This window comes from Lactuca virosa, chromosome 3, assembly GCF_052849685.1.
Source record: "Lactuca virosa cultivar CGN04683 chromosome 3, Lactuca_virosa_CGN04683_v6, whole genome shotgun sequence".
NCBI classification, from domain to species: domain Eukaryota; kingdom Viridiplantae; phylum Streptophyta; class Magnoliopsida; order Asterales; family Asteraceae; genus Lactuca; species Lactuca virosa.
Genome location: NC_136428.1, coordinates 335,819,712 through 335,891,800, shown reverse-complemented (window position 1 = coordinate 335,891,800; position 72,089 = coordinate 335,819,712). Strand labels below are relative to the sequence as shown.

The 72,089-nt window shown below is 35.8% G+C and overlaps 1 protein-coding gene and 2 long non-coding RNA genes across 3 annotated transcripts; 2 read left to right on the top strand and 1 right to left on the bottom strand.

The window, feature by feature from the left end:
- Nucleotides 1-22,361: 22,361 nt before the first annotated feature.
- Nucleotides 22,362-23,070, bottom strand: LOC145164793 (cytochrome P450 76C2-like). Its single transcript, XM_079083473.1, has 2 exons — nucleotides 23,023-23,070; nucleotides 22,362-22,964 (listed from the first exon to the last, which is right to left on the bottom strand). The coding sequence occupies exons 1-2, from the start codon at nucleotides 23,068-23,070 to the stop codon at nucleotides 22,362-22,364; spliced, it is 651 nt and encodes a 216-aa protein (XP_078939599.1).
- Nucleotides 23,071-33,816: 10,746 nt separating this feature from the next.
- On the top strand, nucleotides 33,817-34,574 carry LOC145167452 (uncharacterized). The gene is made up of 3 exons (XR_013741139.1): nucleotides 33,817-34,128; nucleotides 34,312-34,405; nucleotides 34,498-34,574. It is a non-coding gene; the product is annotated as an uncharacterized LOC145167452 (long non-coding RNA).
- Nucleotides 34,575-36,494: 1,920 nt separating this feature from the next.
- Nucleotides 36,495-37,038, top strand: LOC145167451 (uncharacterized). The gene is made up of 3 exons (XR_013741138.1): nucleotides 36,495-36,553; nucleotides 36,642-36,739; nucleotides 36,997-37,038. It is a non-coding gene; the product is annotated as an uncharacterized LOC145167451 (long non-coding RNA).
- The last annotated feature ends 35,051 nt before the right edge of the window (nucleotides 37,039-72,089 follow it).

Genomic DNA, 72,089 nt, shown 5'->3' with positions numbered 1-72,089 from the left:
TAAAATTCAACCCTTATACTTCTATAATATTAAAATTTTAATCATTATATATAGAGTAAATTACTGAAATCGTCCCTATGGTTTGGTCAAAATTGAACGTTTGGTCCCTAACTTTTTTTTTGCACTCGGATCGTCCCTGTGCTTTAATTTTGTTGCGTTTTTCGTCCCTTACATACATAAACTTAGGGACCAAATGTGTAATTTTGACCAAACCATAGGGACGAAAAACGCAACAAAATCAAACCATAGGGACGATCCGAGTGCAAAAAAAAAGTTAGGGACCAAACGTGCAAATTTGACCAAACCCTGGGGACGATTTCAGTAATTTACTCTTATATATATGTATAAGAATAAGTCAGTCTTACCGCAAGTAGGCCTCACTCACGACGCCGGTCTATAAGGGGGGTATAAGGTTGTTGCCTATAAAATGGCAGCTTAATGGGTGTCCACTCTCACCCACCGCTTCCTTGACTGGTGGAGGATCGTTAGCCGAACGGGTAGGATAGGACCTTAATCCTCATTAAAAGTATAATGAAATTATAAAGTAACTAAACCTTTATTAATTCCCAATATTAGTTACTTTAGGAAAATGTGAAATAGGTGTTAACCCATGAAATTACACTTTGTACCTTACCAAGTCGTTAGTGGAGCGTGTGTGGTTAACCGGCACACTAACAAGGACTAGTAAGAGTGGCAAAGGGTGACTTAAGTTTTATCATAGATCGGTGGAGCGCGTTGGTTAACCGGCACATCGATTAGGTGTTAAAATTAAGGGTGCCAAGTCAATTTGCATGGTTATTCACACCTTGTGTGTGATCCTCGGCATCCCAGTCAGAAACTTGAGAGGGCACAATCGAGATTCAAACATGCCATTGAAAGTTCAATGTATCTAAAAAGATCTAGGAGTTTCAAATCCAATTAAAACTTAATAATTTATTTCGTTTATAATGGTGGAAATTGGTAAATCGTCATTTACCTACCTTCAAATATTTCATAGCTTGGATTACGGCATCCCTCTTCCAAGTTATGAAATGGTTTGTGGGGTCCTAGCCTTAATATTTCATTTGGGTGACTTATTAAGGATTCTTCATCTAATTAAACTTGTCCTTCTTTCTTTCAGATGTCTTCCAACACTACCACTGGCTCAAACCCTACAGGCTCTTTTTCCCTCATGAACTTGTGTGGGAAAGTCACTTTTGATGGGTCTAACTTCAACTAATGGATTAGAAACATCAGGATGATTACACGCTATAAGAACAAGGTGTTGGATTAATGTCTAAGTCCATAACTATAATTGGTAAGACTTGACCCGACCCGGCATGGTCCATTTGGGTTGCATGGCATCATGCATTTGGATAGACTATAATGAGAGAAATAACACTTAAGGTTGGTTACTATATTATGAGTTCTAATATATTAATAAGGTTATTTAATTAGTGTTGATCAAGAATTAATTTGGAATTAATTAAGTGATCAAAAGGAGACTAATTAAATATATGGGTTGATTGTGTAAATCATTCATTCTTATATATGTGGGCTTGTGATCCAAGATTCCTTATGTTGGACTAAATCCATGGGGTGACCCATGGATACTCCATGGAGGTTAAAATCCATGGAGCATAAGGAATGGGTAAAGTTATGAGTTACATGGTGTAACCCTAATAGCCACCATATAAAAGAATCTCATGACTCAAGAAATGGTGCACTAATGTGTGAGTGTGAGGGCTAGACGATTTCAAGGAGTGTTCAAGTTTCTCTCAAGTTATTCCAAGTGTATTTGGTGTTGTGTGAACCATTTGAGGTGTCACACTTGGGGCACTAGGCACTCAAGCTTCATGAAGACATTCTACATCAAAGAGGTATGTATTCTATCTTGTTATATTTATTATTTTGTATGCTAGATTAGGATAATACCTTGGATGTTCATAATTGTATGTATAATAGAGAAAACATAGATCCAAGGTATTTAGGGTTGCATGTACACTTAGGAGTGTTAGAATGCTCATAACCCAACAGTGGTATCAGAGCCTAGGCTTGTTTTCTTGTTATACTTGCAAAAGTAGCTGAAAAATCGAGTTGGATGCATATATTCGATTGTTTTGGCTGGAATTGGACTAGCAACATTACCCTAAGATGTTTTGGACTTATAAACTTGTTTTTGATGTGGTAATGTTCATGCTAATCCAATTTCTAAGATAAATGTCATAATTTCAAGATTTGTATTAGTTTGTATGTTCATGCTAATTTCTTGAAGATTGATGATTTGAATTATCTTGTTCTTATGAGGTTCTTAGATTAATAGAAAAGTTGTGTGAAATAGTTGTTTTCAATCCATTTTAATCTAAGAGTTGATTCCAAAGTGTGTTTTTGTAACTTGTCCTCAAGTTATATGAAAAGTCACATTTAAGAATCATAAAACTCATAAAAGTTGGCAAAGGTTACAAAATGAAGAGTCTAGTTCTAATTAAATGGTTTTATGACTCCATAACTTGTCCTCAAGTTATGGAGGTTCAAGAGTCTCTTCATTAAATTAAAAAAAAAAGTGTAACCTTAATTAGTTCCATAAGTTACAATAAAAAAAAGTTATTTTTTTTATTAATTAGTTTAAAGTCTTCCATAACTTGTCCTCAAGTTATGGAACTTGAAGAGTTTTTTTTTTATTATTTTTTTAATTAAAACTACTTTAAACTCATAAGTTATGGAATTAATTAGTTTTGAATAGTTTCAAAACTTGCCCTCAAGTTTTGGAATTTGAAAAGTTTTCACTTATGAATAGTTTAATTCCAAGTTAGCCCTTAGAATTTTAAAAGTTAAAATTCAACCCTTATACTTTATAATATTATAAGTTAATAATATATATATATATATATATATATGTATAAGAGTAAAGTCAGTCTTACCGTTAGTAGGCCTCATTCACGAAGCCGGTCTATAAGGGGGGTATAAGGTTACTACCTATAAAATGGCAGTTTAATAGGTGTCCACTCTCACCCACCGCTTCCTTGACTGGTGGATGGTCGTTAGTCGAACGGGTAGGACAAGGACTATAATTCTCCTTTCATTAAAAGTATTAATGATAAATACTAAGTAACTAAACTCTTATTAATACCAAATCTTAGTTACTTAGGAAAATGTGAATTTGGTGCTAACCCATGAAATTACACTTTGCACTTTGCTTAAGTCGTTAGTGGAGCGTGTGTGGTTAACCGACACACTAACATGGACTTAACAAGGTAGGCAAAGGGTAACTTAATATTTATCATAGTATCGGTGGAGCGTGTGTGGTTAACCGGCACACTGATTAAGGGGTAAATATTAAGGGTACCAAGTATATTTGCATGATTATTCACACATTGTTTTGTGATCCTCGGCATCCCAGTCACAAAACATGAAGGGCACACTCGAGATTGAAACATGCCTTTGAACAGTTCAATGAATCTCAAAGATCTAGGACTTTCAAATCCAATTAAAACCTAATAAATTATTTCGTTTTTCATGGTGGAAATTGGTGAATCGTCATTCACCTACCTTCAAATATTTTATAGCTTGGATTACGGCATCCCTATTCTAAGTTATAAAATAGTTTGTTGGGTCCTAGCCTTAATATTTCATATTGGGTGTCATATTAAGGACTTTAAATCAACTATCTTGAATATCTCCCAAAAAGATGTCTGGTCTAGACATTTATGATCTTCCCAAATCTCTTGAAACAAGCTTTCCTAAATGAAAATGATGTCCCATGGATATCATACTTCTTTCACCTCCTCCAATTATTCTCCCTAACCCACAAGTTCCTAAAAAGTTTAAGGTCACTCAAGCCCTATTGGCAAGGCAAGGTCTAGGTGTGATCACATCTTGGAGATGTAGTCACATATTGACAAGTCGGGAGAGTTGGGTGTCAAAGTCTTGAGAAAGTTGGTGGCTCAACTACTTTCTAAGTCACATAGTGAGTTCTTTTGGGAATCCTATGAAACAGACTAAGACAAGACCCTTAATGATCTTATCTATTTGCTAAGATCAACTTCCTAAAACGCTATGCACATTGACAATGATGACATTGGATATCCAGTAAAGCTCTCTCTTCCCAATGGAAAGGGATCGGCCCTAGTCAACTCGGTTGACCCAGTGGTAAAGAGAGAGGCGAAGTCTGAGATAGTCCCATTATCAAGGGTCCATAGGTAACTATTGCCAAAGGAAGGGGCATTGGTTACGAAGCTGCCAAATTTACCTAAGGATGTTAAAGTCAATAAGTTTGGCTCTACTTCAAGTAAAGTCCATTGTCTAACTCTATTAAGTACATGCTGATTCTGATCGCGAAGATGGATTTCAATCGCATGGTTTGGTGATCAGAATTTTGGGCTATTACTTAAGAGTTATGATATTTATATTGCTTAGGAATAGATAACAACAAGGTTTTCATATGGATTGTAAGGATAAGTTTTTCCGCAAAGTTTTAAAATAAAAGAAAAAGGTTTTGATTTTATTTATTTTAAGTATCCTTACAATGGCATTTGTGAAAAGTTGTTGCTTATAAGATTCCATTGATAGCAATATTGGAAAAATGGATTTGATTCTTTCGGTTGTGGTAGTGTCTAATATTACCAAATAAGGAAAGATTCTCATCACCCAAGGTTCAATTGGACCGAAACTTGGAATCATGCAAGTTGTATAGTATGATGAATGAGAACTTTCAGCTTGGAAAATTAAGACTAATTCCTTATGTGAATAAGGAAATGACTAAGGGATCGAGTACACATTCTTGTGCACTGGTCAAGTCCACCACAAAAGATCAAGAAGACTATTCGTCATGATTTACTTAAGTTCAGTAAATATGGTTATACTTATAAGTTTAAGTATAAGTCTGTAGCATTGGAGAAGTTTCAATGTAAGACAGAACGAATAAGAAGAATCAAAGTATGGCAGAAAGATAAAAGTTTCTCAAATCTGAAAAGATGGGAGAGTACTTTAGTATCATGTTTATGATCATCTTAATGATTAAGATACCATATCGCAATTGGTCCTTTAAAGTCATCTTAGTGCATTCTTATGACTAAGAAGAGGAGTCATGAATTGTTGAAATGGTTAAATCAAAAAGATGAGTCATACTTCGTTCCAAAACAATTCTTAGAGTCATACTCCAAGATTGTAACTTGAGTGACATATCTTAAAGAGGATTTGTTAACACTAGTCAAATGTAAGAGTAAAAGGTTATCTACTCTTGTACATTTGAAATTGGTAAGTTGTGATGTTTTGGATAAAACAGAGACCAACTTAGGCCAATTGTGTAAAGTGTTAGTCTTGATAAAGAATTTGCACTATCTCCTGAATATTTGACAAGGGAGTCTTATATGTCAAGAGGACAGTGGGAGTCTTAAAGCTCTTGAAAGTTTCAAGACTTAATCAAGAATAAAACCGAAAGTCCTTCACTAGCACACGACTTGAGGTTTATAACCTATCGTGTTGAAATTTTTGTGCCTATTCAAGTTGGCTTTGCATAGGAGTTCTGAGAGTTCTCAATTGGTTGCACAACTACTTGGAAGCAATGGCAGGCACCTGAGCTGCCAAATGGCAAGAATTTAAGATTGCACAAGTTTAATCAATATGAGTTTGGATTTGTCACTAACCTTGTCTTGTGATTATGGTTTTGACAAATTCACATGGATAAGAACACATACACTATTAAATCTAAGTGTCATAAGGTTTCTCTCCGATTCATGAAAATGATGGTGAGGAAACACTTTCACTAAGTAGATTTTAGCTAGATAGCAATTGTGATATTTGCATTCTCAAAGTCGTTAGTGGAGCGTGTGTGGTTTACCGGCACACTAACATGGACTTGTGAGAAGTGGCAAAGGTCTAAACAATTGAGACTATGATTACGGAATCCCTTTTCATAGTTTTAAAATTGTTTAGACACATATGTGAGCTATCTAAGAGAGGTGTATGATTTTGATAAAGTTTTATCAAAACAATCTAGTATCAGAAATCTGAACTTTGGTAAGAAAGTCAGCTGATTTCTGAGTACATGTCAAAGCTAGTGGGAGCATGATAATTATGACAAAGGTTTCAAGTTAGCAATGTTAATTATAGAAAACAAAAGTTTCAATTCGTGAGGTTGCAGGGGTTGAAAAAGTTGTTTTGCTATAATTAAGGGAGTGGAAATTATACTTCATTTCAATTCTAAAAGCTTAGATTGAGATTTTAATCGTATTTAATCAAGGATATATATATGAATTTCATGTTGGAATGGCTCAACATAAGGAAATTTCTATATATGGGTCCATTATTTGCGTTCTAAAATTCGATTATGATTACGGCATCCCTTTTCATAATCTGAATTTTGAGAACTTGGCAAATTGAAATGGAAATATTATAGCAAAAGACTGGTTTAGTCTTTATGTGAGACATCATGAACCGTGTCCCATATGCTTCGGATATAGGATCAATTACATGTGCTATATTCATCCTTTCTAAAATTTTCCAAATGCCTGGGGCATTATGAAGGGAAAAGGTCTAGAATTGGATATGACTAAAATGATTAAGCAATTGTCGAGGACAATCTAAGGTTTACCAAAGATTGGTTGCTCAAGGACAGTTGGAAGTATAATGTTAATTCTGGAAGGACCATATTGACATAATCTGTAAGGAGGCAACTCTTGTTCAGAAGTGATAGTCAAAATGGAATATGGAAATGTTTCAAAGTTAGAAATTATTCAATCTGTGTAACATTAGGAAACTTAATGAAAGAAGGATGTTTCCAAGGAGCTTATCTCCTTTGGAATGCTCTGTAATGATTGTTGTCAAGTCTTTCTGACTTCGTGCATAATCATTAAGAGGATCAATGCATATAAGTTTAGAATCTAACAGATTTCAGTAAATGGCATGAATTTGGAATTCTTGCATTTGCAGTAACGATTTGGGACTGTGAAAAGAGGATCATTGGAGTGATGTTCAATTGATCTATTTTACAAAGTAAAGATCATAGACAAACATAGTAGGCATACTTGGTGTATGGCATGACTAGTGTTTAGAAAACATAGTGTACATGCTTGGAGCATGGGACAACTATTGTTTTAAATTCAAGTATAAAGTTGATAAAACCAAAACAATGAATAATGAGTAATCAGTATGGTGATAAATAAAAGTGTTTATTTATATTCATAGGGTTTGATACCATATTTGATTCATTTATTCTTGTGTTTCACTTTGCATGTTTTGACTTCCAGAATAACTAAGTCGCTCTTCCTGAGTGATTAAGTTATTCAAACCATCCAGAGTCGGTCATATGTTGGAAGTAGATATGAATCAAGACTGTCATGGGTTGGTTTGTAGAGGTCCAAGTTGGTGGACAAAAGTGGTGCTACAACACTCATGAGTGCTCATAAGTTCTGAGTATTGGATTCAACCCGCGCTCATTTGAATCACTTCATGGATTTTATCACGAGTGATCATGAGACGATAATATCTTATATTCTTCAAACCTAGAGATATGAGTTGTTACTATGAGTTGGTTATACATTGATTGCACGAAAACGCATTGGTAACTCGATGTTATAAAACGTGCCTTTGTGTATGATTCAACAAGTAGTAGAACAAGCCATATGAGTCGAAGTTTATCCATTCCTTTTACCTTCGGGATAAAAGCGATATATGTGGGCCCCTCGATGATTTAAAGATGATACATGTGAGTGCTTGGCCAAGCCAGGACTGATTTGATTTGTTCAATCAGTCAGTCATCATGAATCGGAAATCGGGAAACAACAAATGGACAGAGAGAATGATTGATAATCCATGTCTCAGTCCATATGATATCTAGAATGGAGGAATATATGATCCCTTATCTAATGGACAAGTCATTGACAAAGGTCAGAGTTCATCGACAAGGTCAGAGTTCGACAGAAGCTTTTGAGAGCTATGATTGCTGATCGGTTCCTGAAGTCATACGCAATAATAGTTTTAGACTTATCCAAGTGGGAGACTGTTGGATTAATGTCTAAGTCCATAACTATAATTGGTAAGACTTGACCCGACCCGGCATGGTCCATTTGGGTTGCATGGCATCATGCATTTGGATAGACTATAATGAGAGAAATAACACTTAAGGTTGGTTAATATATTATAAGTTCTAATATATTAATAAGGTTATTTAATTAGTATTGATCAAGAATTAATTTGGAATTAATTAAGTGATCAAAAGGAGACTAATTAAATATATGGGTTGATTGTGTAAATCATTCATTCTTATATATGTGGGCTTGTGATCCAAGATTCCTTATATTGGACTAAGTCCATGGGGTGACCCATGGATACTCCATGGAGGTTAAAATCCATGGAGCATAAGGAATGGGTAAAGTTATGAGTTACATGGTGTAACCCTAATAGCCACCATATAAAAGAATCCCATGACTCAAGAAATGGTGCACTAATGTGTGAGTGTGAGGGCTAGATGATTTCAAGGAGTGTTCAAGTTTCTCTCAAGTTATTCCAAGTGTATTTGGTGTTGTGTGAACCATTTGAGGTGTCACACTTGGGGCACTAGGCACTCAAGCTTCATGAAGACATTCTACATCAAAGAGGTATGTATTCTATCTTGTTATATTTATTATTTTGTATGCTAGATTAGGATAATACCTTGGATGTTCATAATTGTATGTATAATAGAGAAAACATAGATCCAAGGTATTTAGGGTTGCATGTACACTTAGGAGTGTTAGAATGCTCATAACCCAACACAAGGAATATGTCCTTGATAAGGAGCTTAAGGTTATCAATGAGTCCACTGCTACTCCTGAGGAGGTTGCGGAGTACACTGCACATGAGAGGGATGCTACCAAAGTGTCCTGCATCATGTTGGCAACCATGACTCCCGAACTCCAGAAATCCTATGAAGATTTCTACCCCTATGAGATACACCTGGATCTGATGGATAGGTACCATCAGAGCGCGCGTCAAGAGAGGTATGAAATCATCTCCTCCATGATAACGACCAGGATGAAGGTGTTGGGTTATGGGCATTCTAACACTCCTATGATGTACATGCAACCCCATAAACCTTGGATCTATGTTTTCTCTATCATACATGCAAATAAGAACTTTCCAAGGCTTTAATCCTAACTAGCATATTATGAAGCACCTATACTACAAAGTTCTAGATAGATGACATACCTTTTGATGTAGCTTGATGTCTTCAAACTTTAAGAGCTTAGCCCCAATAGTGTGGAAGCCTCAAGTGGAATCATAGATCACCAAAACACCTTGGAAGACTTTAGAGGATATGGATACTTGGCTCACACTTATGAAATTGGTTATTGCCCTCTTTAGTGTATCCAGACTAGCCACTCGCCTAATTTCATGAACCATAAGACCCTTTATATAGTGTGGAGGATTAGGGTTAAACCCTAATACCCATAACCTTTCATTTCCTAGGATCCATGGGTTAAAGCTCCATGGACTATCCATGAAGACTTAGCCCAACCTAAATGAACTTGGCCCACTACACACATATATCTAAGAGTCCATATTTAATTAGTTCCTTTTGATCACTTAATTAATTATAAATTAATTCTTGATCAATACTAATTAAATAATATGATTATATATTAATATATTAGAACTTATAATATATTAATATAAATCATAAATATACTATTCTCAAAAGACTATCCATATAAATTGTGTCGGTGAAGTGCAACCCAATTGGACCATGCCGGGTCGGGTCAAGTACATACCAAATATAGTTATGGACTTAGACATTAATCCAACAGGTGGATGGTGAACCCATCACCGGTTACTTGCAGAAAATGCAAAGGTTCGTGGACCGGTTGCTGAAGCTGGATGTGGACTTCCCTGAGGACTTGGCGATTGATATCATTCTCCATTACTTACCTCCAAGTTATGATCATTTTCGTATGACTTATCATATGAACAAGGAGGAAGTTACACTTAGCAAACTTCAAGGACTTTTAAGGACCATTGAAAGTGGCCTTAAAGGTAAATCGGTTGTTACTTCTACTCCTACTCCTACAGCAGCCCCTGTTCTGGCAATTAGGCAGGGAAAGGGGGAGAAGAGGAAGACCCCTTCGAAGGGTACCAAGGGAAAGTCCCTTGATGGCTCCTCTTCAAGTGGGACCAAGAAAGGTCTCATTCCTCCTTCTTCAAACCCAAAGGAAGCACAATGCTTCTACTGCCACGAGAAGGGGCACTGGAAGCGAAGCTGCCTCAAGTACTTGCAGGATGTGAAGGATGGGAAAGTTAAACCCACCCATGCAGGTATTTATACTATATTGTCTAGTAACTCATTGCACACTAACACTTGGGTGCTTGATACAGGTTGTGGTATTCACATTTGTACTGATTTGCAGGGCCTAAGAAGTAGTGAAGAAGTGGAGCACGGGAAGATAAACCTAATCATGGGCAATAGGAAAGCATCACATGTGACCAAGATTGGAGTTTATTCTTTATTGCTTAATAATGGGTTAACTTTAGATTTGAATAAATGTTGTTACTCGTCATAAATGGCAAGAAATATTATTTCCCTTCATAGTTTGTACAAACAAGGTTCACCTTTTCATTTGATAATAAAATTGGTGCTATTGATGCTTTTTATAATGATGTGTTTTATTTTAAAGCATTACCTTGTGATGGTGTATATGAAACTGTGTCGATTGTAGACAACTTCGGAAATAATGTATATCATATTGATTCTTCGATGAGTTTAGATAAAGCATCCTTGTGGCATTGTCGTCTTGGACATGTTAACAAGAAGCGCATAGGCCAACTCCAGAAGGCTGGAGTTTTGGAATCATTTGAACTAAAGGCGGATGATAGTTGCGAGTCTTGTTTACTTGGAAAAATGACAAATTCACCCTTCACTGGTACTTGTGAGAGGGGTGAGGGTTTGTTGGACCTCATACACACAGATGTGTGTGGACCCTTCAAATCAACCACAAGGTATGCTAATCGGTACTATGTGACTTTTACTGATGATTATAGAAGATATGGATATATCTACTTAATCAAGCATAAGTCAGAAACCTTTGAAAGTTCAAAGAGTTTAAGCAGGAAGTCGAGAATCAGTTGGGCAGGAAAATTAAGATGCTCCGATCCGATCGGGGAGGAGAGTATCTTAGTATTGAGTTCCTTGACTATCTTAAGGAATGTAGGATAGTCTCACAATTGAAACCTCCTAGTACACCACAGCTAAATGGTGTTGTCGAGAGGCGCAATCAGACCTTATTGGACATGGTTCGTTCCATGATGAGTCGATCTTCGTTACCAATCTCATTCTGGGGGTATGCCTTAGAGACTGCCGCCCATATCCTCAATCTAGTCCCTACTAAGAAGGTTTCCAAAACACCTCACGAGATGTGGACTGGGAAAGTTCCCAATCTAGACCACATCAAAATTTGGGGTTGCGAAGCTTTTGTGAGGCGCGATTCTCATGACAAGCTTGAACCTCGAAGTGAGAGGTGTATTTTCATCGGCTATCCACAAAGATCCTTTGGTTACCTCTTCTACAAGCCTAGTGAAAATGTGGTCTTTGTAGCAAGAAGGGGAGTCTTTCGTGAGAGATAATTCATAAGCCAAGGAAAGAGTGGGAGGCAAATTGACATTGAAGAGCTTCAAGAGTCAAATGGTGAAGGAACCTCAAACACTATCGACCAACCTGAGGAGGAAACTCCTGTTGAGACGATAGATGAGTCCGTACCTCCGAGGCGTTCCACTAGAGTTAGGAACACACCTGAATTTTACTATAGTTATCACATCACCACTGAAGGTGATACATTTATTAGTGATAGTACACTAATAGATTTGGATGAACCTAATAATTACAGGGAAGCCATGGCAGGCCCTGAGTCTGCTAAATGGAAGGAGGCTATGGACAGCGAGATTCAGTCCATGTATGACAATCAAGTGTGGAACTTGGTTGACAATGTACCAGGTCGTAAGACAGTTGGGTGCAAATGGATCTTCAAAAAGAAGACCGACATGGATGGGAAAGTACACACCTAAAAAGCAAGACTGGTGGCAAAGGGCTTTACTCAAACTCCGGGAGTTGACTATGATGAGACCTTTTCACCAGTATCAAAGATTAAGTCTATTAGAGTTTTGCTAGCCATAGCTGCATTTCATGATTATGAAATATGGCAAATAGATGTCAAAACCGCTTTCCTTAATGGAAAGTTCGCTGAGGATGTTTACATGGATCAGCCAGAGGGTTTTGTCGATGCAAAGTACCCTAATAGGGTGTGTAAGCTTGAGAAATCCATTTATGGATTGAAACAAGCATCTCGTAGATGGAATCTTTGCTTCGATGAGAAAGTCAAGGAGTTTGGCTTTTCGAGGAGCGAAGATGAGTCTTGTGTGTATGTTAGGGATAGTGGGAGTATAGTTAGCTTTCTGGTGTTATATGTGGATGACATACTACTCATAGGAAATGACATCCCAACTTTGCAGGAGTTTAAGTCCTGGCTTGGGAAGTGTTTCGCTATGAAGGATCTTGGAGAAGCTGCTTATATCCTAGGAATAAGGATAATGAGAGACAGGAGTAAGAGACTAATTGGACTTAGTCAGAGTACCTACTTGGATAAGGTGTTGAAAAGATTCAACATGCAGAATTCCAAGAAAGGGGACTTGCCGATCCAGCACAATGCCAGGCTGAGTAAGACTCAAAGTCCAAGTACAGAGGCTGAGATAGCTGAGATGAGTCGATTTCCATATGCTTCCGCTGTTGGCTCGATCATGTATGCTATGACTTGTACTCGCCCTGATATAGCCTTTGCTTTGAGCATGGTTAGCAGATTTCAGGGAAATCCTGGCATGGCGCACTGGACTGCGGTAAAGAATATTCTCAAGTACCTACGGAGGACTAAGGATTGGGTCCTTACCCTTGGTGGGAGTGATGACTTGAGAGTGATTGGGTATAGTGATGCTAGTTTTCAGACTGACAGGGATAATTTCCGCTCTCAGTCAGGCTGGGTCTTTACCCTAAGTGGAGGAGCAATTACTTGGAAAAGTTCCAAACAGGAGACAGTAGCTGATTCTACTTGTGAATCAGAGTACATAGCAGCGAGTGAAGCGGCGAAGGAGGCGATATGGCTGAAGAACTTCATTGGAGACCTTGGAGTTATGCCAGCTATACAAGAGCCTATGGAAATTTTCTGTGACAGCAATAGTGCGGTTGCCTTAGCCAAGGAGCCAAGAGATCACGGTAGATCCAGACACATTGACAGAAAATACCACTTCATAAAACACAAGATAGAAGAAGGATTCCTCGTGGCAAAGAGGGTATCGTCAGAAGAGAACCCTGCAGATCCCCTCACGAAGGGACTGACTAGGGTTAGGCATTTGCAGCATGCAAGAAGCATCGGGCTGAGGGACGATATTAGTTTTAATAATTAGAATTCTGAAACTTGTAAAATGTAATTGACATTTAATGATTAAATAAAAGTTGTTATTTATTTATGAGTAAAGTGTTACTATCCTATGTTGATCGTTTACTATTGTTTCAATTTTGCATGTTTTGACTTCCAAAATAATTATTTTATTCAAATTCTTCACGGTCGGTCATATGTCGGAAGTAGATATGAATCAAGACTGTCATGAATTTGGCTTGTAAGATTTGTCTAAGGTGCATTAGACATAGAAATGGTTGCTACAACATTCATGAGTGCTCATAAGTCCTAAGTATTGGATTAAACCCACGCTCGCTTGTATCACTTCATGGAATTTATCTCGAGTGATCGCGAGACGGTAATATCATGTATATATATCTTCAAACCTAGAGATATGAGTTGTTGACTATGAGTTGGTTATCCATTGATTGTACGAAAACGCATCAGTAACTTGATGTCATAAAACGTGCTTTTGTGCATAATTCAACAAGTAGTTAGTACAAGCATATGAGTCGAAGTTTATATGTTCCTTCTAGCAATAGAAGCGATATCTGGGCCCCTCGATGATTTGGTTTTGACTTATGTGTCGGGCCCGGTCAGAACCTAATTGATGTGTTCAATTTGGTTCTATGTCAGACAAATCAGAGATCGAGAAACAAATGTTGGACAATAAGTTAGACCATGTTCCATGTGTTTGTCCGGCTGATATCTTGAGAACAGAGGAATATATGATCACTTATCTAAAATGGCCCTTCATAGTTCAACAGAGTTTTAAAGAGCTACGATTGTTGGTTGGTTCCTGAAGTTATACTTGCAACTATAGTTATCAGACTTATCTAAGTGGGAGACTGTTAGATAAGGTGTCTAAGTCCGTAACTATATTTGGTATCAACTTGACCCGACCCGGCATGGTCCATTTGGGTTGCACTTCACCTAACAACTTGTTTGGATATACTTTTGAGAATAAGATGTTTATGATATATTAATATATTATTGGCTATAATATATTAATATGATATCATAATTATTTAATTAGTATTGATCAAGAATTAATTTAGAATTAATTTAGTGATCAAAAAGGAGCTAATTAAATATGGACTCTTATTTATATATATGGATTGGGCTAAGATTTATTTAGGATGGGCTAAGAGTGTATGGATTCCATGGATAGTCCATGGAACTTTTAACCCATGGATCCTAGGTAAATGAAGAGTCATGGGTATTAGGGTTTAACCCTAATCCTCCATACTATATAAAGGAGTCCTTGGTTCTAGAATTGGACTAGTGTGTGTGAGCATAAGAGTGAGCCAATTTCTACAAGTGTTCTTATTCTCTCAAGAGCTTCTAATTTGTTTTGGTGATTTGTGACACCACTTGAGGCATCCACACTATTGGTGCTTGGCTCATAAAACTCCAAGAAATCAACCACAAAAGAAAGGTATGTTATTCTACTTAAAGTTTTGTATTACAAGTACCCCATAACATGCTAGTTAGGTTGTGAACCTTGGAAATCAAATTTGCATGTATTTTAGAGAAAACATAGATCCAAGGTTTCTACAGTTGCATGTACACCATAGGAGTGTTAGTATGCTCAAAACCCAACAATTATACCCCAGACCCTTACTTTGATTATCTTTGAACTTTAGTTGTTTTTCAATCGTGGATGCAACTACCTCACTTGATACATTAAACTTTTTAATGTCAAATTCAGCATCATCATATTTAGCTTTCAATGCATCAAGTTTGCCAGTTAATTCAGCAAGCTGTCTCTTAACATAGCTATAATTTTCACATTTATTACTATATTCTTCTTGAAGCTTTCTAAAGTCCTTAGTTTTGTCCTCTAGTTGTGTTTCTAGAGGTTTTTGGGCCTTCCTTAGTGTATATCCTTCATATTTCAGGTCCTCATTTTCCCTTTTTAGCAAATCATTTTGTTGACGAAGAAATTTAATCGTAGCTTCACAAGATGGAGTACATGAAACTTCATTGATCGGGATGCTTGAAGAACTCATTGTTTATCAAAATTGCCCTTTGACTAAAAACTCAAAAGTCAACCTTAAAAGACAAATTTAAAAAGTCAAACTTAAAAGTCAAACCGAAAAGCTAAATTTGAAATTTTGAAAGTTAAACGAGAAAGTCAAAGTTTAAAGTCAAAGGTCAAACTTGAAAGTCAAAGTCAAATTTTAAGGTCAAAAGTCAAAAATGATAGTTAAAAATTAAAAACCAAAATTTTTGGTTGAAAATGAAGTTTGAAAATTTGAAAATTTGATTTTTGGGCAAAAAGTGTTAAAATTGTGAAATTAGGTTGAAGCAGCGAAGCCTTTTGAATTAAATCTGGAAGGAATGTAGCGTGTGGCTTGCTAGTCCAACTACTAAGGCGGAGGGTTAAAGAGGCAGGGGACCCGGATTCGAAACTTGGCAACCCCAAAAAAAAAAAATTAGTAAACAAGCAGCGAATGCGACGACTACGCGTGCGAGGATGCTGGCCGAGATGCATGGACCGAAAATGTTACAGGGCCGAGAACGAAGTTGACCGCACACGAGGCTGCTGAGCCGTGAACCCTTATCGATCGTAAACGAACTTCGGACTATGAACCCACCGAGGACCGTGAAAGCTTCTTCGGCCGTGAACCCTTCTTCGGCCGTGAAAGCTTCTTCGGTTGGCCGTGAAACCTTCTTCGGATCGCGAAAACACCTCGCAAATGACGTGAAAAACGGCGTTTTCCACCCCTTTTTTGCTCCAAAACTCGATCCAAATCTCGTTTTTATGGAAAATACAAAGAATAAACCCCCAATATTTTTCAAAAAGCTATCCAAAAACGAAAAATCCCTCAAGAAAAAGATCAAAAACGTCCAGATCTGGCCAAAATTATTGATACAATCCAAGCTCTGATACCAACTGTAAGTCCCAAATTTGCTTGACGTATCAATCAGATCCAATTGATGGTGCGGAATCCCAATCAATTGGATGATGCAAGATCAAAATAAGAAGACGGAGAAGAAGAATAATGTGAATCTATGATGTATTCAAGATTGGAATGAGGAGCAATACACAAGATTCACACACACCTAGCACCTTCTCTACTTTCTCTCTCTAGAACAACTTAGAGTACACACTTAAGCTCCTTACTAGCCGTACACTCCTCACCCACCTGACATCTATTTATATGGAACATGGGTCGTGAACGTGAACCAGTGCACGGCCATAAACACCCACCTGGGTCGTGAGCAGATTTCAGTCCTAGACGAAAAATTATAATTGCCTAGAAAAGTAAAGTATAAACCATATTTTTGACCTAACAGTATCAAATCAGAATATCTAATCAAAACTCATATCACATATCAGAGTAAAAACATCTGAGGCTACACAAATGGTGGGTGCACTGCAGTCATCCCGAGCTCTTCCCTTTGCTACCGGAAGTACCTGAAACCAAAACTGAAAATTGTAATCACGAAGCTTAGTGAGTCTCCCCAAACTAACACATATCATACATATAGTCATGCTACTAGGAGATACGGGCCCCGCCCATACTCAAGGAGATACGGGCCCCGCCCGCACTCTGCTGACTACGAGATATGGTCCCTGCCCACACTCGGCTAACTATGAGACAGGCCCCACCCGCACTTGGCTAACTATGAGATACGGGCCCCACCCACACTCGGCTACTAAACATACATACAAGTATCACACAGACAACAAGTATAATCAAATCCATCAATCAGTCCTATATCCATACTCAAATAATGATATGAGATACAGGCCTTGCCCACACTCAGCTATTTATGAGATACAGGCCCCACCCACACTCAACTACTAATCGATACACATAACATATACGGGACGGCCTTGGTGCCTTCGACCCGTTCAAACCAGGAGGAAACTCACCTCACTATCGGATGATAGCTGAAACGTCTCTGTCTGGAATCAACTTTACTCACTCCCTGAACCAAAATAACCCCTTAGGTACCATTCCATACTCATAACCCTTAAGGTCAACTATGGTTAAGTCAAAGTCAAAGTCAAGTCAGAGTCAACGTATCGAGTTGACTCAACTCGTCGAGTTTACTCTTCAATTCGTCGAGTTCTCATGAATCACAGAATTATGAAATCGCGATCTAACTCGTCGATTTTCCTCCAACTCATTGATTTCCTCCTTCTCAATAGAAACGGGACTTCCTAGTACAACTCGTCGAGTTCCCTTGTGGACTCGTCGAGTTCCATGAACAGAATCGGGAATATTCGACCAAACTCATCGAGTTCCTCTATGAACTCGCCGAGTCCCTTGCATTTTTACTTTATTCAGCCCTTTCCTCATATCTAAGGTTCCAGAATACAGATCCATATTGTTTCCATAACCTATTTCTGTAAAGTTGACAACTTGATGGCTTTGCATGCCTCAAATGGACCCAAACTCGAGATATAACAACCTACATCCATGGACATGGTCTTTTCTTGGACAAGAACGGGTTTAAGACCCTTTTTATGATTCTACAGGCCAAATATCACTAGAAGATGGGAATCCTTAGCATATGATCTATGAAGGGTATCATGTTTCCCACAATGAGGTCAAAAATACCCATAAACCAAAACTAAAAGAGATCTAAGTTATGAATCACCAAGTTAAGGACTTTATACCTCAGAAAGCTGCCAAAGATGGAAGAGATCCCAGATCTAATGCTTCTCCTCGAGCTTGATGGCTTCTAGTTGTTCCAACTCCTTTACCAAGCACAAAAACACACACAATCCACTCAAAACTTCAAGTTTCTCACCAAAGAGCTCACAATACGATTTAGGGTTTCAGGGAGGCTGATGGGAGGCTGAGGGAAAGGATTAAGTCCTTTAAATAGGGTACAAAACCATGGAAATTGGGGTTTCGTCCCAGCTGATCTACTCGTCGAGTTGAGGCCTCTCAACACGTCGAGTAGGTCACTTAAATCATTCAGTTCTGGCAATCTCTACTCGACGATTTTGGGGCTTCCAACTCGTCGAGTTACTCTGTAAAAATGAATAATTTATAATTTAAATGCGTACCGGGAATTAGGCGTTACAGAGTTACTTTACTCACCAAGAGCATACTCACTAAGAGTTACTTTACTCTCCAAGAACACATTTGTTCACCAATTGCACATTTACACTCCAAGAGAATCTTCGCTCACCAAGAGTACATTTTCTCACGTAGATCAGATTTACTCTTCAAGAGCACCTTTACTCACTATGAGCACCTTTATTATTTAAGAGCGCCTTCGTTCACCAAAAGCACATTTTCTCAGCAAGAGAACCTTTACTCTCTAAGATTATAATTGCTCACCAAGATTTCCCTTAAGTTCCTCAAGCCTTCATAGCCTAACAGTGAATGTAGTCTAAAGATTGAAGTCTGTTACCCTGGAGTTGAAGGAATGCATGTTTGAAGGAATTAACTTGATTGTTGATGTAAAAAAAATTTAGAGCCATGTCTTGAAGTCTATTGGAAGTTTTTGAGAAAAATCCATTGTATAGGTCCCTTAGGGAGAATGTTGATAATAACTTTTGAAGTAACCCCCATAACTCATCGTGAAGTTAGTAAAGGATTGAGAGAATTACATGTGTGATAACTAGTGATGAACCTCATTGATAATACCTTTGTAAATATGGTGTGAGACTATAGTGTTGATTTTAGAGTATTAGCTACAAAACTCAAGAATGTCTTAGTCTTGTATCACACGTCTTGTAAGCACTAATAGAGGTTGTGGTGTTATAAACTTTAATTGTACTAGACGTAAACATGTGTATCACTTTAAAAAAAAATGCAAGCCTTAATACGAAAAAACATACATTCTTTATTTGCTTTATGTACGTTATATTATCAAGGATATAATTTATTGATTATACCTTCTGTGTTTATATTATTGCTAATTTGATCTATAACGATCTTAACAAATCATAGTGTTTTACTCTCACTCAACATATTATCTAATCCTTTGATATATTATCTATTCATATACATGTTATGGTTGAAGTCATTTCCTATAAATCGTCTATTCATATACACTTTATGGTCGAAGTCGTTTCCTATAAATCGTTGACTAAGTTACCCCATTTCATTATTTTTTTGGAATTGGCGGATATTATTAAAACCACGGCCTAAAGGAAAAAGACTGGGCACAAAAGAATACACAAAACAAACTTACAAAATGTCAAAAGGGAAACAAACCCAACATTCCCATCTATAGTTTCCAAAATTACCCTTATATTTCAACCAACTAAACACCATAGAAATCACATTATCCGCCAACTTTGAAGGGATCACTTAAGCTCCATTAAACCAAATGTCGTTCCTTGCTTTCCACATGCACCATAGAAAACCATAATAGATAGCAATAAACATTTTCCTCTTTTTTGGACAGTTCCTCCATGAGGCAGCAAAATTAACAAAATATGAAGTCGAAAGGAACCTTTGGATAGGAATGCCACACCAATTGAAAATCCAGCACAAGGAATCAAAAGCCACCGGATAATCCAAGAGAATATGATCTGCAATGTACACTCCACTAAAGCACATTTGACAGGAGACAGAAGTAATAGTGATACCTCTCTTGGAAAGAGCCATTGTCTTAGGAATACGCCCCATATAAGCCCTCCAAACAAAACTAATGTAATTGATAAGAACTAAGAGAAGCCAAACCATGGGATTATTTACCGAAACGGTCAATTTACTGTCAGTGAGAGCCCTAATATCGCTCACACGGAAAGAGCCATCGACAGTTAACCTTGATCTCCAAGTGTCATGCCCATTTGAACCCCATTCCATTATTTCACTGCACTTATAATACTTTAACTACCTCTATTAAATTTTGATTCAAGCTTTTCATCTTGAAACTTCAACAAGACTATTTATTGTAAACTTTGGATTGTAAAATCTAATAACATTTGATGAGTTACCTAGAAGGATAAATGTTTTCGTTATTAATTGTAAAGCCTAGATCGTGAAAGGGAAAATGACCTATAAGTCCAACGAAGTTTCCAAACCATTCAAAAAACCTCAATTATGTGTTGTCTGTTCAACAAAACCTAACAAACTTAACATTTTGTATAAAAAAAAAAAGCCAACTAACTTACACTTTTGTTCAATTCTCATTAGGGTCAACAGGCTAATGAAAGTCAATGAATGAAATGGCTTATGATGTGCAATTAGATATCGGGAATTGATTCGTAAGACCAACGAAGTTTCGAAACCGTTCAAAATACCAAAATTCCACGATTTCGAACAGATAAAACATGATTGGGGTTTTTTTGAACGGTTTCGAAACTTCGTTGGTCTTACAAGTCATTTTCCACATATTTAGTTTCACGCCGTAAGTCATGTCATTCGTTGACTTTCATTAGTCGGTTGACTGTAATGAGAATTGAACAAAAGTGTAAGTTAGTTTGGTTTTTTTAGAAAAAATGTTAAGTTCATTGGGTTTTGTTGGATACACAAAACATAATTGAGGGTTTTTGAACAGTTTAGAAATTTCGTTGGACTTATAAGTCATTTTCCCTTCAACTTAACCACCGAAAAGAAAGGAAATGAATAATTTGAAAATAAAGTAAAAGAAAATAAAAAAATTGTGTTTCCAAGAGAGGAAATGAAATGATCATTTTTTTCCTAATATTTTCTTTGTGATTTGAAAGGATTTGAAGAAAAAAATATATATATTTAATTTTCTTTTCTTTTCTTTCTAACTCGGGACCACAAAAGACAAAATTATTTTCTCTCAGTATATTTTTTTTCTTTTCTTTACTAAAACTCGGAAACTAGACGTAAATGTTTTATAGCGAGGTTTTAAAAAAATTATGTTTTGTTGTTTTTGTTAAAAGAATATTATTTGACATCGGTATCTAATTATATACTATAACAATAAACATGCGATTTATGAACAGTAGCAGGTTTTCAAATGGTGGTTTCTAGTATCGGCTTGCATTTTTGTTTTTTGGTAGGGTTGGAGTCGATGACGATTGTTTCTATCGCATGGTTGACACCTGTTTCAATATGTTCCACCGCCACTTCTAAACAAAGAAAACATGTGTATTTGTTTGGTGTAAAGCCTCACCTTCATCGATCACACATTTCATCCACCATCTACGACGTCACCGTTAAATGCCTTGTCCATCGTCGTCTTCACCGAGAAGCGAGCCTACCATCGACCTGATATCGGCGATGCATACAGTAGAAGCCGACGTCCACACATCATACGTTGTTGAAAATCTTTATCGTGTAAAATAAGTAATTCCCTAAATTCTCTCATGCTTCAATCCTTTCATATATGTCCTTCTTGAACGCTAAAACACCGTTTTCATCGGTTTTAGGGTTGCAATGCAATGGTGCTCAACATATTCACAATATGAGTTTCTTGATTGGATAAAAATTGGAAATTTTCTTATACTTAATTGATTTGGATATAAATTGAATTCCATTGGGTTTAATTTTGTTTTACCTGTTCAAAAAGTCAGAGACTACACCGTCGTCATGGGTCTTGACAAATTCGAGAACGAAGAACTCATCAAATATGGGTCCCGGAAGATATATGACATAGCTGGAATAATATGGAAGGATACCTATAAGGATAGATGTTTTCAGTATTACCCATACCGACCGTCCAAACAATTTACAAATCACATATATTTTTATTGAAATGCAGAAACAAAATCTATCGAATTTCATGATGAAAAATCATGTATCATTTAACATGATAGTAATAGGTTTTTATTTGGAATATAACATGTATTATTGGCAGACATGTACGTCATGAAAGATGGGGTGTGGTGATTGTCAAGTAGAAATGTTGCATATAGATGATATTTTACGATAATTTCATTATATTCTGGTTACTCCACGAATGGGGTGCTACATTAATTATTATGTAGTCTTATACAGTATCCAAAGCTTACAACATTTGAAATAAAATTTAGATTTTTTCGACCATAGTTAATATAATAGGTGCCTGAAATTATTTAAAGGGCACAGGAGTGGCAAGGAGAGGTGTTGCCCTAAGCAACGTGAGGCCAAAAATATCGTTCAGGTCAATTTCTTCTCTAGGATGAGGAAGCTTCCATTCAAAATGATACACAAACGATGCCACCATTAAACCCACAACCCTATGAGCTAAGGGAGCTCCAGGACACATCCTTCGGCCCGATCCAAATGGTATAAACTCAAAATGTTTTCCCTTGTAGTCGATCTCATTTCCCAAGAACCTTTCAGGCTTGAATGTCAATTGGTTGTCCCAATATCTTGGGTCTCGTGCCATGGACCATGCATTGATAATAATTTTTGTATCTTTTGGCACAACATATTTACCGAGTTTAACTTCAGTTTCAGTTTTGTGAGGCACTAATAAAGGTACAGATAAATGGAGTCGCATCGTCTCTTTGATAACAGCATGCAAATAAGGCAAGTTGATGATTTTAGCTTCCTGAATTTTCCCATATTTTCCTATTGTTGTGAAGACTTCTTCACGTACTTTTGAAAATATATCAGGATCAAGCAATAGTTCAGTCATTGCCCATTCTGTTGTGTTTGAGCTTGTTTCTGTCGCTGCTAAAAAAAGACCCTGTGATATTTAACGAAATATTTGTATTAAAGTTTTACATTAGCATCATTTAGTATACCATACACAATGAAATAATTATCAATCCTGTTGTGCTAAAATCTGTCATCTTAAATAACTAAAATATTTGGTTTGCTATTATTAATCAATTACTGTTATAACTCAAAATCAAACTATCATTTAATTTATTTCCTTCCTAGTCAACGATCTACATAAAACCAATATGCCATTTTTTTATCCTCTTCTAAAGAAGGTTTGACAAGTGATATTAAATCTTGGAGTACTGGGTTTTAGGGAAACCTGCCTCCCTATTTGTAATGATTTGTAGGGCACTTCAACCCTACTCTATATCCCATTTTTCGCACCAAACCATCTCCATCCTATCCCATTTCTTGCACCACTTTAATTAATGTAAATAAATACTCCTTTCGTCTCAAAATTATAGTCCATCTTTTCATTTTGGTTTGTCCCAAAATAATAGTTCACTTCTAAAAATAAATAAACTTTTTACCAAAATACTCATTTAATATTACTTAACCAACTAAGCAATTAATGGAACATTAAATGCAAAGTAAGGACAAAACTGTCATTTTATTGTATAAAGTAATAGGTAATTAATGTTTTCTTAATCTGTGTGTTTTTCGTCTGTAGACAATAATTTTGGGACGGAGGGAGTAGTTACTATAAAACCAAATTTGGTAGTCATTCACACCACAATGGTGTAAAGGTTTCAAGTGTCAACTTTAGTCCCCAAGTATTGTATTTTTTATTTAGAGTTTATAAAATACGGGTAAGTATTTTATAAATGTATTAATTATTATTTGTAATAACATGTTATTGTAGTAAATTGATATTAATTGATTATATGCAATTATATTTGGATATAATTTGTTATTTTTCAAATTTGTTAATTACAACAAAAAAGATACATATTATACAAATTTGTGAAAAGTTAATTAGTTGAAATGTATTTTTGACAATCATATAAGTTTTAAATAAAGAATATGCTAGGGAATATATTTTTTGATGTAAAATATGATGTAAAAATAAAATAAGGTTGGAAAGGTAACATTGTTTGCAGCATTTTTTACATCATTTTGTTGTAAATAGAATGGAGTTGGATTAGAGATAGATCTTTAGAATATTTTTTTTTTAAATCAATTTTGATTTTAGTTCAATACATATCGATTGAAGGCAAACGGGCAACAAGCTGCGCTACTAGCCCTTTCTGGATGGCAAAACCAATTCTTTTGAAAACAACATTTGTGGATCTAGGAGATATGACATTAGAATGCATGACCCGTTAGACTCTATTGAGGAGTTCCACCGCCTCTGGTGCAAGAAACCTAAATGTATCGAATACAAAAGGTACAAACACATGTTGATTTTCTATACATGCATTCTCGTGCTTTACCACTTTGCACGCAACGGCTTTCAAAGCGGCATGCCCTGCTATGAAACCCCCGCTCCCCAAACCAACGAGAGAAGAAACCCCAGTAAGATCCACGCACGCATGCTTCCCTCCTATCCATCCAAAGACCAAAATGTCAGCCGGTCTAAGTGTGGACCTTCCATCCTGCGGGTCCGTCAAAAAGTTCACTGGCGCTTCTTTCTTCACAGAAATACCAGCACGCCGACAAACATCAAAGAGAACATCCCGAACCACATCATGTCTGTACTTAAAACCAGGGAGCTCTCTACAATGAACCGCGTGTTCCCCAAAGGTATCCAAACATGCCTTGCGGCAAACTGGGCATATCTCGTCAATTGGGAATATGGGAATCATGAGGCGGTAACGAAGGATAGTTCGGTACTCCACAAGAGACATATGCTGGCCAAGACCATCAATAGGGATAGTTAACAGAAAATCCTGAGCATGAGGTGCGCGCAAACACTCAAAGATTGCTTTCTGTCTGACAGTCATGTCGAAGTCGACTTCCATATCTTAGACGATTTTGCTAAAAAGGGCACACGCCAAAGCTTTTTGGGATTTAGGGGGGGGGGGGCGATGTCACACCAAAATTCTTTCTTTTATCCCTCTCATTTCTCAATTATCTTTTCTTCTCTCTCATTTCTCTTATGTTCTATGGTTGGAATAAGTTTCAAATCAGAGACGTTGTCAGCTAAGTGGGCTACTCCTAGCTTGATATGTAAAAGGTCATGAATTTTGTCTCTTATACTATTTTTTTTTCTTTTTTTAAAAGATAATGTGTGAAAAAGTTGGTGTTAAATAGGTGCAAAATGAATACTTTGAGCCCAACTAGGATTTTTAGAGTAAATTACATGAATGGTCCTTATGGTTTGTGATAATTTGTGTGTTTGATCATTAATTTATTTTTTTAATTCGGAATGCTTTTACTATTTGTTTTTGTTGCGCGCTTAGTATATAGTGTTTGTTTTTGTTACGTGTTTAGTCTCTATCTTACCTAAAAAGACTATTATTTAAATAGAAAAAAATGGTGGAATAGGTAAGGTAAGATGAGAGGGTGGGGTTGGGGTGTGTTTATTTAAATAAATTAAAAAATCAAGGGTAAAATAGTCTTTTTAGGTAAAACAGAGACCAAACGCGTAACAAAAACAAACGATAGGGACCTTCCGAGTTAAAAAAAAAGTTAGAGACCAAACATATAAATTACCTTAAGTCATAGGGATCATTCGTGTAATTTACTGGTATTTTTATCAACTTTTTGTATTATTATTATTATTATTATTATTATTATTTTTATTTTTATTATTAATAAACCAAACCCCTTTCCGTGTCTTGGTTTGATCCATTGTGTTAATGAATATTATTGGTTAAATTCACATGCTAATGGAAATTTCTTTTACTTAGGTGCTTTCACATTGCATCCGGCCTAAAAGTCTAACTTTAATAAATCACGAGTATTCGGAATTGGTGTTTATATACAGGAGGTCACGAGATGGGCTACCCCTCTTACATTGTCATTCACCTATTTAGGTGTCTCGATAGGTTCAAACATGAATCTAAAAACAGATTAGAAGCCCATAATTTATAGATTTTATACAAAAATTGACGACTTGGAAGGCCAAAACTCTATCCTTTAGAGGTCGGTTAACCCTTGTAAAAGTTGTTCTTAGTAGTCTTCTCTCCTTCTTCTCCATTTTTGTTGCACCGGTGGGTGTTCTCGACGAACTAAAAAAAATCAGAAGACAATTTCTATGGGTGAAATGGAAAATACACATAAGATATGTTGGGTAGCTTGGGAGAAGATAATGGCACCAAAAGAGAATGGCGGGTTAGACAATGCGACGCTTTGGAGCAATGTAATCAGGGGCATCCATAATCTATACAATAAACCATCTGATCGCATCTCGAAAAAAACTCTCACGGGGGTATGGAATAACGTGACAAGGGCAAGAGAAGATTTAAAGAATATGGGTATTATCAGAAATAATATCGAAACATGTAAGATCAGGAGACTAATGGAACTATTTTACACATCTAGATTATTCCGTTTAGATAATCACGTATTGTTTAGTTTATTCCTATGTTTATCTTTAGCCTATTTTCTAGCTAGTTTATCTGATCCTGTTTATAAGGATCTCTTTAATACTTGTACGTGAGAGTATCCATAATCAATGAACGAAATAGAATGTTTTCTCAGTTTCTTTATGGTATCAAAGTATTGATCCGTTGAAGAAAACCTAGATTGGAAGCCGCCATGGCAGAAGAGAAAGACAATGATCCGGGGGAAAGCAAGAAGACTGAAGAACCCAACGATGCTAACTCCATCCATGTCAATTCCCCATACCACATTCATCCGTCAGATTACCCTAAACAGATGCAGGTTAATGACGTGTTGAATGATAACAACTTCAACGAATGGAGGCAGGAGATGATCAATTTTCTGTTTGCCAAGAATAAAAAGGGGTTTGTCGATGGGTCAATCAACAAACCAGATTTTGCATCCCCCATGCATATGGCATGGATGCATGCAGATGTCATGGTTAAGGGCTAGCTGACAACAACCATGGAGAGGGACATCCGGACCAGTGTGAGGTACGCTAATACATCAGCCGAGATTTGGAAAGACTTGGAAGAGAGGTTTGAGAAGGAAGGTGCTCTACGGGCTTACGAGCTAAAACAGTTGTTGAACACGACAAGGCAGGATGGGACTTCAGTTTCATCCTACTACACGAAATTAAAAACCCTATGGGGATGAACTGCAACTCGTTCTCCCAACACCAAGATGTACCTGTGATGGGTGTAATTGCTCTCTAGGAAGAAGATTGAATGAAGTGAAGGAGAAAGAAAGAATTTATGAGTTTCTTATGGGGCTCGATGAGGAGTTCTCCATCATCCGAACCCAAATCCTTGCCATGAAGCCACCACCTTCCTTGGGGGCCACGTATCACCTGGTTGCTGAAGATGAACAGCAACGCGCAATCACAGGTGGATCCAGAAAATCAGTTGGCGAAACAACAGCCTTCCAGGTGAACGTGATGAACAGGAAGGCAACACGCACTACACAAGGGGTTCAAGGCACACAGACGGCTAACAAAGGCGCACAACAAATCATGAAACAGAGTAGCGACAAGGCAGAAAAATGCACTTTTTGTGGAAAAGAATGACACAAAAGCGATGGGTGCTTCAAGAAGATAGGTTACCCTGATTGGTGGCCAGGAAAGAAAGACAAACCAAAGGCAAAAGCAGCTTGTGTAGAAGTTGGACCCAGCCCCATACCAGGGTTAACGGATGAACAATATCGTCTTTTTGTTGCACACTTCCGAGAAGATGAGGCTCCTAAAGCTAATCTGGCAGGTAGAACTAACACGTATGATGGATGGGTGGTTGACTCGGGTGCAACCGAACACATCACCCATCGAAGTGACTTTCTTGATAACAGAGTCACAAACACCAAAGAAACACATGTCATCATCCCTAATGGCGATAAGGTGCCTGTCATGGGTGAGGGTGAACACACCCTACCAGGAGGTCTCAAAATTGATGGCGACTTACATGTTCCTAATTTCAATTACAACTTGTTATCTGTTAACAAACTTGCAAGGAACCTTAATTATGCTGTAACTTTATTTCCTGACTTCTTTGTGGTGCAGAAATTAGTGACAAGGGACTTGATTGGTGCGGGTAACTGCATTGGAGGATTGTATCGAATAGGGGCAATGGAAAAGAAGGATCTCGTGACAACTTTCGAGGTTTGGCACAAAAGACTTGGTTATCCATCACCCAAGAAGATTTCGAATTTAAATTTTGTTAGAGATGTTTCTAGGAATAACCAAACTAAAATGTGTGATGCTTGTTTTAAAGCGAAGCACACTACGTTGCCATTTCCCATTAGTGAAATAAAGACTGTTTCTTGTTTTGAGCTTATACATTGTGATGTTTGGGGAAAATATATAATCCCGTCCCTATCAAAGGCTCTCTACTTTTTAACAATAGTTGATGACTATAGCCGATCAGTGTGGACTTTTCTTATCAAACACAAACATGAAGTTGGTTTACATCTCATAAATTTTCACAAAATGGTCAAAACACAATTTGGAAGGACATAAAACAGATACGATGTGACAACGGGGGAGAATTTATCTCTAAAAGAATGTTTGACTTCTATGCCAAGAAAGGCATTGTTTTAGAAACCACTTGTCCATACACCCCACAGCAAAATGGGGTGGTAGAACGCAAGCATCGACACTTGCTTGAAACAGCCCGTGCCCTTTTATTTCAAGCAAACCTGCCGAAAACCTTTTGGGGTGAGTGCATATTGACTGCCACCTATGTCATAAATCGACTCCCCTCCAAGGTACTTCGTGGTCTCACTCCCTATGAGCTCCTTTTCAACGAGTCACCAGATTATGATCATATGCGCGTCTTTGGATGCTTGGCATACTATCGCAACACCGACACTGGGGGAGATAAATTTGAACCACGAGGCAGACCAGGAATATTCCTTGGGTACCCTCAAGGGATAAAAGGTTATCAAATTTATGACATGGAAACCAAGAAGTTAGTGATATCAAGGGACGTGGGATTCCTTGAAAACGAGTTTCCCATGAAACATATGCATTGAAACATGCAACCACTAGCCGACAGTGAGGATCTTTTTCGCTTTGCTGATAAGATCATCACACCCCCTGATCAAAACTCATCATCCGAGACTGCCATGCATGACAGTTTTATCGATGATAACATCCCCACAAGTCATTCTGACCACAACCAACATACGACGAGTATTGTAAATGATGTCTTTGGCGAGGTTGAAGATAATTCTGTACCAACGAACCATCACGCCGCCAGTGAAACCAACAGCACCGATCAGCAAAGAGAAACCAGAAACAGGTCACAACCCACCCGTTACAAAGACTATGAAGTGCATCTCCCCCCTTCGATAAATCATCCGCAACCCGTCACTAGGCGAGTCGCCTCTACGGTACATCCTCTTACCAATTATGTCTCTTATAAAAAAATTTCTCAATTTCACAAATCCTTTTTAGCTGCCATCGTCACCAACGATGAGCCTAAATTTTTTCATCAAGCAGTTCGAGACAAACGATGGAAAGAGGCAATGCAGAAGGAAATTGAAGCCCTTGAGCAAAACAACACTTGGGAACTTACGAGTCTGCCAAGAGACAAGAGAGCTATAGACTCTAAGTGGGTGTACAAAGTGAAGTATAAGCCGAATGGAGAGGTGGAACGATACAAAGCACGCCTTGTGGCAAAAGGCTACACAAAAATGGAAGGAGTCGACTTTCATGACACGTTTGCCCCAGTTGCTAAACTCGTCATTGTTCGTGTTTCGCTTACCATAGCTGTCAAGCGTGACTGGATCATATCCCAATTAGACGTCAACAATGCATTTCTACATGGCGATCTCGATGAAGACATTTATATGAAAATACCACAAGGCTTCAGAAAAGATAATGAGACACGTGTATGTAAGCTAAAAAAATCCTTATACGGCCTAAAACAAGCCTCGCGAAACTGGTATAAAAAATTCACTGCTACCCTTCAAGATCTTGCTTTTCGAGAGTCTCATGCTAAACACTCGCTTTTTATTCACAAAGACGGAGATATCTTTGTGGCAGCACTCATCTATGTTAACGATGTTATCATTGTGGGGAATGATAGAAAGAAGATAGAAGATACGAAGTCATGCCTTGACAAGAATTTTAGTATTAAAGACCTTGGAACTTTGAAATACTTCTTGGGAATTGAAGTAGCTCGCATAAATGAAGGGCTGGTACTCAGTCAACGCAAATACACCATTGATGTGGTCGAAGATTCTGGCATGCTTGGCTGTCGGCCTAGTCGGTTTCCTATGGAACAAAATTTGAAGGTCGATAAAGGAGATGATGCTGACAAGGTAGATGCAAGCACCTATCGACGCCTTGTTGGTAGGCTTCTCTATCTCCAAGCCACTAGGCCCGACATAACTTACGCAGTGAACGTGCTTAGTCAGTTTGTTTCTGATCCTCGCCAAAACCATTGGGATGCAGCCATGCGACGAGTTCTTCGATATCTGAAAAACACCTTGGGGCAAGGCATACTTTTACCAAAGGAAGGAGACGTTAAGCTCACTGCTTACAGTGACTCTGATTGGTTGGGATGCCCCTTTTCACGGAGATCACGGACAGGATATTTGTTGATCTTAGGGGGTGCTCCAATCTCTTGGAAATCCAAGAAACAATCTGTTGTTTCACGCTCCTCCGCTGAAGCAGAATATCGTGCAATGGCTGTCACGGTTAGTGAAATACTCTGGATTCGATGGTTGTTGGCTGATTTCGACATTGTTTTGGACAAACCCACTCCCCTTTTGTGTGATAATGAATCTGCTCGTCACATTGCACACAATCCTGTTTTCCACGAACGTACAAAGCACGTGGAAATGGACTGTTACTTTGTTAAGGAACGAGTTGAGTCTAAGGAGATTGCACCTGTCAAAATCAAGACTCAAGACCAGTTAGCTGATTTATTGACCAAACCACTTGGATCAGATCGTCTCAAATTTCTATCGGACAAGTTGGGCATTCGTAATCTTCATGCTCCATCTTGAGGGGGAGTAATGGAACTATTTTACACATCTAGATTATTCCATTTAGATAATCACGTATTGTTTAGTTTATTCTTATGTTTATCTTTAGCCTATTTTCTAGCTAGTTTATCTGATCCTGTTTATAAGGATCTCTTTAATACTTGTACGTGAGAGTATCCATAATCAATGAACGGAATAGAATGTTTTCTCAGTTTCTTTAGAGACAACACACTTTTTTGGATCGATGTATGGTGTGGCAATGGGGCTTTTGAAGAACATTTTCCCAGAATTATACAAATTGGAGAAACAAAAATATTGCAAAGTAAAAGACATGGTATATACATGGGTTAAACATAGGAGAGTAAAATGTAGCTACAAATAGGTAGAGTGGTGTGTTTGCCCGCTAAGTTGTGTGTAATCTTTCCTTTTAGAACTTTTATGTACTCTCCTTGCCATGTCTAGTCACTTTCTAGGCGGTGGCTTTTTTTAATGAATTATTTGTGGGTTCTAAAAAAACTAACTATATGTTAATAACAAATATATGTTTTTGGCTAATTAACTATGCCTTTTTTTTGTTTAACTCAGGAATTTGATGCATTTTCACATCGATTATGTGTTTGTCAAAACGGTGATGGTATTAATAGAAGTGGTGGACATAAATGGCAATAATGGTGAGGTGTGGATTTTTGGATTGGGAAGGGACATAATAGGAGGATGGAGGAGGCAGCAGTGGAATGGAAGGCATAACTCTGCCTTTAAAGAGAGTTGGTGAGTGGGGGTGAGACTTATCTTTTTATTTATTTAAACTAAATAACTAAACGTGTAAAATAAAATTGAAGTGGACGAAATTCACAACCACGACAATATGACTCTTTTTGTAAATTGAAACATTCTAAAATTGTAAAATAAAATTGAAGTGGACGAAATTCACAACCACGACAATATGACTCTTTTGTAAATTGAAACATTTTTGGACGTGAGTCAATGAAAATAAAAGGATCATTTTTATAGTTTTCTCAAGATAATTATAAAAGATAAATATAAATCCGAATGAGGGTAGAAAAATGTTGTGAAACGAGTTTAAAACGTTGAAAAAAATGTATAAAAAAATTAAAATTTTTTTGTAAAATGCTATAAATGTAGAAAAAACTTGTAAAATGACAAAATCTCAAAGATTGCCCATGTGGTTTGTAAAAAGCATCACATGTATGATAACAATAAAAAGTGCTACACAATGGTCCATTGTTTGTTGTGTTGTTGACTAGTTGGTCCGTAATCTTTTATTTTGTTTCACATTTGATATAAAATTACTATTTCATGGTTAGATTGTTTTTTACTAATTTTTATTAAGAGTTTTCTCTTTTTGTTAAGGTTTTGTTAATAAACCTCATCCCAAATAAACTCCTTCCCCACTGATTTAGATCGAGGCCTCATTACACCCATCTTTATTTCCTCTCCAACATCTAAAACCATGTCGATGCCCTACATCTTCACCATCTCTACGTCATTAGTGTTTCTCACTATACCAAGGATTCCTCAGGGTAAAATCCTTCCAAGGATCACCATCATTCTTATTGATATTGAAATCATTTATTGATACATTTGGTTTTTCTCGCACTAGAGGCGGTAAAGCTCCTCAATAGAGTTCAACGGGTCATGCATTCTATTATTATATCTCTTAGATCCGTAGATGGTGTTTTCAAAAGAATTGGTTTTGTCATCCAAAATGGGCTAACGGCGCAGCTTGTTGCTTGGTTGTCTTCCGTCGATATGTATTGACATCTATTATGCTACTACTTGAAGTCGAACTTAGAGGTTGTTTTGGTTGAGTCGTTGATGCCCTAAGTTAGATGTCACCGACCACCAATCAAATTTTAGGTGATCCACTTGTACCTCCAAAAATCCCTTTGAACATGACAAATGTTGATTTAAGCTCTAAGAAATATGAAATCAGTGTTGGGGATTATTTTTATGGATACCAATTTAGGACCTTCAGTTCTACATGATGTTTTCGGATGACAAAACCTAAAATCAAGGAAAATTTGAACAATCTTTTTGTAGGTTTCAATTTGTATAACATAATGCTTTGAAATTATGAGTATTTGTGTTTGTTAAACCCATAAATTGATTTCATGTTTACTAAGTGAAATCTGAGGTTTCTATATATGTTTTCTAGATTTAATAGATCTACCGGATGGATTGAATTATTATGTAAATAGAAGATATTCTTGTGTATGATAAGATGATAGTGAATTCAAGTAACAATTTTGTGTATCCATCGTCATCTTTTTCAAACACTAGACAAAAAAAATATACAAGGCGTGTGGGGTGAGGATGAGCGTAGAGTAGGCTCTTGTGCTATAAACTATTATATTTCATATATCATTTGGAAATCAAAAAAACAAACAACATTAAATTTTAGAGTATTTGTTCGTTTGTTGACAATTCAAAGAAGTTGAAGACAATTTTTTTTTCTTTTCAAAAACAATATTGACCAATTATATATATATATATATATATATATATATATATATATATATATATATATATATAAAATTGTCCAACCTTAGGAATAGTAAAATTGGTGGTTTTTGGTCAGATTCGGTCCTTTGTTTTTTTGTGGTTTGTTATCTTCTGGATTTGTTGCTGGCTATTTTGTTTTGGGCAGTTTATGACAATTTGTCCATTATTGATAGGCACGTGTTGGTCGTATCTTTGTTTCACCGTTTTTCCGCCCTATCAGCGTTGGATTGCTGTTAAGTAGCTAACTTCATCACTGTTCATCAAGTTATTTTACCGGGGTTAGTTTAAACCTCCACCGATCCACCGTCTACATCTTATTCCTCATTCAGACTTACCCTTTCATATCTCCACAATTTCTCCACGGCCACCGGATACCTCAGGAACAATTTTGGATGCTTCCACATGTCGCTACCACCAGATGACGTTGTTCTCTTGCCTAATTTGTTTTAATCTATAAAACCGGCGATACCCATCACCGGTCCCTCTGTTTCCTACACAGATTGAGGTCTCCCATGTATGTGGATTCCTTAAAGTTTCTTGCTTTCTTCCCCAATTCTATTCCAATATCCATGTAGCACAGAGATAAGATATAAGAGACTAGAGGTAGCGCACACTTAAGAACTTCGACTCAGGTAGTCAACAATTTCACATCGGTCTCCAATTCTTCTTCTCTGTATTTCCGTTATTCAAAATTCGTTCTATGAAACCTTTTGTCCACTGTTTTTGAACAAGAAATACGTACGCTTTTGTTTTTTCTCGGGATAGCTGACGTCTCTACGGTGTAGGGATATAACTAATTTGGGGTTTTATTGAAGGCTTAATTTGGGGGGAGGGGGGTTCAGCATCTGTCTTAAACAATCCTCAAGGGAATATTGAAGACCATTCTTAGCTCTATAGTGAAATCAGCAAGTAAGTTTATTTTGATATCACAAGTTGTTTGGAAATTTGGGACAAATGGAGTTGTATTTTCATCTACCCATTCACTTTGTATGTTTGACCAGAGGATTACAGAGGATATTGAGCTGTCAATGGCCCGACGATGGTTGCGATGGTTAACTTCTGATGTCATTCATTAAAAAAGGGAAGGCTGCCGTCGCCAGAGAGGGAAGCGGCGTAGCCGGAGGCTACCGTAGAAAGTTGTAAGCTGAACGAATTCACTTTTCTAGGGTTTATCGCCTCTTTACTTTTTATGACTTTTTTTTTGTACAGATTCGCACAACAGAGTTCATTTCTTCAATTCTTCAAGGGTTGTTAAACTAACCCTCATGCCACTTCTATTCTGAAATTCATCTACTGTTTCTCAATTTCTTCTACCCAAACTTGTGACTTTCTTACTTATGGTTTCATGCTTCGATTCAGATTTTCTTTAACGTTTGATAATCAGTTAATTATACAACTAATACAAGTTTAAGTGTTTAATTACTTTTTTACCGGCATCAAAGCATCAAAGGCTTTAATTTTTATGTTTTGTATATGTTTGGATTTAAAAAATAAAGATTCTGATTGTTTGGGGAACTACCATCGCTCTTTTCTATTTTTATTTGTTAAGTGGAATTTTGGTATCAAAAAAGTATTCCAACGAAACTGTGAATCAGTAGGCAATGGATGGGAATGAAAATTTCCATGTGGGTATGATTATAATTCCCAATTTGCCCTTACTTTCTTTCACTCTGAATTAACAAGAATATGTTAACTTCAATCATCTATTTAATCTTTTCTTGCAGATGTTTCCACTTGCTATTACAATTACAAGTGGTAACAGTTTCATTGTAAAACTATCAGAAAAAGATCCAGGTCATTGTTTTTACTTTTTAACCTTTTTCAAACGATAAATTTTTAAAAGTTTTTGGTATTATACTTATGTTCTTAACAATTTGTTTCTATTTTTCAGGTTCTTCTATAATGCTTGCAAAACTCGCAACGGAAGCCGATTGCACCAGTGTAATTATTAATTAATCATATCTCACTTATTTTTTTTCTCATTACAAGTATTGTTTGGGATCAATCTAATACTTTTCTTTTTGTTTCAGGTAGGACACTGTGAATGCCATTTGTGATGATATGTGCTTTCAAACATTCATGATGTTTCCTTTTCCTGATATAATACCAAAAAGCATGTGGGCTAGGTGGAGTAGGGGTGTTCGTTTGGATGGATCGGTTTGATCCGATCCAATCAAGTGAGTCCAAATTGATTTCGGTTTTCAAAACATGGATCCAAATAGTCCAAACTAAATTCAAATCCGATCCGATCCAATTACAATTCGGTTGGATCGGTTTTTGTAATTCGGTTTTCAAAAACCCGAAACATTTTAAAAGGACATATAATTATAATATTACCTAACTTTACACAAGAAGCAAAAACATATTATTTAGTTGTGATTTGAAATTTATAAACAATTACTAAGAAGATATATTATAGTTAAATATTTTATAGATAGAAAACTTTTGAAAGAAAATGCATATTAATGTTTTTTTTATCGAGTGAAACGTTTTGAACCTATTTGAAAAAATAAATTACAAAATCAAGAAATAATTATAGATATATATTATCAATAAATAAATAATAAATGTTTATTCGGTTTTTTTGGACTATTCGGTTCTTATTTTATAAATCAAAACCAATCCGAAATCCAAAATAATAATTCGGTTTTGTTTAAAACCAATCAAAATATCCGAACCAAATAGTCCAATCCAAATTGTCTAATTGGACAATTCGGTTTTATCCAAATAGTGAACAGCCCTAAAGTGGAGACGTGGAGGTATTATTGGAGTTGCCGCTTTAACTGGTGGAACTTTAATGGCGATTACTGGTGGTATAGTTATAGTTATAATATCCCAAACTTTTCAATTCTTTTAGTAAATATAATGTTATCTGTAATTCTGTATATTGTATAATGGATGATTTTATTTTCAACAGGTTTAGCAGCTCCAACAATTGCTGTAGGATTTAGTGCTTTAGCACCAACATTGGGTACAATTATACCAGTGATTGGAACCGGTGGTTTTGCTGCTATTGCTACAGCTGCAGGAAGTGTTGCAGGTTCTGTTGCAGTGGAGGTGAATAAAGAATAAAGATTTATTAAGATTTACAATGTTCTTTAATATAAATAAATAATAAGTAAATCTATAAATGTGATTGTTTCAGCTGCTGGAGCTGGACTTACAGGGACAAAAATGGCTACAAGGACATGAAGTATTGATGATTTTGAGTTCAAAACCATAGGGGACAATCATAACCAAGGCGTGAGTTCTTTTTTTTTTTTTAAATCTTTTGGGTTTGTGTCATATCAATTATCATATGTGACCATTAAAGGTTACAATGACCAAATGAATACAAACTCATCAAGTTAAGTGGCAAACTCGCCTCTTTTGAAAGAATGGTCAAAATGGTAAATGGGTAAAAGTATAATGGTCATATTATATGACATAAAGCCTTAGTTTTTAGTTCCCTAATGTATATTGTAATGATATTTTGTCATAAACCTTGTGTTAAGTAACAGAGGTTGGCAGTTGAGATATTGGTGTCAGGATTTGTCTTTGAGTAGGAACATCTAATTACTAATATTTATTGTTTGTGCGAATATGTAATTCTGCATTATTTTTAACATGATATGTATGTACAATTTTGGACTTAATTTGTAAGCATTAGTTGAACATTTTCTGTCAGATTATATATCATGTTCAGCTGCTTTACAGGGGAAGAGTAGAAAGTGTGGGCCAAAAGTCGTCTTATTTAGGGTAAGAAGGAAAAAATGGGTAATGGTCGGATGCCTAAACCTAGGGTTCTTACTTTACAGTAGGCTTATTTCAAGAACATGACGTACTATTTGTTTTTTTTTTATCAAAATATATCCAAATTCACTTCCAATTTCAGTTCTTGAAATCTTTCTGAAATTATAAATATTGTTGTGAATATGCCAGGAAAGATGATGACATCACCAAGGAGAAAAAAAACAATGGAGGATGTTGTTAAGGTGCGAAGATGAGTTTTTATATTGCAGAGATGAAAGCTTAGGGTAAAAAAGTCTATAATTTTTTTTTAAATGTCAACAAAAAACGACTGTGCCTAAATCTTCTACAAAGAGTAATTTTCGTAATGACAACTTTCCTCATGCTCCCAACAACTCACATGGTCAAAATTTTAAAATTGAACTGTTGGAATAGTATTTGTTTTATATAAAAATATGAAAACAATCTTTTTATTCTTTTCTATTTTAATGTTAAAAATGGATATTTTTCCAAAGAAATAGGAGTTGAAAACTTACAATGTTTACTACTGACTTTGTTTTCTTTTCTTATTTTTTTTTATTTATTTAATTTTTTTTGACGTTATATTAGTTGCATCTGCCTCTTAAATGTATGTTTGAAGGTAAAAATCAATATAACCCAAATACAAGGCAATTTGCACCGATATAATTTGGTAATTTTTTTTACTACAAAGTTGTTAACCAAGAAAATGAAAACATAATGCTATAATTAATATTTAAATAAATGTATAATCTTTATTTCTTGCACTTGTAGTTAGCTATTTTCAAAAGTTCCTTGCTATAACAATGTAAAATTTGCACTCGCAGTTAGCTATTTCCGTCTTATGGCTGATTCATTTATTTTGCCTTATATGTTGTAGCTATTGTAGCCATCAGGTTTCCCATTGGTGGTATAATAGGTTGCATAGCTGCTGCCTTTTAAACCCAATCAAACTGAGATGAATATTTGTGAAACCGAGTTGTTTTTTAAATGTATTTCAAAAATGTGTGATTAATTGTCAGCCTTTTGGTTTCTTTCTTTCATAACCTAATGTAATGAATTCTTTTGAGTATCCTACTCTAACCCCTCACGGTTTGATTAATATAATGAAATGCATGTGTAACATGTCTATTTCTAAACACAGCTTATTCCACATGCACAACACAAATAGTGCACAAACACATTCTGCCCCTTGCGAAGCAAGGGATACCCATCTAGTTAAAATTAATACAGAAAAAAAGATGATAAAGGTGGGCTTTATTTTAAAATCAAAAGATAAATAATTTAAAATAGGTTATAGATTATATAAATAAGGAAAAAAAATTGTCATTTCATACCTATTTAAACTCAAATTATTAATCATATTCAAGGTTCTAAAAAGCTCGACATATTTCATCGCCATGACTACAAGTGTCGCCTTAAGTCATAATAAAAATGAATAATAGTAGAAAACTTATATAAAACTATTAATTATATACAAATTTGTCGCCTTAAGTTACGCCTTAAAGACGACATGGCTCGTGATGGCTCAAAAAGTTTGAGACTTGACATTGCCACCAAGTCACGCCTTATATTATTTAGAACATCCATTATATCTAACTTAGAGACTATTAGTACAATAAAAAAGAAATCACCAACACTCTTCAAGTGAAAAAATAGTATTTAATATTAATATTTAAGTTCATAATAATAATAATCCGATGTGTTTATATATATATATATATATATATATATATATATATATATATATATATATATATATATATATATATATATACTACGGGAAAAGATCAAATGAGAACACTTAAAACGTTGAGAACGCGAGAACAGTTCTAGACCAATCAATATATAAGGGCATATTAGTAATTGTATATTTAAATTAAAATAAAATAAAATAAAATCAATCAAATTCCCTTAAATTTAGGATCAGTTACCAAAATAGAAGGAAATATTTGATTTTTTATTTTTCTTATTAATGAAATATAAAAAAACATTTTTATCAAAAAAAAATTAAAACTAAAAAATTTAATTTTTTTTTCTTAAAAAATATTTTTTTTCTTAAAAAATATTTTTTTTCTTCAATTTCATGTCTATTTTTAAACAATCAGATTATTAAAAAAACGTTTTTACCATGATTAAAAAATGTTTTCTATTTTTTATTTTTTACCAATATATCAAAAAGATTAATCATTTCAAACGAATATGTGTAATCATACAAAAATAAAAACATATTTATAGTCATATATGAATCTGTTGTAATCGTGAATGAATAGATGAATTAAATTATAATAATAAACGAATATAACACAATTTATAGAGAAAAACTACAATACAACTATAATCATAAATAAATAAAAATATTGGATATTTAAATCTAGATTACACATCTATTCATAAATAATAACACAACAAGTTACAATGTAATACATATCTATTTTTCTATAATCACATTTGAATACAACATAAACAAAAATTATAATAAAAATAATTAATTATTCATAAATGAATATATATCATTAATCACATTTGAATACAAATCCAATCATAATGAATACCACTCTAATCATAAATAAATACCATAGCTGCCGATCCCATGAGGCATATGACAAAACCCATTGCTAACTTAGACAGTGTCACAAATAAGATCAGAAGAATCAGAAGAATAACTCAACCAGTCAGCAAAAAAAAGCCTCAAGTCAAATTTAACCCTGGGGAAATCAAAAGAGGCAGCAGCCTCTTGGCTTTTCCCCCTCACCTCGAACGCTTGTAGAGGAAAGGATGACAGAATGTGACGCGAGCCAGAGGAGCACCACGGTCGGGATCGTGGATGATTTCGGTGATTACACCCTTGAGGTAACCATTGTGTTCTCCAAAGTCGAGGCTGCGAAACCTAGCAGGCCCCTTCCTGTGGTGGGTATGGGGCTTAAAGAACGACCCTGCTCCCTTACGTTGTGCCCTAATCACACGCCTGATTTCTGGTTCTCTCTTACCTCTCTGTCTCTCTCTCTCGCACACACTCGGTGGCTAGGATTTGGGGACGACGGCAGGTTCTGGGGAGTGAAGATCTTGATATAGGGTTTGGCAATCGACAGTAAGTAGTAATATGGGCCGAGCTCTGTTGTATGGATAATTTAGATGGCTGTTACAGGCATCAAGAATCCGTAGACTAATCTTCAAGAGTCAAATTTCAAACAAAATTGAACCATGATAAATTCGCAGCAACAAACCAGCATAACCGGTGGTCCTTTTTCCCCCTCCTCTTTGCGATCAATCTGCCACCACCGAGCCCCCTTCTTTCCCTTTCTTCTTCTTCTTCATTCGCTGCCAAGAATAACCACCGTGAGGTTCTGATTTAGATGGAGCGATTGAGACCGATGTACAGGTGAGGGAGGCGTGCCCTAGGTATAGAGAGAAAGATGAAGTCGAAAATAGTGGAGTGAATGACGAAGTCATAGGTTTATAGAGAGATTGAGAGATTTTAGGAGTTGTTTAAAATAAGGGAATGATTAATTACCATGATACCCTTTTCTTATTTTTAATTCAAATTAATTGAATTTAAACATTTTAATAATAACAAATTTTCTAATTAATTATAGCCTTAGATCTAAGATAATAGATGGATGAGATCTGTTCTCAACCTCTTAGGTGTTCTCATTTGATCCTACTCCTATATACTACATTATAATGCATTTATAAATGTGGGCTCCATAAATTTTAAGACTTTTGTCTTAAAAACAAGGAGAAGGGATACCAGCCTTTAGATGAAAAATGAAAAGGTGATCCGTGTGACTTACAAAATTTAAGAGTGGCTTGGTTACACAAAAGCCAATCAAATTAAATTAAAACAAATTTAAGAGTGGCTTGGTTACACAAAAGCCGAACTTACAAAAATGTGCACCAGTTACAAGAAACCACATGGATCAACCCACTGATCGTTGTTCAGTAGCTTTCATCAAACGATTTAAACTGAAAGGTCACGGATCGGCATGTTTGTCTACATATCTCCTTATAACCCTCTTCAAATTCATCTCCATTTCCGGCATCTCTAAATTCCTTACTCCCTCTTTCACTCAAAAGCTAACAACCGATACCAACACCCTTTGCCCCTACGTCTAAGAAATTTTGCTCACTTGATATCTCTGTCGTCTCTTCCCATTCAACATTTTCAATATTAGCCGACATCAATACCAGTTTTCGACACACCGATACTTCCCCACTCTTCCATGACGAAGCACTGCCACCTCTTCCACTACCTTCCTCACACCGAGAGCCTCTCTCCGTTCGTCATTAGAAAAACCCTAGCCAAATTTCCGGAACAATTGGTGAAATCTATGGTCCATATTGTGTCTGCATCTGCTTCGACCTCCGACCTCCTACCTCCGGCCTAGGATTACCTGTAATTGATGGCCTCTGTATAAATCTGTGTGTATGTCGTTTTTTATATGGATTTAGATCTACTTTTAATATTCTTTTTTCTTCAAGTTTGTGATTAAAGGTTAATTTTGAATAGGTTCTTGATTTGATCGGTTTTAGCACTTAGAAAAATTGGATTCGATTTCCAGCTATATGACTTATTTAAGTGGTGTTCAATAGATGCATAAACTATGAGATTTTCAAACTGTGTGTTTGTAAGACCTATTAAACTATGTGTGTATGGTGAAAAGTATGTGTATGATCTGCTTTTTGTGTGTATGTGTCCCTGATGGTTGATGGATATGTGTTTGAATATTAGATCTGGGTTTTATTTTGTTGTTTTTTCCCAACCTTATTTCCAAATAGATCTATGTTTGAGGGCTGAAGCTTACATTTGTGTTGTTCTGGCTTTTGATTTTGATAGTCGTATTTCTGATTTTTGTTGATTTATTTTACATGATAATTTTTTATTGATTTATTTTGGGAAAATTTCAAATTTAATGAATGTGTTTTTGATGAAATTATTTGCAGATTTATGTGGATCTTATAATGAAGGATAAAGATAGATGGCTTGATGTTATTGCTACTTATTTGTTTTGGAGTAACAACTTACGTTCATTTTAGTGTTAAATACAATGAATTACAACTTACTTATATTTTCTAATGCAGATGAAGAACTTGGTCATTTCTTGATAGAATCGAACTGCAAATACAACAAGCAAAGCCCATTCTACATTCATCCTTGTAAAATTAGGAATTGTATAAATCCAAGATCAGGTTAAACCTAATTTTTTGAACTCCATATCAGAGTTGATTTGGTTGCTTTATTAGATATTTAGATTGTTGTGTAGCGAGTTTTAAATTGGCTTTATTTGTAATGATTTGTTACAGGATTCTGGAAATCTTGAAAAATTTATGAAATAACGCATCAAGATCGGCACTATTTCAGTTTAAACATTATATTATTGTTTTTTTTTGTATAAATCCATGTGTATGATTAAATTTGTGTGTTTACTTATAAATATATGTGTTTATATTTTTAATGTTTAAGATCTTTTATTTATTGTTTTATTCTTAGTGTTTTTGGATCTGGATCTGAAAATTAATTATGAATATGTACAAAGTTACAAAGACTTGTCAACAGTCATTATAAGGTATTCCAATGGAGATCAACTCCATGGAAACTAAGTCTCATATTCAAAGTACATTGCTTTGGATATGCTTCTTGCATTAAGTTTTCTAATCTTACACAGATAACTTCCACCTATGGAGACAACTCCATATTCTCATTTTGACTATCACTTCTGAATAAGAGATGCCTCTTTTCAGAATATGTCAATTTGGTCCTTCCAAAATTAGCACTATACATCCAACTGTCCCTGAGCAACCAATCTTTGGTAAACCTCAGATTGTCCTCGATAATTGCTTAATCATTTTAGTCATATCCAATTCTAGACCTTTTCCCTTCTTAATGCCTCTGGGCATTTGGAAAAATTTAGAAATGACAAATATTATAGCACATGCAATCGATCCTGTACCCAAAGCAAATGGTACACGATTCATGATGTCTCACATAAAGACATGATTCTAGACCAGTCTTTTGCTACAATATTTTTATTTGCCATGTTTTTCAAAATTTGACTATGAAGAGGGATGCCGTAATCATAATCGAATTTTGAGAACGCAATATATATAATTTCCTTAAGTTGAACCAATCCAACATGAAATTCATATATATATTCTTGACTAAAGATGATTAAGGTCTCAATCTAAGCCTTTAGAACTGAAATGAAGTATATCCTCTCCCTTAATTATAGCAAAACAACTTTTTCAATCCCTGCAGCCTCACAAATTGAAACTTTTGTTTTCTATAATTAACATTGCTAACTTGCAACACTAACAATAATTATCATGCTCCCACTAACATGATGATTATTAGCATAACACTTATGCTCCCACTAGCTTTGACATGTACTCAGAAATCAGCTGGACTTCTAGAAATCAATACTTTATTGACTTTCTTACCAAAGTTCAGATTTCTGATACGAGATGCTTTGATAAAACTTTATCAAAATCATACACCTTTCCTTAGATAGCATGCATATGTGTCTAAACAATTTCAGAACTATGAAAAGGGATGTCGTAATCATAGTCTCAATTGTTTACACCTTTTGCCATCTGCTTCAAATCTACTTGGTGGAAGTGTTTCCTCACCATCATTTTCATGAATCGGAGAGAAACCTTATGACCCTTAGATTTTATGGTGTATGTGTTCTTATCCATGTGAATCGTCAAAACCATAGTCACAAGACAAGGATAATGACAAATCCAAACTCATATGGACTGAACTTATGCAATCTTAACTTCTTGCCACCTGGCAGTACAGGGCCTGCCATTGCTTCCAAGTTGTTATGCAACCAATTGAGAACTTTCAGAACTCCTATGCAAAGCCAAATTTAACTGGAATGGGCACAAAATATGTCAACACGATAGGTTATAAACCTCAAGTCGTGTGCTAGTGAAGAACCTCAGGTTTTATTCTTGATTAGTTCTTGAAATTCTTTTTAGGATCTTTAAGACTCCCACTATCCTCTTGACATATAAGACTAATTTGCCAAATATTCAAGAGATAGTGCGGATTCTTTATCAAGACAAACACTTCACACAATTGGCCTTAGTTGGTCTTTGTTTTATCCAAAACATCACAACTTACCAATTTCAAATGTACAAGAGTAGGACACTTTTACTCTTACATTTGACAAGTGTTTTAAACCTTTCTTTAAGATATGTCACTCAAGTTACAATCTTGGAGTATGACTCTAAGAATTGTTTTGGAACGAAGTATGACTCATCTTCCTGATCTAACCATTTCAACAATTCATGACTCCTCTTCTTAGTCATAAGAATGCACTAAGATGACCTTTAGAGGACTAATTGTGATATGATTTCTAAATCATTAAGATGATCACAAACATGATACTAAAGTACTCTCCCATCTTTTCAGATTTGAGAAACTTTTATCTTTCTGCCTAATTTGATTCTTCCCATTCGTTCTGCCATACATTGAGACTTTTCCAATGTTTCAGAATTATACTTAAACTTGTAAGTATAACCATATTTACTAAACTTTAGTAAATCAAATAGTCTTAACGAGCTTTGTGGTGGACATGACCAGTGCACAAGAATGTGTACTCGATCCCTTTAGTCCTTCACTTGACTCACACATCCATGTGAACAAGTAATTAGTCTTGATTTTCCAATGCTTGAAAGTTCTCATTCATCATACTATTCAACTTGCATGATTCCAAGTTTCGGTCCAATTGAAACTTGGGCGATGGGGAACTTTCCTGATTTGGTAAATTTAGACACTACCACAAATGAAAGAATCAAATCCATTTTCCAATATTGCTGTCAGTGGAATCATATAAGCAACAATTTTCCACAAATGTCATTGTAAGGATACTTCAAATAAATAAAATTAAACAATTTTCTTTTATTTTAAAACTTTGCGGAAAAACTTATCCTTACAATCCACATGGAAAATTGTTGTTATCTATTCCTTAGCAATATATCATAACTTCTTAAGCAACTGCTCAAAATTCTGATGCGATCGAAATCCACCTTCGCGATCAGAACCATCATATACTTCCTTTAAGATTTCTCTCTATTCTTTGATTCTTAAAACATCAACATGTGACCCAGTCACATCATGTAATGAGGATCTCATAATAGAACTTAACAGAGTTAGATAATGGGCTCTACCTGATGTAGAGTCAAACTTATTGACTTTAACATCCTTAGGTAAATTTGGCAGCTTTGCAATCAACGCCCCTTCCTTTGGCAAAATAAACATATGGACCCTTTGGTAATGGGACTATCTAAGACTTAGTCTTTCTCTTTACCATTTGGTCAACCGGGTTGACTATGGCCAATCCCTTTCCATTGGGAAGAGAATGATTTTTCTGGATTTCCAGTGTCACCATTGTCACTGTCCATAAAGTTTTTGGGAAGTTGATCTTCTAATCAAATTTGCTTTACTATCGTTCCAAATCATTGCTGATTCAGCAGCACCAAGCAAATAGATATGATCATTAAGGTTCATGTCATAGTCTGTTTCATAGTAGTCCCAAAGGAACTCACTATGTGACTTAGAAAGTGATTGAACATCCAACTTTCTCAAGACTTTGACACCCAACTCTCCCGGCTTGTCAATATGTGACTTCATCTCTAAGATGTGATCACACATAGACCTTGCTTGCGATTAGGGCTTGAGTGACCTTGAACTTGTGGGTTAGGTAGAATAATTGGAGGAGGTGGAGGAAGAGAAGTATGACTTCCATGAGCCAAACTCGGGAAGTCATATTCATTAGGAAAGCTTGGTTTGGGAAGATCATTGTTGTCTAAACCAGACATCAACAATGGGAGAAATTCACGTAAAGTTGATTTAAGTCCTTAATATTGTTGGATTAGTGTCTAAGTCCATAACTATAATTGGTATGTACTTGACCCGACTCGGCATGGTCCATTTGGGTTGCATGGCATCGGAACATTTGGATAGACCGTTTATGAGGAAAAGACATTTTGTGACATATTAATATATTATAAGTTCTAATATATTAATATGAAATCATGTTATTTAATTAGTATTGATCAAGAATTAATTTGGACTTAATTTAGTGATAAAAAAGAGACTAATTAAATATATGGGGATTGATTGTGTAAATCATTCATTCTTATATATGTGGGCTTATGATCCAAGATTCCTTTATGTTGGGTTTAACCCATGTGGTGATCCATGGATACTCCATGGAGGTTAAAACCCATGGAGCATAAGGAATGGGTAAAGTCATGAGTTACATGGTGTAACCCTAATAGCCACACTATATAAGAACCCCTTTAGTTCAAGAAATTGGCAGTAGTGATACATATTTTGAGGGCTAGCCGATTTGAACATGTATGTCTTCTTCTCATGGTTATTCCAAGAGTTCGTGATGTTGTGTGAACCATTTGAGGTGTCACACTTGGGGCACTAGGCTCTCAAGCTTCATGGAGTCAAGCAACAACAACAAGGTATGTATTTTATCTATTTTATTATCCTAGTATCAATGTTTTGGTATGCTAGTTAGGATAATACCTTGGATAATCATATTTGCATGTATAATAGAGAAAACATAGATCCAAGGTATTTAGGGTTGCATGTACACTTAGGAGTGTTAGAATGCTCAAAACCCATCAAATATAACACCCAATATGATATATTAAGGCTAGGACCCAACAAACTATTTTATAACTTGGAAGAGGGATGCCGTAATCCAAGCTATAAAATATTTGAAGGTAGGTGAATGACGATTCACCAATTTCCACCAAGATAAACGAAATGTATTATTAGGTTTTAATTGGTTTTGAAACTCCTAGATTCTTTTGAGATTCATTGAACTTTTCAATGGCATGTTTCAATCTCGAGTGTGCCCTTCAGGTTTTCTGACTGGGATGCCGAGGATCACAAAACAAGGTGTGAAGTAACCATGCAAATATACTTGGTACCCTTAATATTTACCCCTCAATCGATGTGCCGGTTAACCACACACGCTCCAACGATACTATGATAAACATTAAGTTACCCTTTGCCTACCTTGTTAAGTCCAGGTTAGTGTGCCGGTTAACCACACACGCTCCACTAACAGCTTAAACAAAATGCAAAGTGTAATTTCATGGATCAGCACCTTATTCACATTTTCCTAAGTAACTAAGATTGGGAATTTATAAGTGTTTAGTTACTTAGTATTTATCATTATACTTATAATGAAGGGAGAATTATAGTCCTTGTCCTACCTGTTCGGCTAACGACCCTCCACCAGTCAAGGAAGCGGTGGGTGAGAGTGGACACCCATTAAACTGCCATTTTATAGGCAGTAACCTTATACCCCCATTATAGACCGGCTTCGTGAATGAGACCTACTAATGGTAAGACGACTTGCTCTTATAGATATAATATATTAAACTTTTAATATTATAATAGTATAAGGGTGTATTTTAGACATTTAAAATACTTGGTGGTTTAATCTATTAATTAAACTATTCTCTTAATTTAATTAAATTTAAACCATGTCATTATGGAATTATTAATTCTCTTTTAATTAAACACTTTAATTATCTATTAATAAAGTCCATAAGAGTTAATTGAATTATTCAATAAAAACATCATAATTCCAATTATTAAATTCAAAATTAAAACCATTTAATTAATTGTTTAAGTTATGAACCCAAGAGTTTTAAAATTCAATTCTTTTTTTTATCATAAAAAAACTTTTTCCAAATTCCAAAACTTGAGGGCAAGTTTTGTAACTCTTGAAAACTTTTGGATTCCATAACTTATGGAGTTAAATACTTGTTTTATGATGAAACTTTTCATGTTCCATAACTTAAGAACAAGTTATGGAGTTCTTTAAAACATTAAGACCAAGTTTTGTAACTCCATAAAAAACTTTGAATCAATTTTTTTAAAAACCTTTTCATATCCATAACTTATGGAGGTTTCAAAAAAACTCTTTAGATCAAACTTTTAAAACTAATAAAATAATCATATCATTTTATCTTTTACTAAATTTGACCTAATTCAACTCATATAGCAAATGATTCAAATTTTACAAATAATTAGTTTTTCACAAAAACAAGTAATTATCTTAAAATTTGACAAACGTCATGTTTTTTTCCTTTTTTTTCAACTTGAAAATAAAACATTTGCATCAATATTACAGAAAACAACCCATGGCTCTGATACCACTGTTGGGTTTTCAGCATTCTAACACTCCTATGGTGTACATGCAACCCTATAAACCTTGGATCTATGTTTTCTCTATTATACATGCAAATATTAACTATTCCAAGGTTTCATCCTAACTAGCATATTATGAAGCACCTATACTACAAAGTTCTAGTTAGATGACATACCTTTTGATGTAGCTTGATGTCTTCAAGCTTTAAGAGCTTAGCCCCAATAGTGTGGAAGCCTCAAATGGAATCACAAATCACCAAAACACCTTGGAAGAACTTGAGAGAATATGTATGTACACTAAAATCGGCCCACTCTTATTTTCACACACTTGTGCCAATTTTGTGAGCCAAGGACCCTTTTATATATTATGGAGGATTAGGGTTACATCCATGTAAACCCTAATACCCATGACCTTTCATTTACATAGGATCCATGGGTTAAAAGCTCCATGGACCATCCATGAAAGCTTAGCCCAACCTAAATGAACTTGGCCCATTCCATATATATAAGAGTCCATATTTAATTAGTTCTTTTTGATCACTTAATTAATTCTAAATTAATTCTTGATCAATACTAATTAAATAATATGATTCCATATTAATATATTAGAACTTATAATATATTAATATAAATCATAAATATACTATTCTCAAAAGACTATCCATATAAATTGTGCCGGTGAAGTGCAACCCAAATGGACCATGCCGGGTCGTGTCAAGTACATACCAAATATAGTTATGGACTTAGACATTAATCCAACAGTATTGTCCATGTAGTTTAAACCCATGGATCATAGGAATGTGGAAAGTCATGGATCATTAGGGTTTGCAAAGTGTAACCCTAGCACTTGCCACAACTATAAATAGCCCCTCCATGCACCAAAATCAGTTGCACCTTCAAGAGAGACAAGTAACTTATTCTCTTAGAACCTCCTTTGCATATTGGTGTTTCTGAACCATTAGAGGCATCACACTTGAGGTGCTCAAGTTTCCAAAGGTCAAGAACTCTACCCTACTCAAGAGGTATGCATCCTAACTATGTTTTAAATATATATAGCTTCAATTGTATGCTAGGTAGGGTGAATGCTTTGGAAGAAGAAAATTCATGTATAATTAGAGAAAACATATATCCAAAGCATTTAGGGTTGCATGTGCACTTAGGAAGTGTTATAGTACTCAAAACCCAACAGTGGTATTAGAGCCTAGGGTTGTTTTCAATTATACTTGATGCTACTTCTTGTTTAATCTTGAAAAAATGATGTTCTGCTGTTCTAGACAGTGGACTCGCCTAGTCCACTGGGGGACTCGCCGAGTCCAAGCACAATTCTGACCAACTTGTCGAGTTTGTTCTTGCACTCGACGAGTTGGTGCTCCAAAATGCAGATTTTCGATGTTTTTGGCTAGAATTTGACTAGGATCATTACCTTAAGCTATTTTTGAACTTATAAACCTGTTTTTGATGTGGTAATGAACATGCTTATCCAATTTATAAGATAATTGTCAAAGTCTGATGTTTTGTATTAGTTTATATGATTTTGCTTATTACATGAAATTTGTTTGATATGAATTATATTGTTCATATGACATTATTCGACATGCTTGTTAGTTTATTTGATGATCTTTATGGCCTTTAATGTACTCCATAACTTATCCTCAAGTTATGGAAAATGAAAAGTTTTTCTTTTAAAAGACTTCATTAAACTCATAGGTTATGGTCTTGAAGAGTGTTTTTCCATAAATGTTTTTATGAACTCCATAACTTGTCCTCATATGGATTTTCAAGAGTCTTTTCATTAAAGCCTATATTAAACTCATATGTTATGGATTCCAAAAGTTTTTTGAAAATTTCAAAACTTGCCCTCAATTTTTAGATTTTGTAAATCTAGAGTGTTTTTTTGACACATTTAGTTCAAAACCCTAGAATTTTAAAAGTTTAAAATTCAACCCTTATACTATTATAATATTATTGGTTTAACATTTATATGTATATATATATATATATATATATATATATATATATATATATATATATACATATATATATATATATATATATATATATATATATATATATATATATATATATATGTATGTATAAGAACAAAGTCAGTCTTACCGTTAGTAGGCCTCATTCACGAACCCGGTCTATAAAGGGGGTATAAGGTTACTGCCTATAAAATGGCAATTTAACGGGTGTCCACTCTCACCCACCGCTTCCTTGACTGGTGGAGGGTCGTTAGCCGAACGAGTAGGATAGGACTCTAATTCTCCCTTCATTAAAAGTATAATGATAAATATAAAGTAACTACACACTTATAAATTCCCAATCTTAGTTACTTTAGGAAAATGTGAATATGGTGCTAACCCATGAAATTGCACTTTGCACCTTGTTAAGTTGTTAGTGGAGCGCGTGTGGTTAACCGGCACACTAATCTGGGACAGACAGTCTGTGGCAAAGGGTAGTTTGATGTTAATTATAGATCAAAGGAGCGTGTGTGGTTAACCGGCACATCGATTAGGTGGTTGTAATATTGAGTGTACCATGCTAATTTGCATCGTTATTCACACCTTGTTTGTGATCCTCGGCATCCTAGTCACAAACTTGAAGGGCACAATCGAGATTTAAACATGCCATTGAAAATTTCAATGAATCTCAAAGAGCTAGGAATTTCAATTCACTTAAAACCTAAAGTTTCCTTTTTCGTTTTTCGTGTTGGAAATTGGTAAATCGTCATTTACCTACCTTCAAATAGTTTACAATCGGATTACGGCATCCCTCTTCCGAATTGTAAATTATTGTGTTGGGTCCTAGCCTTAATATTTCATTTGGGTGATATATTAAGGACTTAAATCAACTAACTTGAATTTTTCCCTTGTAGATGTCTGCCTCAAACAACTATGGTCTTCCCAAATATTCTAGAATAAGCTTTCATTCCAAAGATGATGTTCCACGATTGGATCATAGAAGTGAAAATCACACTTCACTTCCTCCACCTCCTCCAATTATTCTCCCTGACCCACAAGCTCGAAGACTTGAAAAGTTCAGGATCACTTAATTCCTATTAAATAGTAGACACAAAGATGGAAGGCCTGTATGTACTTATGTCTTGGACATGGAAGGCCTGTATGTACTGGGTTCTTCAGTCACTTCCTAAGTCATATAGTGAGTTCATTAAAGACTACTATGTGACAGATCACGACATGACCCTAATTGATCTCACCTATTTGCTAATTGCTGCTGAATCAGCAATGATTTGGCGCAATGGTCAAGCAAATCTGACTGGAAGATCAACATCCCAAGCTGACATGGACATCCCAGAAAATATTCCTTCTCCTAAAGGAAAGGAATTGGCCATGGTCAAATTTTTTTATCATAAGAGAAAGTCCAATTCTGAGACTGTTCCATGTGAGCCTCTGTGTTTCTACTGCCAAGGAATGGGACATTGGAAGCGAAGCTGCCCTAACTACCTGAGAAGTTTAATCAGATTGTATGGTTCTGCTCCAGGTAAGTCTACTATCTAACTCTATTAAGTTCCTAATTGTTGATTCTTAATACATAATGTGACAAGGTTGCATTTTGATGGATCAAGCAAAGGGAAGGAAGCTTAAAAGTAAGAGTATGCTGAATCTGACCACGAAGATGGATTTTGATCGCATAGTTCGAAAATCGGATTTTTGAGCTGCTACTTAGGAGTTATGATAGATTCCTTAGAAACTTGTAATAGCATAGTTTTCATTTGAAGTTGCATTGTAAGGAAAAGTTTTTCCGCATTTTATAAAGAAATAAAAATTTGTTTTGTTTTATTTTATTATATTTCCTTGCAATGGGATTTTTGAAAATTAGTGTTTGTATGTTTCTAATTTTAGCAATATGGATTTGATTCTTTCGTTTGTGGTAGTGTCAAAATTTACCAAATAAGGAAAGACTCTCATCACCCAAGTTTCAATTGAACAGAAACTTGGAATCATGAAAGTTGTATTGTATGATGAATGAGAATTTTCATCTTTGGCAAATTAAGACTAATTCCTTGATCACATGTATATGTGATTCAAGTGAAGGACTAACTGATCGATTACACATTCTTGTGCACTGGTCAAGTCCACCACAAGGAATGAAAAGACTATTCGTCATGATTTACTAAAGTTTAGTAAATATGGTTATGCTTACAAGTTTAAGCATAATTCTGAAACATTGGAAAAGTTTCAATGTATAGCGGAACGAATGAGTAGAATCAAATTAGGCAGAAGGATAAAAGTTTCTCCAATCTGAAAAGATGGGAGAGTACTTTAGTATCGTGTTTTATGAGCATCTTAATGATTATGGAAAACCATATCACAATTGACCCTCAAAAGACATTTTAGTGCACTAAGAAGAGGATTCATAAATTGTTGAAATGGTTAAATCAATAAGATGAGTCATACTTCGTTCCAAAACAATTCTTAGAGTCATACTCCAAGATTGTAATTTGAGTGACATAATCTTAAGAAAGGTTTAAAACATTTGTCAAATGTAGAGTAAAATGTTTCTTACTCTTGTACATTTGAAATTGGTAAGTTGTGATGTCTTGGATAAGACAAAGACCAACTATGACCAATTATGTGAAGTGTTTGTCTTGATAAGAATCCACACTAACTCTTGAATATTTGTTTGTCAAGGAATGATTCTTGACAAGAGAGTCTTATATGTCAAGAGGACATTTGGAGTCTTAAAGACCTTGACAAGTTTCAAGAACTAATCAATAATAAAAACCTATTGTTTATCACTAGCACACGACTTGAGGTTTGTAACATATCGTGTTGACATATTCTTATTTCTGTGCTCATTCCAGTCAAAGTTGACTATGCATGTGAGTTCTATGAGTTCTCATTTGTTTACATAAGGCAAAGCACCTGGATCAATGAAGGTTTCATTGAACAGTTAGGGTAAACTGCTTAACAACTTGAAAGACATGGTAGACCCTTGTGCTACCAAGTGGCAAGAAATTAAGATTAAAACATGTTCAGTCCATAAGAGTTTGGATTTGTCACTAATCTTGTCTTTTGATTATGGTTTGACAAATTCTCATGGATAGGAACACATACACCATAAAACCTAAGTGTCATAAGGTTTCTATCCGATTCATGAAAATGATGGTGAGGAAACGCTTTCACTAAGTAGATTTTAAGGAGATAGCAGTTGTGATATTTTCATTCTCAAATTTGATTATGATTACGGCATCCCTTTTCATAATTCGAGTTGTGAGTAATTGCAAAAGGTCTAAACATTTGAGACTTATTGGTGTAAGTTCTAAAATAGTTTAGACACACATGTGAGCTATCTAAGGAAAGGTGTATGAGCTTGAGAGCCTAGATAAAGTCTTATCAAAGCATCTCGTGTCAGAAATCTGAACTTTGGTAATGAAAGTCAATAAGTATTGATTTCTAGAAGTCTAGCTGATTTCTGACTACATGTCAAAGCTAGTGGGAGCATAAGTATTATGCTAGTAAGATAATAATTATTATGCTAGTAGGAGCATAATCAATTATGGTAAATGTTGCAAGTTAGCAATGTTAATTATAGAAAACAAAAGTTTCAATTTGCAAGTTGCAGAGTTTGAAAAGTTGTTTTGCTATAATTAAGGAAGAGGAAATTATACTTCATTTCAAATCTAAACGCTTAGATTGTGAGATTTTAATCAAATTTAGTCATGGTTATGTTAATTGCGTTCTCAAAATTCGATTATGATTACAACATCCCTTTTCGTAATTCGAATTATGAGAACATGGAAAATAGAAATATTGTAGCAAAAGATTGGTTAGGTATCATGTCTTTATGAATCGTGTCCAATATGCTTCGGGTATAGGATCGATTACATGTACTATAATATTTATCCGTTCTAAAATTTTCCAAATGCCTAGGGCATTAAGAGGGAAAAAGAACTAGAACCGGATATCACTAAAATGGTTAAACAACTATTAAGGACAATCTAAGGTTCGCCAAGGGTTGGTTGCTTAAGTACAGTTGGAAGTATAGTAATGGATGGACCATATTGACATTATTATGAATAGACATGAGTCTATTAATAATGAATTGTCGTATGGAAAATATGGAATGTTTCCATATTGGGAGTTGAAGAATAGATGAGAAAGTTAGAAACTTTTATTCAAGAAGAATGTTCAAAGGAATGTACTTTGAATTTGAGACTTTATTTCCATGGAATTGTCGTGTAACAATCTCCAAAGGAATGTACTTTGAATTTGAGACTTTATCTCCATGACTTTTGGTACCTAGACATTACAAAGGAATCATTGCATGATAGTTTAGAATCTAACACATTCTGGCAATGACGAGAATTTGGAAATTCTTAGACTGGTGATAAAGATTTGGAATTGTGAAATGAGTTTCATTGAAGATGTGTTCAATTGATCTATTTCACAAAGTAAGGACCATAGACAAACATAGTGTGAATGCTTGGAGCATGGCATAACTATTGTTTAGACAAACGTAGTGTGCATGCTTGGAGCATGTCATAGCTATTGTTTTAATTCAAGTATTAAGTTGATCAATCGAAACATTATACAATGAATAATGAGTAATCAATATGGTGATTAAATAAAAGGTGTTTTATTTACGCTCACAAGTATTATTCTTGTTCAAACCATCCACAGTCGATCATACGTTGGAAGTAAGTATGAAATAAGACTGTCATGAGTTGGCTTGTAGGATTGTTTAAGGAGTTAGGCATAGCAACAATTTTGTTACACCATTCATGAGTACTTCTGAAATAAGATTTGAGTATTGGATCAACCCGCGCTCACTTGAATCACTTCACGGAATTTATATCGAGTGATCATGAGACGATAATATCATATAAGTCTTCAAACCTAGATATATGAGTTGTTGACTATGAATTAGTTTTGCATTGATGATACGAAAACGCATCAGTAACTTGATGTTATAAAATGTATCGTTGTGCATGATTTAATGAGTAGTTAGTGCAAACATATAATGTCTAAGTTTATTTGTTCCCTTTTGTCCTAAGAGGATGAAAAGCGATATCTTGGGCCCCTCGATGATTCAGATTTGACTATGTGTCGTCCGTTCAGAACTAAATTGATGTGTTCAGTTATGTTCTATGTCAGACGAATTGGAAATCGGGAAACAAATTGTTGGACAATAAGTATGACATTGTTCCATGTATTTGTCCAGCTGATATCTTGAGAACAGAGGATTATATGATCACTTATCTAAAGGATGCGTCACTGACTGGGTCAGAGTTGACAACGACTTTTAGCAGCTTATGATTGCTAAGTCGGATCCTGAAGTTACATAGGCAGCTATAGTTATTAGACTTATCCAAGTGGGAGACTATTGGATTTGGTGTCTAAGCCCACAACTATAACTGGTATGTACTTGACCCGATAGTAGCATGGTCCTTTTGGGTTGCCATCACCAGTGTAATTTGATAGGATGGTTTTATGAGAATAAGGTTATTTACGATTTATTAATATATTATAAGTATAATATATTAATATGGTTATTTAATTAGTATTTGTCACACCCCCAAACCAGAATGGCGGAAACGTTCGGGGCGGAGGACTTCATGTAAGTATCACAACACATGCAATATAGTAATCAAAGTACAAACAACCATTGCATTAATAAGTATAGGTTTTACATAAGTGTTTAAGCATTACATATTCAAACACCAAAGTAGGTACAATAGAAGACAAGAGTCGCAGTACGGTACTAGGTAGTCTTCTCAAAAGCTTCGGGAGTGTACCTGTCTACTGGATTCCTGAGAATACAAGTTATTTTGAAAGAGTAGATCAGCATTTAAGCTGGTGAGTTCATAAGTATTTTATTTCTATAAAGTATACTATAAGTTCTTGGAAAAGTTCGTTGGTTCCTCCAGAAAATCCTATATTTCCTAAGGTGATAAATTGATAACCTCAATAGTTCCCTCTGCAATTACTTAGTTTATACTAATTATATATAACCTAATATCGAATGGACAGTTAAATGGGTGTATCTGCCCTAAGCCCACAACCAAACAAGGAACAGGAAGTAAGGCGGAAGTCACACATTTCACTGTCAATCGGATATTACTTATGTATAACTCTGATGTAAAAACTAAGGAATTATAGAATTAACCACTAAATGTCCTTTATGTTATACTAGTTTACAGAGAGTGAATGACTAAGTTCCAATTGTAAAAGTAGTTTAATCCCATAAACCATTTCATTTGTAAAAGTATTCTTAGTTATATCCGTTCTACAGTAAAACATTAGTATTAATCTTGGAATATATTATATTATCCATAATACTGCTTTGTGGTTTTAAATGTTCCAAAACCAGAAGTACAAGTATATTTGCCATACTTGATTTCATGATACATAGTTTTTACTGTAAGTAAAAACTAACAGAAGGTATATTTGGTCAGGATGTAATTATCTTTTCTTACTGTTTTAAGAGAAGTATATTACTAAGTAATTTACTCGTTGTTTTATCCATGTGAGTTCTATTAACCATACTAATATGACTGATGTGCCTGATGCGACGTTCTTCAGGCGTCGGAAACGATATGACATTTGTCACCTTAGGCCTGCCGGGCAAACTGTAGTGAACAGTGAAGGTGCGGGATTGTCAGTCCTATATAGATCTATACACAAATTCACGCTCTCCTTCCAGGAGATTCTAGTTAATAAGTCAGGACTTAAGTTTGTACTTAGATAAGTACACCATGAAGAGTCTCACAAATTTATTGTTTCAACGAGATTACGATGTATTATTACCCCGTGATTGCTAACCCTGGTACGTTGTATAGTACCCTTGTTAATGCAAACCCGGTATGATGTATTATTACTTCTTTAATATATTATCCATATACTAAAAGTATTATACATATCTTGGTATAGATAAATGAATTGTTAGTAATTTCCTTGGAATAAAAAGTATATAATCGTGAATCATACTTGTATATTTAGTTTTAAATCATAAATTATACCTATTATAATTTATACGTTCTACGTGATTAGCATGTTCTCTCCTGAACGTACCTCTTTGCTCAACATGATACAAAGGTAATGATACCAACTGAAGTAACCTTTTATATTCCCATATGTATAGTGTATATAATTAAGAAGGAAATGACTTTCGGACAATTAAACTCACCTAAAATCCACATCCAAATAAGGAAAAGGAGATAAGGCAACTCTTTAGTCCTCAGCCCTTTTAAGTTTTATTTATATACTTATACATATATGAATATGATATTGATAATTATAACTTAAACTATTTTATAAAACCTTTTTCAAAGAATTTAACAGTAATAAAAGAGTTCACATGACTTTAAAGATTTAACATGGTTTTAAGTCATTTTGGAAGTATTTGGAAATCCTTAAAAGCATAAAGAAATCCTTTGTGTAATTATTATAACATACAATTATTAACACAACTTAGACTGTGTTCAACTTGTATTTTCCCCTAAAAAGCATTTAAAAACCATTAAAAAGGTATATTATAGGGGTATGAACTCACTTGATAAGTGGTGATTTGGGTAGCGTTTCGTTTCTATAGATGATCTTTCTCGAAGAAACCGCGAGTTTTTGAGTAAAAACCGGCTTGATGCGGGCAGCACTTCGACTGGAAAGAGGTTAACTTCTTGAGAATTCTGGGGCTTCGGGGCTTGCTTCGGGTTTTAGATACGATACCGGGGCCTTGGGGGCTCGTAAGAAAGTTTAGGGGGTGAAAATGTGAAGAAGGGTGAAATTTTGGGTGAAAAACATCAAAAATCCGAGAAGTATCGCACCCTTTGAATAGGGGTGCGAGGTTGCGGTCCGAGGGGTGAGTCAGCTGCCACGCATCATCAGCAACGAAGTCCACAAGGCCGAAGTCGGTACCAGCGATGCGAGGTTCAGAAGGTGCCACCGGTGCGAGGCGCGCGTCGGATCAGGAGAGGGCCGAACTTCGGTCCAATTAGGAGGCGCCACGCGCAGCTTCGGTCCAATCAGCAGCAAACACGTGTCTGACACGCGGAGGCCTCGCATGCGAGGTGACGTGGCAGAAGGGTGACCATGCGATTTTTCCCGGTTTTCAACATTTTTCGATTTTTGTGCCAAAAACTTGAGAAATTCATAACTTTTGCATACGAACTCCGTTTTTGACGTTATTTATATGCACACGTAGGTAAAATTATACTCTACGACTTTCGTTTAGACTTCGTCGGCTAATTTTGAATTTATATTTAATATTATTATTTTAAACAGACCGGGATAGGAAAATCCGTTAAAAATTCATAACTTCTTCATCCAACGTCCATTTTTGTCTGAATTTTTACCGTTGTACTACTATTGGCGAGACCTTCAATTCTCGTTTAGGTTGTGTCAGCTAAAAATCACTCGATCTTTATTTTGAGTTTTTAGCTGTACACTGCTATACTGAAACTTAGAAAAATCATAACTCCTCATACGGAGTCAGATTTTGGCGTTCTTTTTATGAAAGTTCTCGTTTTTACATAAACTACAACTTTCATTTAGACTGTTAAGGCTAAAAAGCCTTTTATTGAAAATTCAGTTTTTACACTAAACAGTGTTTTACCGGTTTTGTCGCGGATCTTCGATTAGTCATAACTTCTTCGTTATAACTCGGATTTTAGTGTTCTTTATATTTTTGGATACCTTGTTACAATCTCTACCACTTCTTTCATCCCAATCATGATTATTGATCAATTTATGATTGGTGTTACATTATCCCCACGTTAGAGGGAATTTTGTCCCGCAATTAACTCTAAAGTGATACTCATGGACTAGGGAAAAGATGTGGATATGTTCGTTTCATCTAATCTTCCGTTTCCCAAGTGAATTCAAGTCTCCGGTTTGCAATCCAGCGAACCTTCACTAACGGGATAAGACTTTGCTTGGTTCTTTTGATTTCCCTATCCATGATTTTCAATGGTTCTTCTACAAGCCTAGACTTTTATTTAACTTGATTTCATCGAGTGAAATAACAAGTGTTTCATCGGGTAGACACCTCTTTAGATTCGATATGTGAAAGGTGGGATGAATGTTATTAAGTTTTTGTGGTAGTTTAAGTTTATAAGCTACAAGACTGATTCTGGTAAGAATATCGAATGGTCCTATGTACCTTGGATTTAGTATTCCACGCTTTCTCAAACGTATCTTGCCCTTCCAGGGTGAGACTTTCATATGACAAGGTCACCAACCTAGAATTCCAAGGGTTTTCTTTTATTGAAGCCGTAGCTTCTCTAATTAACTCTGTAAGCTTTATGTCGCTTCCTGACTCGTATTTTCTTTTCGACAGTTTCTCGGATGAATTCCAGACCAGCGAACGTGTTGTGTGGAAATTGAACCTCTAGCTAGTTACGTGTCACCTAATTTAGTCCAGTGCAGATAGGATCTGCACTTGCGACCACAGAAGGTTTCGAATGGAGCAACTTAAATACTAGCATGGTAAAGGACTCGACTAATTGGTAAATGGGTATCCCATGCTTTACCAAAGTCGATCACATAGGCTCATGACTATTCTAGTTCCCAGAGATTTTTGAAGTGTCTGCCTGAACTGGGAGATGATTCTATTATCTCAACGGAGATAACAGATATTGGAACACCGTACACTCTGACTAATCTCTCTAACACACGTTCTAGTTATCTTCTTTATTTGCATGTTTCCTAAAAATTGTAGGAAATGTGCGGACTTCGCTAATCTGTCGATGATCACCCAAAATGGCATCAAGTACACCTATTGCCTTGGTAACTTGATTATAAAGTCCATTGTAATCTGCTACCACTTCCACTCAGCTATCTCCGGTTGTTGTAGTAATCCTGCGGCTTTTGCTTCAAAGTTCACGATAAGACTCATACTTGGCTCATCCACCATCACCTCGTGTATACAAGTCGTATATAATTTAGATTTCACAAAATGTTCAGATGGGTGACTCTGCCCCAGGTCCACAACCAAACAAGGAACATGAGATACGGCAGAATTACACATCCTTAATCTTGTTAAGTCTAAATTATATACCACTCTCGTGTATACACTTATCAGCGACAGATTAACCTAATGAGTTCTTAGTCTCTAATCTTGAACTTGACCTGTGGTACAATCATTTTCCTATGAGATCTATTAGGGTACTTCAGTGGTTACTGACTTCTAAGACTACTTCGGTGCTTTTCGTTTGAAGTTTCCTGTCTACTGAGTAGGCTAAAAGGCCATGGTACCATTCGCATGGGTACTTCTGAAGTTTTGAAATGAGAGACAACCTACGGGTTTTGTGACAACCCGAAACTTTTATCCTATGCAATCGATCTTTATATCAACTTTAAACTCGATTTCGTCACCTTCTAATGTCAATTATGGGTCTATATGAGTGTTCTAGGCTTAGTATAACATGGATATGAGTCTTAGGAAGGATCAGAAAGTGTGTAGCATCACAAAATCGGGCTAAACACATCAAAGAAGGTGTGTGCGGCTGCACACCCGCGTGTGCGGCCAGCCAGCCGCACACCCAACCGCACACACCCTCCAGCCTCACACCCGACCCTATATATTGGAGGAGACCTCCTTCATTCACTCTTTTCCTCTTTTGGCTGCACCCTACTTTCTCTCACTACTTTCTCTCTCTAGAAACATCATCCAAGAACACTCCAAGGGCCTCAAAAACGTGAACTACTCCATCATTCAGCTTGTTATAGTGGTAAGACACCTGAATCTAAGCCTAAAACTCATAGTGTTCTTCATGTTCTTCATCCTTTGAACGTGTACGGCCGCACACCTTCATAAGGTGGCCGCACACATGCTAAACTCTCCAAAGTGAAGAGTTTTGGCCTTCATTTGCTAATAGGACTTGGTATTAGCACAAGAACACCTCGAAAACACCTCAAAATCGACGTTTCGGACACAAAAGAGGAGTGTACGGACGCATACTCCTGTGTACGACCGCACACACCCTCTGTACGGCCGCACACTCCTGTATGCAACCGCACACGCAGCCTGTCCGCACACCCTGGCCGCACACTCACTCAAACGGTCGTACACATCCCTTATTTGATCATATAAGGTCCCGACAAGCATTTCCAAGTCTTTAGGGTGGTTTCTCATCATATTTAGCCATAAAACACCCTAATTCTAACACACATATGTGTTATCACATGTTAATAGGATCCACTTGTGTGCGAAACATCTGTTGACACTCAACACTCGTAACAAACTATGCTTTCGGATCCTACGATAGAGAGTTCATACCCCTATACTTTTCCGAGTTTTTCATGTTTTCAGGGGGGGGAATACAAGCAAAAGTACAAGGAAACTTATGCTCAGTTATATTATTCTGTTTAGAATAATTACATGTTCACTATGCTTTCAAACACAGAAAACCGTTTTACCATTCGATTTAGAAATCAACTCGTAGAAACAGTTTTCAAAACTAAAGCACGGAACTTATGAATCTTGTCATAAATTGTGATATTTTACAAAGGATTCATACCAACCATAAACAGGGTTTTCTGTATTATTACTTGTAAATTTGTTAGTTTAAGGATTGGAGACACGTCCTTGGTAACACTCCACCGGATTCGTGAGTGTAGGACTACCCTTATAACCAGAATCTCTTGGAGGGAGAGCGTGACTATTATGTATAGATCTATACGGGACTGACTATCCCGCACCTCGCTGCTAGCTACAGTGGGACCGTCAGGTCTACGGGTGACAAAGTCATAAAATGATACTGGCCACCGTACTTGCCATATCCAGTTTAATGTATGGTTATGAAACTCGCAATAGAGATTTACTTTGGTAATAATGAATCTAGTGAACTAACCTCAAAGTAATAACCGATTTGATTACTAGAGGGTATTGATAATACCCTTAGGATCTAGTTCACTACCTACTTATAAGTTCTATTTTTGTAATAAAACTAATACATCTCACGGAGAATAAACAGGGTCTTTCAAGGAAACTACATCTAACGACACAAGTATGGTAGATACTTGTACTTCTCTTTCAGAATGGATAACCAAACATCTTTCATAAGAAAATATGGGATTTTCTTGGGATAACTCAAACTTTCATAAACAGGTGGTTTATCATATAACTAATGGGAAATCAAACATCTTTCATAAGGAAATATGGGATTTTCTTGATAAACACTTTTAAAAGGATGAAAGTGTTGGATTAATGTCTAAGTCCATAACTATAATTGGTAAGACTTGACCCGACCCGGCATGGTCCATTTGGGTTGCATGGCATCATGCATTTGGATAGACTACAATGAGAGAAATAACACTTAAGGTTGGTTAATATATTATAAGTTCTAATATATTAATAAGGTTATTTAATTAGTATTGATCAAGAATTAATTTGGAATTAATTAAGTGATCAAAAGGAGACTAATTAAATATATGGGTTGATTGTGTAAATCATTCATTCTTATATATGTGGGCTTGTGATCCAAGATTCCTTATGTTGGACTATGTCCATGGGGTGACCCATGGATACTCCATGGAGGTTAAAATCCATGGAGCATAAGGAATGGGTAAAGTTATGAGTTACATGGTGTAACCCTAATAGCCACCATATAAAAGAATCCCATGGCTCAAGAAATCGTGCACTAATGTGTGAATATGAGGGCTAGACGATTTCAAGGACTGTTCCATTTCTCTCAAGTCATTCCATGTGCATTTGGTGTTCTGTGAACCATTTGAGGTGTCACACTTGGGGCACTAGGCACTCAAGCTTCATGGAGACAAGCTACATCAAACAAAGGTATGTATTCTATCCATTTGATTACCCAAGTATCAAGTATTGTATGCTAGATAGGGTAATACCTTGAAAGTTCATAATTGCATGTATAATAGAGAAAACATAGATCCAAGGTATTTAGGGTTGCATGTACACTTAGGAGTGTTAAAATGCTCAAAACCCATCAGTGGTATTAGAGCCAAGGCTTGTTTTCTTGTTATACTTGCAAAATTAGCTGAAAAATATTCGACTGTTTTGGCTAGAAATGGACTAGGAACATTACCCTTAGATGTTTTTGGACTTATAAACTTGTTTTTGATGTGGTAATGTTCATGCTAATCCAATTTCAAAGATAATTGTCAATAGATTCATGTTTTGTATTAGTTTTTATGCTAATTACTTGAAAAAAAATTGATGTGAATTATATTTGTTAATATGAGTTTATTAGATTAATAGAAAAGTTAATTGATTATGTGTTTTCAATCCATTTTAATCTAAGAGTTGATTCTAAAGTGTGTTTTTGTAACTTGTCCTCAAGTTATATGAAAAGTCACATTTAAGTTTCATAAAACTCATAAAAAGTTGGCAATGGTTACAAAAATGAAGTGTCTTGTCCTCATTAAATGGTTTTATGACTCCATAACTTCTCCTCAAGTTATGGAGGTTCAAGAGTCACTTCATTAAATGATAAAAATGTGTAACCTTAATTAGTTCCATAAGTTACAAAAATAAAGAAAAGTTACATTCTTTTATTAGTTTAAAGTCTTCCATAACTTGTCCTCAAGTTATGGAACTTGAAGAGTTTTTTTTTTAATTAAAACTACTTTAAACACATAAGTTATGTAATTAATTAGTTTTGAATATTTTCAAAACTTGCCCTCAAGTTTAGGAATTTGTAAAGTTTTCCCCATGAATACTTTAATTCCAAGTTAGCCCTTAGAATTTTAAAAGTTAAAATTCAACCCTTATACTTTATAGTATTATAAGTTAATAATAAATATATGTATAAGAGCAAGTCAGTCTTACCGTTAGTAGGCCTCATTCACGAAGCTGGTCTATAAGGGGGTATAAGGTTTCTGCCTATAAAATGGCAGTTTAATGGGTTTCCACTCTCACCCACCGCTTCCTTGACTGGTGGAGGGTCGTTAGCCGAACGGGTAGGACAAGGACTATAATTCTCCCTTCATTAAAAGTATTAATGATAAATACTAAGTAACTAAACACTTATAAATTCCCAATCTTAGTTACTTAGGAAAATGTGAATAAGGTGCTAATCCATGAAATTACACTTTGCACTTTGTTTAAACCGTTAGTGGAGCGTGTGTGGTTAACCGGCACACTAACCTGGATTTAACAAAGTAGGCAAAGGGTAACTTAATATTTATCATAGTATCGGTGGAGCTCGTGTGGTTAACCGGCACATCGTTTGAGGGGTAAATATTAAGGGTACCAAGTATATTTGCATGATTACTTCACACCTTGTTTTGTGATCATCGGCATCCCAGTCACAAAACCTGAAGGGCACACTCGAGATTGAAACATGCCATTGAAAAGTTCAATGAATCTCAAAAGATCTAGGAGTTTCAAATCCAATTAAAAACCTAATTACATTATTTCGTTTTTCATGGTGGAAATTGGTAAATCGTCATTTACCTACCTTCAACTATTTTATAACTCGGATTACGACATCCCTCTTCCAGTTATAAATAGGTTGTTGGATCCTAGCCTTAATATTTCATATTGGGTGTTATATTAAGGACTTTAGATCAACTATCTTGAATATCTCCCGAAAGATGTCTAGTTCAGACATCTATGATCTTCCCAAATCTCTTGGAACTTTACTTCCTCCACCTCCTCCAATTATTCTCCCTAACCCACAAGTTCAAAGGTCACTAAATCCCTATTGGCAAGCAAGGTCTATGTGTGATTGCATCTTGGAGATGAAGTCACATATTGACAAGCCGGGAGAGTTGGGTGTCAAAGTCTTAAGAAGGTTGGATGTTCAATCACTTTCTAAGTCACTTAGTTAGTTCCTTTGGGACTACTATGAAACAGACTATGCCATGACCCTTAATGATCTTATCTATTTGCTTGGTCAGCAATAATTTCAGGACTAGTAAAGCAAATTGATTAGGAAATCAACTTCCCAATGGACATTGACAATGGTAACATTGGATATCTAGAAAAGCCTTCTCATCCCAAAGAAAGGGTTTGACCATAGTCAACTAGGTTGACCAAATGGTAAAGAGAAAGGCTAATTCTGCGATAGTCACATGTACCATTCCCAGTGAGTCCATATGTTTCTCTTGCCAAAGGAAGGGGCGTTGATTGCAAAGCTGTCAAGTTTACCTAAGGATGTTAAAGTCAATAAGTCTGACTCTACTTCATGTAGAGCCCATTGTCTAACTCTGTTAAGTTTCTATTCTAAGATCCTCATTACATGATGTGACTGGGTCACATGTTGATGTTTTAAGAATCAAAGAATAGAGAGAAAGCTTAAAGGAAGTATATGCTGATTCTGATCGCGTAGGTGGATTTCGATCGCATCAGAATTTTGAAGCTGTTACTTAGGAGTTATGATATATTGCTTAGGAATAGATAACAACAAGTTTTTCCGTATGCATTTGCACTATAAGGATAAGTTTTTTCCGCAAAGTTTTGAAATAAAATAAAAGTTTTTAATTTTATATTTATTTTAAATATCCTTACAAGTGGCATTTGTGAAAAATGGTTGTTTATATGATTCCATTGATAGCAATATTTGAAAAAAAAAATGGACTTGATTCTTTCGTTTGTGGTAGTGTCATAATTTACCAAATAAGGAAAGATTCTCATTCCCAAGGCTTCAGTTGGATAGAAACTTGGAATCATGCAAGTTGAATAGTATGATGAATGAGAACTTTCAAGCATTGGAAAATTAAGACTTGTTCACATGGATGTGTGAGTCAAGATAAGGATGAAAGGGATCGAGTACACATTCTTGTGCACTGGTCAAGTCCACCACAAAGCTCGTTAAGACTATTCGTCATGATTTACTAAATTTTAATAAATATGGTTATACTTACAAGTTTAAGTATAATTCTGAAACATTGGAAAAGTCTTAATGTATGGCAGAACGAATGGGAAGAATCAAATGAGGCAGACAGATAAAAGTTTCTCAAATCTGAAAAGATGGGAGAGTACTTTAGTATCATGTTTTGTGATCATCTTAATGATTAAAGAACCACATCACAATTGGTCTTCTAAGGACATCTTAGTGCATTCTTATGACTAAGAAGAGGAGTCATGAATTGTTGAAATGGTTAAATCAAGAAGATGAGTCATACTTCGTTTCAAAACAAGTCTTAGAGTCATACTCCAAGACTATAAGTTGAGTGACATATCTTAAAGAAAGGTTTATAACACTTGTCAAATGTAAGAGTAAAAGTGTCCTACTCTTGTACATTTGAAGTTGGTAAGTTGTGATGTTTTGGATTAAACAAAGACCAACTAAGGCCAATTGTGTTAAGTGTTTGTCTTGATAAAGAATCCGCACTATCTCTTGAATATTTGGCAAGATAGTCTTATATGTCAAGAGGACAGTGGGAGTCTTAAAGATCCTAAAAAGAATTTCAAGAACTAATTAAGAATAAAACCTGAGGTTCTTCACTAGCACACGACTTGAGGTTTATAACCTATCATGTTGACATATTCTGTGCCCATTCCGGTTAAAGTTGGCTTTGCATAGGAGTTCTGAAAGTTCTCAATTGGTTGCATAACAACTTGGAAGCAATGGCAGGCCCTGTACTGCCAGGTGGCAAGAAGTTAAGATTGCATAAGTTCAGTCCATATGAGTTTGGATTTGTCATTATCCTTGTCTTGTGACTATGGTTTTGACGATTCACATGGATAAGAACACATACACCATAAAATCTAAGGGTCATAAGGTTTCTCTCCGAGTCATGAAAATGATGGTGAGGAAACACTTCCACCAAGTAGATTTGAAGCAGATGGCAAAAGGTCTAAACAATTGAGACTATGATTACAGCATCCCTTTTCATAGTTCTGAAATTGTTTAGACACACATGCATGCTATCTAAGGAAAGGTGTATGATTTTGATAAAGTTTTATCAAAGCATCTCGTATCAGAAATCTGAACTTTGGTAAGGAAGTCAATAAAGTATTGATTTCTAGAAGTCCAGCTGATTTCTGAGTACATGTCAAAGCTAGTGGGAGCATAAGTGTTATGCTAATAATCATCATGTTAGTGGGAGCATGATAATTATTGTTAGTGTTGCAAGTTAGCAATGTTAATTATAGAAAACAAAAGTTTCAATTCGTGAGGCTGTAGGGATTGAAAAAGTTGTTTTGCTATAATTAAGGGAGAGGATATACTTCATTTCAGTTCTAAAGGCTTAGATTGAGACCTTAATCATCTTTAGTCAAGAATATATATATGAATTTCATGTTGGATTGGTTCAACTTAAGGAAATTCTATATATTGCGTTCTCAAAATTCGATTATGATTACGACATCCCTCTTCATAGTCAAAATTTGAAAACATGGCAAATAAAAATATTGTAGCAAAAGATTGGTCTAGAATCATGTCTTTATGTGAGACATCATGAATCGTGTCCCGTTTGCTTTGGGTACAGGATCGATTGCATGTGCTATAATATTTGTCCTTTCTAAAATTTTCCGAATGCTTGGGGCATTAAGAAGGGAAAAGGTCTAGAATTGGATATGACTAAAATGATTAAGCAATTGTCGAGGACAATCTGAGGTTTACTAAATGTTGGTTGCTCAGGGACAGTTGGAAGTATAGTGCTAATTTTGGAAGGACCATATTGACATATTCTGAAAAGAGGCATCTCTTATTCAGAAGTGATAGTAAAAATGAGAATATGGAGTTGTCTCCATAGGTGGAAGTTATATGTGTAAGATTAGAAGACTTAATGCAAGAAGGATATTCAAAGCAATGTGCTATGAGACTTCGTCTCCATGGAATTGATCTCCACTGGAATAACCTGTAATGACTGATGACAAGTCTTTGTGACTTTGTACATATTCATTACAAGAGGGTCTGTGCATATAAGTTTAAAATCTAAACAGATTTTGGTAAATGTTAGGAATTTGGAAATCTTACATTTTTCGATAAGGATTTAGGAGTGTGAAATTAGAATCATTGAAAGTACGTTCAATCGATCTATTTCACAAAGTAAGGATCATAGACAAACATAGAGTGCATACTTGATGTATTGCAAAGCTATTGTTTAGAAAAACATAGTGTACATGCTTGGAGCATGGGACAACTAGTGTTTTCTAAATTCAAGTATAAAGTTGATAAAACCGAAACAATGAATAATGAGTAATCAGTATGGTGATAAATAAAAAGTGTTTTATTTATATTCATAGTTTGATACCATATTAGATTCATTTATTTTTGTGTTTCATTTTGCATGTTTTGACTTCCAGAATAAACTAGGTTATTCTTCCTGAATGACTAAGTTATTTAAACCATCCACAGTCGGTCATATGTTGGAAGTAGATATGAATCAAGACTGTCATGGGTTGGCTTGTAGAGGTCCAAGTTGGTGGACAAAGTGGTGCTACAACACTCATGAGTGCTCATAAGTTCTGAGTATTGGATTCAACCCGCGCTCATTTGAATCACTTCATGGATTTTATCACGAGTGATCATGAGACGATAATATCGTATATTCTTCAAACCTAGAGATGTGAGTTGTTACTATGAGTTGATAGTACATTGATTGCACGAAAACGCATTGGTAACTCGATGTTATAAAACGTGCCTTTGTGTATGATTCAACAAGTAGTAGAACAAGCCATATGAGTCGAATTTTATCCATTCCTTTTACCTTCGGGATAAAAGCGATATCTGTGGGCCCCTCGATGATTTAGCGATGACACATGTGAGTGCTTGGCCAAGCCAGGACTGATTTGATTTGTTCAATCAGTCAGTCATCATGAATCGGAAATCGGGAAACAACAAATGGACAGAGAGAATGATTGATAATCCATGTCTTAGTCCATATGATATCTAGAATGGAGGAATATATGATCCCTTATCTAATGGACAAGTCATTGACAAAGGTCAGAGTTCATCGACAAGGTCAGAGTTCGACATAAGCTTTTGAGAGCTACGATTGCTGATCGGTTCCTGAAGTCATACGCAATAATAGTTTTAGACTTATCCAAGTGGGAGACTGTTGGATTAATGTCTAAGTCTATAACTATAATTGGTAAGACTTGACCCGACCCGGCATGGTCCATTTGGGTTGCATGGCATCATGCATTTGGATAGACTACAATGAGAGAAATAACACTTAAGGTTGGTTAATATATTATAAGTTCTAATATATTAATAAGGTTATTTAATTAGTATTGATCAAGAATTAATTTGGAATTAATTAAGTGATCAAAAGGAGACTAATTAAATATGTGGGTTGATTGTGTAAATCATTCATTCTTATATATGTGGGCTTGTGATCCAAGATTCCTTATGTTGGACTATGTCCATGGGGTGACCCATGGATACTCCATGGAGGTTAAAATCCATGGAGCATAAGGAATGGGTAAAGTTATGAGTTACATGGTGTAACCCTAATAGCCACCATATAAAAGAATCCCATGGCTCAAGAAATCGTGCACTAATGTGTGAATATGAGGGCTAGACGATTTCAAGGACTGTTCCATTTCTCTCAAGTCATTCCATGTGCATTTGGTGTTGTGTGAACCATTTGAGGTGTCACACTTGGGGCACTAGGCACTCAAGCTTCATGGAGACAAGCTACATCAAACAAAGGTATATATTCTATCCATTTGATTACCCAAGTATCAAGTATTGTATGCTAGATAGGGTAATACCTTGAAAGTTCATAATTGCATGTATAGTAGAGAAAACATAGATCCAAGGTATTTAGGGTTGCATGTACACTTAGGAGTGTTAGAATGCTCAAAACCCATCAGAAAGAAACCTTTCTTTCACCAGAACTAAACGCTTATGAACTCACCAGCTTTATGCTGATATTCTTTAAAACTGCTTGTATTCTTATGACATCAATAGGCATGTACTTTTGCCAACTTTTGGAAAAGATGGAACATCCTGAAGTCACATCTTTTGCTTTTGCTATATATACTGATATGTATAAACCATATTTTTGAACAATGTAAATATTCTTATTATAATGTAATGGTTGTGTTTACTATGCTTACTATGATACAACTGTTGTGATACTACGCATGACGTCACTCCGCCCCGGAACGTTTCCGCCTTCGGTTTCGGGGTGTGACAGGTTTGCATTATGGATTGGAAGAATTTCATCTTACGGCTGATTAAGGAAAAAGTTCTCTTACACAGCATAAGAATTTTCACATGGTAAGGGCCAAGCCAAACCATGTCGAATGAGGATGTCGGAATTTTCTCGACAAAATAGATATTAAGTCGTTCTGGGGGAAATGATTACTTAGGATAGTGAACTATCCTATGTACCTAACTTTTCAGCGCTTCCGGTTTTATTTTGTTATTACTGTTATGAATCCCCTTTTTGATTCGAAATTGGCGGGTACTACCAATATAAGGGTTCTGATAATTTGAAATTATGAAATTTCATGAAATGATCCTTACTAGGTCTCTCTATAATCGCTTGGTGTATACAAGTCATGTATAATTAAGATTGGTAAGACCTTTGACTGAGCAACCCTGCCTTAAATCCACAACCAAACAAGGAATAGGAAATGAGGCGGGATTACTCACTCTAAGTCTACAAATCTTAATTATAAATGACCCTTATGTATACACTAAGTCATCATAGCTTACCTGTTAGGGTTTCAAATTTTATATGAATGTTGTGATGAACGGGAGAGTAATCATAATTATAGATAATTATTGGGGTTTGGAAGCGTACCAAAAATATAGCAGGGTTCTTGGATACCTTCCCATGCATTGGGGTCAAACTCCTCCTGCTCCCCCGTCGTTCTTTTCTGTTGGACAGTCCCTCTTGTAATGTCCTATTTCACCACAAAGGTGACATATTGGAATGGTTCCAACATTGGTAGTTGAAGTGATGAACTCAACCAGGGTTCTACAGATGCGGGCAGTGTGCCCCTTCATGTTGCATCTATTTCAATGCAGCTCTCGACAACCTCCATGATGATGGTAGTTGCACTTGCTACAGTGTTGGAGGTTTCCTAAGTACGGCGTGGTCGGTACTAGAATAACAGGGCTGATGGGGGTATTGACTGCCCCAGTTCGTTGCCCTCTGTTAGGTTCTTGAGTTGAACAACTCCCTTTCTTGTTCTCGAACTTTCGTTTCAGGATATTAGGCTTAAGGTTCGAAGTGCCCTTACAAATAGGTACTCGTTGCTGTACTTGGTCATTACCACGATCGGGGTTGCTGATAGCATTACCACTAACATTTGCGTTGTTAGCATTAAGGTGAGCCATGACAGCTGCTACAGCTGCTGTGACTGCAGCTTGAAACATAGCCGCATCTATTTGAAGGATTGGTGTTTTGCTGGTGGGTTGGTTACGTTTCTTCGGAGGCATGATTCTGTTACACGATAAGAAAATGAGCTCGTAAGCGACTATCGTTGGCTCTAGATGTATTCTAATCATTTGTATCTACATATAAATCTTTCGTTTTGTTATATTGTTCTCAATGATTCGACCTGCACCCCTATGATGCAGTCCTGGTAAGGAGCAGAAATAAGTTTCTAGACTGAACCGAGTGTCATCCGAACTAAGTTACCTTCGATTGGTGGATATCGTTTTCCGACTTTCGAAAATATTTGAAAACAATTCATAACAGTGTCTACATAAAATAGACTTATGAATTTGAGAAGTAATCACTATCAATTGAGATTTCGTGATCCTATTTATTGTTATTAGCCGTGATAGGAAAAGAAGATAAGCTTAAAACC

Bases quoted from the DNA above. Each gene is read 5' to 3' on its own strand.
- LOC145164793 (XM_079083473.1), bottom strand. From the start codon at position 23,070: ATGACAGATTTTAGCACAACAGGATTGATAATTATTTCATTGTGTATG. The intron at 22,965-23,022 runs GTATACTAAATG...TAAATATCACAG, and splicing joins TAATTATTTCATTGTGTATG to GGTCTTTTTTTAGCAGCGAC.